Raw genomic sequence first — 71,613 nt, 5'->3', positions numbered from 1 at the left:
AACATCCAGCATGAGGTTCTGGGCCAGGGACACTTATTTTCCAGCTGTAGTATTCCCTCATTAAAGCTCCAGTAATTCATCTCAGAGCTAGTTTGATTAATTAGGGATTATTTGCATCTTTCTGTCTAGTTGCAATTCGACATGATGCATTTGGAAGCCTTTATTGTTCTGGCGCCAAGGCCGACGAAGGCATTTTCCTGCTCTCAAGATAGCGAAAGAATCCGAGGTCCAAGTCGATTATGTTCTCTGGCGTGTTCCCTTCTGCAGGATTTTACCGTGAGCCTCACTGGAGCTCATAAAAAGGTTCTATCCTTCTTCCCTCTAAAACCACGAGTCTGGTGATGTCATTAAGTACAACAATCTGGGAACTGGTATCCCGCTCAGCTTCTAGGACAGAGCCAGGCCACAATGGTCTGGAGAGCCAGGCCGCCGCTTCAAACAGAGACCGAGGGACAAAAGTGTCGGCTTCAAACATAATCAGAGACCGGATCTAAAGTTGGATTGTATTCCGCTCGTGCTGTCTCCAGCTTCATATGCAGCCAAAGACCAGATGAGGATCTGTCGTGCTTTGTTGAGAAGGAACAAAAAGTGGAGCTGAAGTCAGAAGTTGGTTGCTGAAGTGGGTGTGTTTCAGGAATAGACCCCGGACAGGTGACACACTGTGGCCTTTAAATGCCTCCAGTCAACCTCACGGGCATGTTTTTGGACTGTGGGGACCCTTTACATCCTCTCAATCTGCTCCTTAACTGCCCTAAAGTGTCAGTTACATATGATGCTAGCACGCAAGGAACATTAGCGTGACGGATTGGTTAGCCAGCAACAGCCAATGCAACACCAGGGTTGGCACGCATCACTGTTGTGATTTACTTTGAGGCGTCCTGATGATGGTTGTGTTACCGAGATCGTTGGCTTCCTGTTTTGCTGCTCACCCTCAGTCACAATCATGACATTTGGATTTTCTGCTGTTTTAGGCGCCATCACTGACCGCCAGGGGAGAAGGCGGGATTTCTCTGATAACTTCTTATTTTTTCCCTCTGTGCAACACTCCTGAATGACTCGCTAGCCCGTTCCAGGGACCCTATGGGGTTAGGGGCTCTGTAATTTGCATATAAGTACCTCGGCGGTGCTCTGGAGGTGTCCCACCACCTCCCCTGCAACCAGAACAAGTTCCCGATTTTGTCCGCACCGGGGATTGAACCGGGAACCGTCCGCTCCTCGGCCCAGCGCACTACAGTCTCCCACCGCCGCAAATAGAATCGATTTAGCCTTTTTCTTGTCTTTGAGATCAAATACGTGTTTATTCAATATTTCAAATAGGTTTTGGATCAGTCAAGTTCCTATGAAAGAATTTTTTTTAAGTTGAGCTTCCCCCTCTGGAGGCGTGCGGACCGTCGGGTGTGCTCAGGCTCAGGGGGAGGACCTGGGGGAGGGTTGTTAACAGCCCGGGGGTGGTGGGGGGGGGGGGATTTAAACCAGGCTCTGTGTAGTCACACTTTCGCTCAGGACGTGCGTGTGTCCGGGGGTGAAACCGTTATTTTCCCTCCTCCCTCCTCTCTCTTTACCCATGGACTCCTCATAACTTCTACTGGAACTCAAGTGGCCGCACTTGCAATTAAGCACCAGCGCCTGTTGCTCCACTTTCTCCAGCTTCCCCCGGAGCAAAGGCGCAGCCTGGGGAGCTTGGTCCTGCACAAAACGTCGGGAGGGATTTCTTCTCTGCATTATTTGCTCATCGCCGGAGCCCAGCCTGCGGGGCGCAACTATGGAGTACCTAAAGTTCTGTTTTGTGTTTTCATGCTGCCTGAAAATCGCCTTTTCCCTCCTTTCTACTGAAACAGCCCAAGCCCCCGCGCCCATCCCCAAAGGTAGGCAGAGGTCCAAACTTTTCTCCTCTTCCTTTCCTATTTTTGCCTCACATGCATCCACATGTCCGGACACGTACATAATCGTCTGGGTCTCATTCAAAGCTGCATTTAAGATCATTATCTTCGGGGATGAGGTCATTCTAAAGGCTGCAAACCCGAAAAATCTGGCTGCGCTGAGGCGTAACACTGCCTGACAGTTCCCGACACTTGACAGAACTCCACGGCTTCCTACGAACTCATTGCACCCTTTTGATTTAGATGCGTGCAGCTCGGGCTTTTCCACTGAAACCAGCCTTTAAAATAGCAGTGCGAGAAATAGCCATCCAATTATGGTTTCAGTAAATTTCCCAGCGTCTGTTTCGCAAAAACAACAATAAAAAAATAATGTTTTAAAAAGCCCTCAGATGTGATGCCAATGTTGGCTCGTTGTTGTGTTTCGTAACTGCACCAAAATCATTTTTGTCTTCTTTAATTGGGAAACGTGTAAAACCCTTAATCCAGTGGATCCAAATGTTTAATGGTGTCATTATGTTTAGAGCCTGTGTTTAAGTCAAGTGTGAAAATGTGCGACTTCAGTCTTGACGGGTGTGTTATGTTCACTTCCACAGGAGCCATGTTACTTTTACAAGGGTTCCAATGTTTATGCTTTTGAACGCCCTGGTAATTCATTGAGGCCGGTTAAAGCACAAATGCTCCGGTTCCTTGGGACAAGCTGGTAAAATCCAGGAATTTTTCTGGAATTACATGAAATCATGTTGAGATAAAGGAGTGACAGGACAGTCTGTTGATGCTGGGAGAGTATTTTGTAGATAAAAAGCTGCTAAAAGAACTCCTTTCAGTTGATTTGGGAAGAAGCATCATTTTTAAAGAACAAATTAATGCTGAATGACCTGAAGGGCTGCAGAAAAGGCACAATCCAAATTAGCCAATTCAAGAAAATCCCTATTGTTCCGGCCCACAAGGAGGCCATTTTTCCATTTATTTCTTTTTATCATCAGGAATTGAGATATTTGGCCGTTTGAGGCCCGTCTGGGTCACCCTGTCTGAACCTCTGGAGTAGTGCTGTGCTTCTATGACCTCATCACAGTTTAAAATCTGGGGGAACTTGATGAACCCAATTGTTTGCACACTCAGTCTAGACAAAAAATGCTGGGTGTTGTGCTGAAAATAAGGATACACACTGTTCTTGTGCGGCCGTGCTCATAGACACGTGCCACGAACCTGCCGGTGTGGGTATGAAAGGAAGAAATGAAGAGCAAAACTCTGAAAATCTGCTGTGATTTGTGTTTCCTGGGTCGGGACTCGCTCAGTAGCACAGACTTAGATCGGATTTGGGCCGAATGCCAGTTCCGTTCACCTGGTGTGGCTGTGGACTGCAGACTGACTGGCCTGTTGAAACCTGGGTGGCGTCGACCGCCCCCCCCCCGACCACGACCACCACAGACGAGTTATCTGAAGGGGGCCTTTCACTTTTTCTGACCGCATGACAAAGCACAATGTACGTCTGATTTAACCCAAGTCCCCCAGCCGATCCAGGAGCGACCAGCGCCGGGCGCTAACACATTACTCTTCTCCCAGTTGGCAGCAGTGTAACTAATTACTAACACACGTTTAGTTGTACAAAAACAGTTACAAGGAAACGAAAGTTGGTGACGCACACGTATATAGACACTATGGGTTAGCATGAGGGAGATGAGGAGGATAATTACTCATTATCACTCTTTAACATCAGATTTTTCCCCAGTGCAGGACAAAGGGACAAAGTCCTACAATTGGACATACCCTCCGCTTTAGAATGGACAGTCTTCTCTGCCTATTTACTCCCGATGGATGGATGGATGGATGGATGGATGGATGGATGGATGGATGGATGGATGGATGGATGGATGGATGGATGGATGGATGGATGGTAAACTTCATCCAAAATGGTGTTCTGGAATTGCCTATTCCTCTACACCATGAGGCAATACCAATTCTGTTGTTTTTTCCTCTTTATTGTGGGTTTTGGGGTTTGACATTTATTTTCACATGAAATAAAAATTGATGCGACCAGACAGCTAAATTGCCTCCTGCCTCATCGCTGGTGACATCATGCCTGTGGTCAGACAGATGGCATACGGCCCAAGGCCCTGCAGGATTATTTTGCTGGGGTGTTTTTAGTCATTACAGTGGCTCGAAAAATCCCACAAAATTAGCTTTGTTTTGGTCGTAAAGCTTCAAGTCTTTTCAACCCATCGTTCGAATCAGGCACTGCGACCTTTTCAAAGACATGGATCCTCCTTTACACCCAGAAGACAACGATGGGATGCTGCTGAAACGGCAGCAGTCTCTGTGCAGAAGGTTGTATTTTACTTAGTGTGACCTGTTAAATAATAATCCTGGAGCTGGATTTTTGAATTTAGCTCCTCACCCAGGGTCTGTGAGACTTTAATATCGCTACTCTGTGCCAAAACTGCTTCCAAACTCTGACATTTGTTCGCTCGAGGCTGTAATTGCGTGAAATTATAAATAGCGGATTTGCCCGACGAACTGGAACACACAAAGCAGAGACAGATGTGCTTGACCTGATTGCTTGATTCTTCTGCTGCCACAATGAAATGCAAGTGGACGGCCAAGTGGTCTGGAGAGCTTCAGTCCCGCGCGCCGCTCCGGCGTTGGGTCGGATGGGGCTGCGTCCCTCCTTTCGTCAATTTCAGGAGATGCTAATTTGACATTCTAACCCGCATTAACCAGGTAATGAGCCAGCTGTGTAGATGTCATCCGAAACAGTTTATGCAGCTCTTCCTCCTCAGTTGCCAGACAGCTCGTTCCTTTAGCACTTAGCTCCAGATTCAAGCATATTCTGGCACCGGTCCACAGCAGAGCAAACACACCATTGACCCACATTTATGGAGAGGGTCTCCTGCATGCACCGCTGCATCGCCCTGCGTTGTGGAGCGACACAGATCACAGATCGACAGGAGCAAATGCAGGTGTGACGCTTGGCTCGGCGGTCACACCCAGTTGGCATGTGGTTTATCCACGTGACCTGTGCAAGAAGTTCTGCCTAAATAAAATGAGCTTTCCTCTCCCAATGTGCCCGTAATAACTACCTCCTGAACACGCTGAAGCGTTTAGCAGCCCAGAGCCAGATACTTCCCTTCGGTATTTCGTACATACCAAGAATATTACTTATATGCTACGAACCGGGATGAAATTTACCTCCATTTACGCCACACTGCGAACATTCTCAGCATGCTCGCAGGCCTCAACTTAAAGCAGATCCAAACTGGGGCAAGTTGCTGAATAATCCCCACAGTGAAAGTTTGCAGCACAGTAAGTGCATTTCTCACTAAACCATCCAAACAAACAGACAGTTTATCAGCAGCAAGTAAATATTTGTCTTCCTGATGACTCCAGTCTGCTCCGTCTTTCTCACCCTCTCTCCAGCTCTGTAGAAGCAGCCCAGAGGCCAAACAGATCATGAGATTATTATCTGACATTGATTTAATGCACACTTGAAGTTCTTTTGGGGACATTTTGATTTTAGTCCCCCCCCGAAACCCCGTTTTGCAACCGCGCTGCAGCTGACCTTCGATTAAAGGTCAATAAGCCGCAGTTCTGTCAGATTTCATTTGCTGCTGTGATTTAAGCCTCCAAGTGGTTTGTGGGCTCCAAATGCTAACTGCTAACTCCCCTTTGACACAGTTATTGGAAGATGAGGAGCAGAGTTTGTCATTTCTGCTGAATTATCCCACCCAAACTGTGCAAAAACATCCTGTAAGGATGTTTTATAACACTAGAGAATCACAGAAAGTAAATGAAATGACACTTTTGTATAAAATGTTCCTCCAACACTGTGAATGTCCTTCTGGATTATAGGGATCACCTCCCAGACGAAGCAGATCCAGAATGCCTCAGTTTTCCCTTTGGCAGAGCTGAAAAATCAGGCCAATATGCCAGTGGCCTATTTTCCCTCCTTCCCGCTACATTTCACCGGAGCCTGGTGACACCGCTGTTTCCATTTACTTCACTTTAGGTGGTCAGGCCGTGTCAACTCTGACAAACCCTGGAAGCAGTCGGATCTGGATTTTCTTTTTTTTCTTTCTCCAACAAACCACCTTTAGAAACCTTCCTGCCAAGCTAGCTGAGGCTAGCACCAGAAAAGTTTCTCCCTAGCATATTTCATGCTGCATGGACATGAAGATTAAAGGCCTCAAGAATGTTGGCTGTTGGATAATTGTCCTCTACTTTACTTGAAGAGTCTTTACATGAATGACTAAAGTAGAAAATGGAGTTTGTGTCCTTATAAAAAAATGCTAACGTCAGCTTAGCTTTATCCACTGCATCAGTTCAGTGAAGTGTGAAAGTTCACTGAAGGGCAGAAGCCAGTGTGGTATAAAAGGGAACTGGCGTCTCTGCCGGTCTGAGCTACATTCCTTTCCTCCGCTCGGCTGGTCTTGAAGTCTCACATGGACATGTTGGTCCACTCTGACTAGGCAAGTACGCTTTTCACGACTAGAGCCCAGTGACAACTTCTGTAACTGGAAGGCACAGAAGCAGGACTCATATGTCTGTTTTGAACATATTCCATCCACTCTTTTCAGGATTCCCTTCTTCACGGAGTTCTCAGTAAACCTTAGTCGGTCCTGAACATGACGTGGTAGTTTGTAGGAATAGAAACGTTCACATTACTGAATTTCTGTACAGTGTTCAAGAAAATCAGCTTTTTCTTTTAACGTCAGGCAAAAATAAATCAAGTGAGACACTCGGTCTAGACAAAAGTGACTGGATTGTTTGTCTAAACATACACCGATCTTGTCTCTTAACCACGAGCGAATCAGGTAGGACACCACCCTGGTTAAAATAGCATTAAATTATCCCAGCACAGAAACCAGTACTGTGCCTAAGGAAAAAAAAAGTCCTAGCAGTGTTATTCCATTCATTAAGTGATTTGTGCTGCTGGCTCTGAGGCGGGACAGCGTTGACCTCTCGTTACACCTCTGTAACATTTGCACAGCTGCCAGCCTGCAGCACAACATTAATGGGGCTGTGTAAACGGGGCTGGTGTCGCCTTCCTACACTCCCTGCAAAGCAATTAACTCAGCAACTGTAAACCTCTGCAGTCTCCCAGAAGACTTCTGAGCACTTTCTGAACAAAGGTGGCATTTTTGAAGTTGGAGTCTAGCTTATTAGTTTGTATTTCTCCTCCTAGGGGCCTTCATTTTAAAGACAATTGCACTCTACTGTGTGATATAGAGCAAAGTATCATCTGTATACAGACACACTCAGGCTGGATGTATATAATTTCAATAAAATCAATGGAGGCTAAAACTAGAAACAATCAATCATATTTTAGTGCTAATCATATAAAAATGCTGGTGGATGGAACTCATTGAATTTAAATGTTACTTTAGTCATCAAAATTTATTAACTTCAGTTGTTTCAGAGACAAAACAAGTCAAAACAGAGAAAATAGTAATCGAGGAATCTGACAATTCCTCTTGCTCAAATCTGAATTTCCATGGACTTTTCCCCAAATATTAGCTACGAATCTCAGTTGTAAATCACTGAGACATTTTGGCTAAACAGGGAACCAAAACAAAGTATTTTTTTCCCGCTGTTTTTTCAAGATTCCAGGACAGACCATCTTCCATCCAAAGAGTTTCTGCACAAATTCATTCAGACAGATAAAGAAACACATGAACCTTCCCGGCAAGTGTTCACTTCTTCCCTGATTCTGTCGGTAAAACGAGTCTCCCAGATGTGGGAAGCACCGTCGCTACGTCTGATTATTCTGTACCTTTGAGCCAAAAACACAAACAGCCACTCATCGCTGGCTTGAACAGTCATCCGTTCCATCACACATTTCTGAACCAACCTGCAACAGAACCTGTGTGTCAGACGAGCGCTGGAACGTCCATTAGGACGACGAAAGGGCCAGACTGGGATAAGAGAACGGTTGAGTCATGCAGGCACTGAACACATCAGAAAAAATGATCCTGTGAAACCCTTCAACTTTTTTTTTCATTTTTCTTTGGACTGTCTTTCTGATCATGTTTAAAAGCTCGACTGCAACTTTTGCGCATGCGTGCATCGGGAAGTTAATGAAGGCATCGGCGGGTGTCTGGACCTTTAATTGATGTCATTTTTAATCACGGTCACAGATTTCATCTGGTGTTTGGGATCAATCAGTCAGAGAGTTTGATTGATTGATTGATTGATTGATTGATTGATTGAGTACTTTAATGAGTTGATGCCAAGGACATCAGCCATTGATATAAATGTGCACAGAGAGATTTATTCTGCTGCCAACAAATAATGTAGCTGCTAAAATGCCACCAGAAAATAAAGAAACGCACCACAAAGGCACCGTCATCAGTGCATCACCCTCGGAACTGCAGAATTAATAAATTCATATCCTGGATTAGTCAGATTGCTCCACGTCTTTCAGGGGCTTCAGGGACTTGAGCTAAAAAATAAAGCGTGATCCAAAACGTCTGATCAGACTGACAGTCAAAAATCTGAATAATGCCAAGAAAACTGGATTCTTTGCAGGAAAATAAGGTTTTATCTGTGTCCTGGGTTGCTTCTTCTTTACTGCAGTGCTTGCTGGTATCCAATAAATGATTTATTGGAGTTAAATGGAACATTGTGCTTTACTTTAAATAGGAGGCAGATTGCACCGAAACAAGAAAAGGAAAATATTTGTACTCAAACAATGATATGAAACCAGAGAAAATAAGTTTTTAACTGTGGGTTGGCCTATGTTGATGTTTGCTCAAACCAGTAAGAGCTGTAAGGACCCACACCTTCTCACTGGTCCCAGTAGAACTAAGGAAACCCTCCTGAGGGAACTCAAGAGCTGCAACAATTTCTTGCTATATGCTACATCCACGTCGGTTGGTTGGTGGTCATGAAGCTAACGTTCGTTGTGTGTTTTTCCTTTGTTTTCCAGAAAAACTGCTTGTCCTGACTGTTGCGACTGAGGAGACTGACGGCTTCCAGCGCTTCCTGCAGTCTGCACGCTACTTTAACTACTCAGTGAAGGTGGGTTGCAGCAGGAGCCGAGAACGACGATGGTCGGTGGGATCATTTCTGAGGGATGATTAAGCTCCTGGTTTCATTTAGACGACGGCTTCCTTCATCTGTTTTCTCCGATTCAGCATTTTTTTTGCTACCATGAGGAACTTTTTGCTTTATTTCTGAACACGTGGAACCATCTGGCTTTGAGATAAAGCTCAGCGCTTTGTCGTGTGATTTATTTTTTCTTTAAAGGCGAAGCAAGTTGCCGTTAGCCTCCGAATAAAGATAATTTATGTACCGTTGCAGGTGTTGGGGATGGGAGAAGCATGGAAAGGCGGCGATGTCGGCCACTCCATCGGCGGAGGGCAAAAAGTCAGACTACTGAAGGAGGCCATGGAGGCTCTGGCTGACCAGGACGATCTCGTAGTCCTTTTTGTGGATAGGTGAGAACACCTAGCATTTTTCTTTTTGTTTATTCGGATTGCAAGATGGTTTTTAAAGCATCTCCAAAGGGAGGCTGCATCTATTTTATGGTCTGACCCTTCTTTTCAAGAAATACCCTGTGTGATACTTAAATAACTCTGGTTTCCAACAAGAACGGGTCGATGCAACACAGCTCTATAATTCTGAAATGAGCTAATTTCTACCATTAGACTTCAACAACTACTTTAAAACGCCCCCTCGCTGGCGCTTAAGAGCTACTCAATCAATCATATAAAGACGTTATTATAGACCTCCGTTCACGTAGAGAGTCATTTTCAGTGGAAGCTGAATTATAAGTTCTCAAAGGTAAAGGAAAGTTCTCCTGTGATAATGTGGCCAGTTGGAAATAATAACAGTTTTCCAGAGAAGGCAATAATGATACTTACTGCACTCCTCAATGTTGCATGGATAATGCCAGGTGTGTAGAGCTGACACACCCTTGAAAATTGAAACGAAAATGATTTCTTTGAATCACAACATTTTGTTTTAAACTCTAAAGTCTGCTGTAATCTGCCTCTTTCTGCAGTTTCTGATCAAACCGGAGTTCCCAGCAGTGACATCATCACGATTGTATTAATTCTTGTGAATATTATTGTAATTTCCTCTTAATCAGTCATAAAATAATCGTCGATTTTTCACCTATTATTGCAGCTCTTCTGTAGATATACAATATTAAACTTAAATGTTAATAAAAGTGTACATATTTAACAATTTAAGAAACACTAACACGATCGGATCCATTGATGGTACCAATATTTCTTTTCAAATCAAGCTTTTATTTCGAAATTCAAGCTTGGTAGCTGAAGAGCGTCAGTCATTGTTTTCTACAAACTAAATGATCAAATGAATGTTCAATGAAAATTAATGACCAGACACGAGACAGAGCTGCTCCGTGTAGAAGCGTCTGTCCTCCAGATGTGGATGCAGTCGTGCTACGAGTCTTTCCTCGTTTCATCCCTGACTGAGAAGGTTTAGACTGACATAGCTAAAGGACAAGATGAGGGGAAAAATAACCCGGACGCCAAACGTGGGCATGTTTAATACTTAGTGACACTGTGGAAACGGCGCCAGCGAACAACTGCCACTTTTACTTTTGGGTCTTGACACCTTAAATGTGAGAGCCACCGAGAACGCTTCCACACCCGAAAACATCTCGGAAGAAGCCCTCTGTTCAGCAGGTCGCCACCGGCACACGTGATTGGTGGGAATTCTTTCCCATCTGTGAGAGATGATGTCATCTTCATGTGGCAAACAGGAAAGATGTTGCGGTACACTTGCTGGGACAAATGGAAGATCTTAGCTGTTTGAAGAAGCTTGTGTGTGTGTGTGTGTGTGTGTGTGTGTGTGTGTGTGTTGTGTGTGTGTGTGTGTGTGTGTGTGTGTGTGTGTGTGTGTGTGTGTGTGTCCATATTTATATGGAAAGAAAAACACTGATAGCAATCTGTCTATATTCCAACTTCACTCCTCCCTTTCAGTTATGATCTAATCTTCGCTGGGGGGCCAGAAGAAATACTCAGGAAGTTCCAGCAGGCCAACCACAAAGTGCTCTTTGCGGCAGAGGGACTGATATGGCCGGACAAGCGGCTAGCTGACAAGTACCCCTTGGTCCGCAGTGGCAAACGCTACCTCAACTCCGGAGGTGGGTTCCTGAACGGTTCCGAACACGGTCAACATGCAGAAAAGTGTCCTGATGCTTTGCAAACTACACTTACTTAAGAGAGACTCATTACCTCTGGCACCACTTCACATTCCACCGTCAGGTGCTGACCTCCAAGGACCTACAGGACCAGCTGGAATTCAGCTAACTGTCCGCCGTCGTTGTTTGAACACCAGCAGCCTGATGTTAGCTTTAAAATATAAAACCGCAGGGCCTTTTGTTATGACTCCCTGCAGTTAAACGAGAGTATGTTTTCCATATGCATTGGCTCCTTCAGGCATTTCCTCTCCAAGTGGACAGGAGGCGTTGCATAAATATTCTGAACGCTCATGATCGTTTCGAGTCTTCTGGAAGGATTCAGAAAAAGTCAAGAAAGGTCCTAACTAACTGCAGATTTATTTGAATAAATGGATATTTAGACATCTTGTTGGCTGAACAAAACCATCTCACCCCATTTGGCTGCCGCCCAACTCCAATGAGAAACCTTTTATAGTCACTGGCAACGGAACCAGCCAATCAGGGAGCGTGCTGCAGTGCACGACATCAAATATAAATGACAGCTTCGACGACTCCAAAGGAGCACAGACCTCCATCGAATCCAGTCACATTGAGGGTAAAAGCATTTTTGTGTTCCAAAGAACATCCACTGGTTGGTTAGCTGGTGTAATTGCGTTTCTGCAAGAATGGTCATGTTTGCGCCATTAGCATAAACATTAGCTTGAGCTCCCATCCTAGCCGGAGGGTTTTTTTCTGTGGAAATGGGTGTGAAGGGCTGACTGACCCCAAGAAACCTTGAGCCTTCACGATCAGGGTGGTTTCGACCAGGCTTGCAGTCTCTCAGCACAATGAATTACTACTTTCACTGCGGCCGTCATCCTGCTCTGACCTCCAAACCTGGAGCCTGGCCCTCTCTGGCTGATTAGAGGCTGGTTTTCAGCATTCTTTGTCAACAAGATGACAAGTGGCTTTGCTTTGGGCTTCGAAACGGACTATATTTTGTTTGAAATTGCAGCTTTCACTGTGTTCCAGGATCTATTTAGAAAGATTTGTGGAACACACTCCTATCCCATGAATATACATGAGTTTCATAGATATTCCATGGACAAAAAACACTTCACAATGCCGAATTCGGCTGTGTTTCACACCAATTTTTGTTATTTTCAGAATAAAAGTCATTTTTCTCTTGAACTTTCACTTGCTGAAGCCATTATGAAGTTGTTATGTCTACCCACCAACACAATTCCACTGTGCAAAGCTTCTTTTTTCTAAAATAATAGGATGCATAATGCCACACACTAGCAACACGGCCAAATCCCGCAATCCGTTGCCGTGGTTCATGTCCTTGAGCACGAAAGGAGGAAAAAAACAGGGAGAGAAAAGAGAAATGAAGCTGCAGCTGCCGTTTAAATTTGGAACGGATGGAGACTGGCTGCGACCAAACGCCATCCTGACACTACAAACATATACTGTAGTCTGCAGCGTTATCTCTCTGGATTAGCGCCAACAATCACAGCAACTCTGTTTTGTACGCCTCACATATTGACCTTGGTTGCACTTTTGCCTTAGATCTAGTTTTGCCTTATCGTTGCAGGTTTTATAGGCTACGCTCCGCAAATAAACCGAATCGTCTCCCAGTGGAGCCTTCACGACAATGACGACGACCAGCTTTTCTACACAAAGATCTACCTGGATCCTTTACAGCGGGTATGATTGTTGGTTCACGCCCAACCTGAAAATCTAATAGTGATAAATCTTCCGACTCTTCTCTCTCTGCAGCAAACCCTCAACATGACTTTAGATCACAAATGCCAGATCTTCCTGACCCTGAATGGCGCCGCTGGTGAGGATTTTTCTTTTGTTTCACTTTGACCCCCGCCTGTATGAGAGGTGCATATTTTCAAACCTCCATCGCACCCGGCCCATTTTCACACGCTTGCTTTTTGGTCTGTGTTTGGCAGACGAGGTGCTGCTCAAGTTTGGAACGGGCCGCGTACGGGTTAGGAACACAGCCCACGACTCTCTGCCGGTGGTCGTCCATGGCAACAGAAACACCAAAGTGAGTCAAAGACCTGTGCGGTTGGGGCTGCTGAATGCTTTTGTGGCACATTAGAGACATTTTTGACTGGATCCCTTTATGATAAAGTTGAGCAACCCTGTTCTCACACGAGATTTCAACTGTGCACGAACTCTCGCACGTTTGGGAACCATGTTGACCAGAACTGCTGGCAAAAACGGAGCAGAAAATTTGAATCAATTCAATTATTCTCAGCTTCATTCCTTATTGGTGCTGTTGTTCTTCTGAACAACATTTCTCTGAAAAGCAGGATATCCGCATGTTCACTTGTTTTGTTTTCCTTCTGCCACCGGCCTCTGATTTTCCTTGGCAATGAACCGTGTCCACCAAAATTACTCTCTCCTCCCAAAGGATTTCCGAAACTAGAAGAAAACTTTGGATAAGAGGATTATTCGCACGGCGCCCCTGTGCCACCCGGACCTGCCTGGCTGGCTTTATAACCTTTCTTATATCATTTTTCAAGATCTGTGCATAATATCCCAATTTTCACTAAACACAGACCAGAACAGAAATGATGTCACAATGTCAACATTTATCAAGTCTGAGCATTAACCTGCTTCCTTTTTACCGCCCCCCCCACAGATCTTCTTGAATTATTTGGGCAACTACGTCCCCAACATGTGGAACTACGAACACGGCTGCAGCCTCTGCGACAAAGATATTCTGGACCTGTCTCGGCTGAACGTAAGGCCTTTAAACGGACTCCTTCTTATTTCATTTGCCCTTTTATCCGCCCGCTCGGCTGCAGCGCGTGCGTTTTTTTTAAACCACCTCTCCGTGGACACTGGAAAGGATGAAACATCACAGTGACCTTCCACTGTGAACCATCCATCAGTTTCTGTCTAGACAGGAGGAGTGAGGCCCGGCATGCCCTATTTCGACAGATAAGCAACACAGTTGGTAATGCGCACATCGCCTCGCCAGCTATAATAAACAGAGTGCCTGCCGGTCCCCTTGGACCCTTTTAAAAGTGCATAAGTGCCAAGGTGAGTGCGTGGGGAAGAGGAAGTGGTGCAGGATTTGGCTTCTGGTGTTTCCAAAAGGGCTTATTTAAAGGGGTGTCAGCGGGGTGTAGCGGCTTTCTCAGGACGGGTTTTAGCCGCAAGGGTAAGCATATAGTTTTGCGTGGCCGTGGCGGGTGACATACAGAGGTTGGCATGCACCCGGTAATGGCTCCAACTGTGTGGTTTTTCTTTCAGAGCTCGTTTTCAGGGAGGGCGGAAATGCTCAGAAACGTTCGCGAACTATTTTAAAGGCGATACGCTGAAACTAAAATACGCAAGGTTGCTCGTTGAAAGGTCTCCCAAAATGTAGAAACGACAGGTGAAGTCCCCAAGTTCGCCTTTGTGCCGGGAACAAAAGCGCTTCAGTCGGAGCTCATTCATCCTGAAGCCAGAGGCAGAAGAGGTTGTTCTGCGTGGCTGTCATTGCCCTCGGTGGACAGAGGGAAAACAGTGTTTTTAATAATAGGGGCGAGTTAGTGAAGGTGCTTTGTTTGACTCCCTCTCCTTCTGGGAGGCACGAGCTGTTGTACCGAGCTCAGCGGAAGCCTTCTGTTGGAACTTTTGAAGTATTGCACTGAACCGTCCAGTCCACCATCATAGTTTAGGTTTATTCCCACACACACTCCTGCTTTTGTTGCGTCTGTCCGTGCCGCGTCTGTAACCGTTTAACCTCACTGGACAGGACGCTTGAGCTCCAGTTCCTGAGTCTCAAACACAGGCAGCGCGGAACGCAAAGATTAGATGCTTTTATGCCGATCTCTTTTCATCCCCGTCCCAGGCCTTCGCTGTGAACTGGTCAGTTGGAGCAACGGCCCAGACTCTGTGGTTTGGAGTGGACTCTTATAGGAAAATGTGTTTATTTTGTTTTGTTTTTTTCACTTTTACTTATTCCTGTAAAAAGATTTCCACGTGGCAGCCTAAAGGCTGCCTCATAGTGTACATCAACTATGGATGTCCAAACATATTTCATTCTCTTTGCACAACTTAGGATCTTAACTACATACAGATGACTGTATTTATAACCATTTGTCTTGGAGCTAAAAGCCAACTGTTCCCGCTTTTGTTAGCCGTCGACTGAAGTTTGACGTGGAATGCCAAATCATCAGTGATGTATTTGCAGCAAAGTTCCACGGAAAAACAGCTGTGTTTGAAAGGCATTCATTTGTCTCCTCAAATGTAAACAGGAGTTTCCAAGCGTGCTGGTGGGGGTGTTCATCGAGAAGCCGACACCGTTCCTTCCCGAGTTCTTCCAGCGTCTACTGTCTCTGGATTACCCCAAGGATAGACTCAAACTCTTCGTCCACAACAACGTGAGCGTTAGCCCCGAGAGCTGGCTGTGGTTGACATAATTCACCCCCACATGTGGCCCCCGATCTTTCACTGTTGGCTCCTTCTGCAGGAGGTTTTTCATGAGAAGCACATCCAGAAGTTTTGGGAGGAACATCGGAACACGTTCAGCGACTTCAAGATTGTGGGTCCGGAGGAAAATTTGAGCCAAGGGGAGGCCAGGAACATGGGCATGTAGGTGCTTCGGTTGTATATCCCAGCCCGCCATCCTCACAACAGTCCGATGGCCTTTAAATCTACGGTTTATCTGTCGTGCTTTTAGGGATCTTTGTCGCAAGGATGCCGCCTGCGACTTCTATTTCAGCGTGGATTCGGATGTGATGCTCACCAACTCGCAGACGTTGAAGCTGCTTGTTGAGCAGAACAGGTAATCCCAGAGGAGAAGCCGAGGTTGGGAGCGTCTCAACGGTTGTTTGGCCTCTTTCTCAAGTGGTAAACGAGCAAGAACACACACCCAAGCGAATTAAGGGGTGAAGATAAGACGCAGATGACTTCCTGCTCTACATGGAAATGCTGAAAGAATCCATTTCACCAGCCAATACAACATTATCCAAACACAATTATACAGTCATCCCATCTGCATCTGATGTATATACAGAAACCTCCTCCTAAACAGTCACAGCACTCTGCTGAATATGTACATTCAAAGATATTTAAAGGCTCCATGAGAATTTGTGGGACAACTGGTTTAACCAAGAAATTCCCAAATCAATAAACAGTGTTGCAGGGCATCCATATTATGCAAGGCTGTGATTTATGTTCAGTTTTAAGTTTCCCAAATTTAGTTCATATTGAAAAAAAGTCCCTTTCATTGTGGTTTGGTTTTGTGAGCCTGAAAGAGCAGCAGTGGAAAAATCGCGTCTTACTGGATTTCTTGCTAATTCTAAGAACCAGAACTGGTCCAAGGCTTTAAAATAACAATCAGATTTTATTTTATGCAGCCGTAGTGATGTGGCGGTGATCTGGTGGAGGGTTTGCTCTCCTCATTGCAGCTATCTGATTTTACTACTCAAAAGTTAGACAGGTCATCGGCTGTCTTTGAGCTGTAGCGAACTTTTATCTGCTCTGACAGAATTACCATCTCTCGCTTCCCCACAGAAAAATAATTGGTCCCCTTGTCACTCGACATGGAAAACTGTGGTCCAACTTCTGGGGAGCCCTGAGCCCGGACGGCTATTATGCCCGCTCTGAAGATTATATCGACATCGTGCAGAGGAAACGTGTGTGAGTTAATAGTGCAGCAAGGAGAAGTAGCTGACATGAATTAGCTTCTTCAATATCACATAGTAGCGCTCAGAAGATTACGTTATGTCTACAAAGCTGTGCATTTCAGGAGGAATTAGCGTCTCTACCAGCCGATATGGGGCGGCTTTAGCACAGCTGATGCAATTTAAGGAACTAAAAGTCAGGTTTAACTTTCATGACAACCGTGAATGAAATATTAGTTTCTCTTCCACCAGAATTTCCAGGAACATTTCTTACTAAAAATTGATTTACCTCGGTAAAAAAAAAAAAAAAATCCTGGTAATCTCTGCGGGTTGTGTTGCCACTGCACCTCAAAGTTCTGAAAAATGTATTCAAGGGTCACTGCTGATGTTTGGGGGTCATACAGGGGCTGGACCCACTGTTGTTGTTGTAGTCTTTAAGCTTCTTAAACCCTCAAACCTAAAGTTTCTTCAGATTTGGTTTGATATGGATGACATGAAGCCTGAATTCCATCCACCCCAAGATGCTCAAAAGAACCTAGAATTCATTCCATCCATCTTGCAGCTCAATAGTTGTTGGTCAGCACATTGCCTTGCCCCCTCAAGAGCTGAGTATAGTCTAAAAAGCCCACCCCCCACCTTTGTAGGAGTATTTCTCTAATTAACTTTGGTTGATATGGGCTGATATTGCTCAAAATCCTGGTTAAATCTTCCAGCAGTGGAAAAGGGGCCTAGGAGCCATTAGTGTTGAGGAATCTGTAAACACACTCATTGTTGTTTCTTCTCATTTCTAGGGGTGTGTGGAACATTCCTTACATGGCACACGTATACCTCGTCAAGGGCAGTGCTTTGAGGAATGAACTGAATGAGCGGAACCACTTTGTTCTGGAGAAACTAGACCCAGATATGGCTTTCTGTAGAAATGCCAGAGAAATGGTGAGAGTATGGACCATTATCTTCTGGGATTATTCCTATCATAAATAGTTTAGTACAGATAATGTGTAAATTATAATCTTTCTAGACCAGTATAGCCATAAATGGATTTTGGACTATTTCAGTGTTATTAGCTTTTAAATACAATGAGTTTTAACTGGAAGTCAACAGCTCAGCGGAAACCCGTCTGGCAAGTATGATGTCTGTCACGAAGGCATGAGGCTCATCTGTCCATGGTTGTTCTGTGTTTTTGAGGTTCTTTACCCACATGTTTCCCATAATCCTCCACTTTCTCCTGTCCTGCCGGGTGCAGACAGTTTCCTGCCGCCTCCTGTCGCTTCTTTCCTTGTGTTACGTCACCGATGCGTCTGTGTTCAGCCAGCATGCCTGACCCAAACTCCCGGTACTGTTGGAGTCCTTGGCTACCCCCCCTTTCCCTTTCTCCCTCCCCCTCCCCCCACCAGCATGCGTTACCTCCACCGTTAACCCACAAAGACATCAGCTGCAGAGGGAACCTTGCTCCTCTTTCACACAGGCGTGTTTTCCCCTCTCCTGAGTTGCCATGTTTGTGACGTCATATGTGTGATTTTTTAAAGAGTCATGTGATCTTATTTACGTGATGCTTCTCCTTTATTTTAGACCAGTCAAAGAGAAAAAGACTCCCCTTCTCCGGAATCATTCCATATGCTCAGACCCCCAAAGGTTCACATTTGTTCTTAAATTTTACCAACTGCTTTTACCAACTGCTCTTTGTCAGATTCAGGATGAGGTGTATCACCCGAGTGTATCACCTTTGTATGAACCTGTAGGGTTACCTGGGTGAGCTGATAATGGGTCGCATCGTATCTTCAGATTAGACACCAGAAACCCGGGCAGCTATTTAAAAATTGATGCTGACAGTTTGACATTTTATATGTTTATTTATTTGAGATGTGAATAGGACAAGTATTTATGAGGAGGAGTCACTTCACACGCAGGCCCTCTGTTCTGATGCTTTATTGAGAAAAGCCCATGCCTATATCCTCCCCGCCGACCCCCCAACCCCCAAAAAAGTAAGCCGCTGCTCCAGCTAAACATGCCGACTAATCTCAGACTGGGCTTCCACAGAAATGATTTGCAGTTCTGGACCAAAATCAGCAGATTTAATAAGAGGAATCAAAGTTTGAGAGCCTCTAATCTGTTCTCTGCAAAGCCTAGTCTGATAGTGAGTCCAACCCCCTCCACAGTTACCCTCCCCATGCTTCACTCTATAGGGAACATACTTCCTGGATTCTCTTTGACCGAAACTGCCCCCGATCCCCCTCCCTCCCCCTCATCCACTCTCACCCTGTAGCTGAGCCCCCCATAAATAATCTGAGATTATTTATACGTCTCTAACTCTTCCTAGACATACAGTTACTCCGATTATTTGTCCAGTGACACATTAACGAAAAGCAAACGTCTAATTTCTCTGACATTCATGAAACAATGATGTGACTGAAGCAGAAACTGTGGCTTTGACCTCCATGTTCAGGGGTTAAATACTTGCAGACATTGTCAGTTCTATGGAAAAGTTGCTCTGTTCTGTTGAGCTCAGGTTTCTGATTTGGCCCTGGAATGAAGCTGTTTTTGAATTTTTTTAAACTGATTGTTACCAGTTGTGTATGCGTGTGTGTTTGTGCATGTGTGTGTGTGTATTGCTTTAAACTCCACATATTTCGATTTTATCTCGATTATTCATGACTCCTCCAGAACCTTTCCGGGCCCTCCTGGACATTTCCCCTTTGATCCTTCCTCAAGCGTTTGCTATCCTCGCTGTGTTTCTCCACACCAGTGGCCTAAATCTCCAGAACCTTTAACACTGGAGCTCCAGTTTAGCAGCCAATTATTTTATCTGCATCAATTCCCCATAAATTTAGGGCACTCTTCAGCTGGTTATCGTCCCCAACAGGAACTGCTGTGTTAAAGCTAAAGCTAAGTCTGTGCTTCTGTCACATCTTGTGGTTTGAATGTTTTGTGGGAATTAAAAAAAAGAAAATTGTGTCGCTGCCCAAATAATTACAGATATTTTCAACTTTGTGCCAATGAAGCCTTGTGGTAGTTTGCCACTTTTGCAGTTTTTATGCCGTCCAGGCAGGTTCCGGTCTCAGGTATCATATTTACATAAATGTGCATGCATTAGAGATTCTCTCAGCGAGTCACTGCAGACATTTCCGTTCCAAACTTTTGCAAAAGCAACTGAACTTTCTCTTTCCTGTATGCTGCAGGGAGTCTTCATGTACATAACAAACAGCCACGAGTTCGGGAGGCTCATTTCCACAGCCAATTATAACATTTCTCATTATAACAATGACTTGTGGCAGATATTTGAAAACCCTGTGGTAAGTCATTATGATTTCTCATTATTGCTCATTATTACAGGAAAAAAATGGGATTTTTGTTCCCACTGACTAGCTGAGATAAACAGCAGCCACCTGCACAGGTTGTTAACGATAATGGAAGGGTTGCAGATGGGAGACAATTTTGAAATAATGAGCTCAGTGTGATAAGATATTTGACTGATAAAGCTGTGATTTTGTGCTCTGTGTGGCGTGTCAGTGCCTGCCCGGTTGGGTTGGGGGTGGGGGGGGGGGGATGGGGGGGACGGGGGGGTTGGAATGTGGCAGTCAGGTATTCAGGTCAGCAGAGAGTGACAGTCTTTATTCCTGCAGGACTGGAAGGAGAAGTACATCCATGAGAACTACACTCGGATTTTCACTGAGAACTACATGGAGGAGGTTTGTGTCAGTGCCTGTGAGACGGATGGTGCTAGAACAGAGCTGAAACCCCGTCACCATCTGGTTTTTGCATGTCATGGGGCTTAAGTTATAGTTATGGCGGAAGCCAAATGTCTAATTCCAAATCTCAGACGTTTGATCATGTATGGGTGTGTGTTGCAGCCTTGTCCAGATGTATTCTGGTTCCCAGTGTTCACACAAAAGGCCTGTGATGAAATCGTGGAAGAGATGGAACACTACGGCTCATGGTCTGGAGGCAAACATGAGGTCAGTGCCTCTGCTGTGCTGCTGACTGCCTCTCCGAAGTCTTTGCATGAACAATCTGGCTGCAGGGGGTGGGGCACTGAGTCAGAAGATCAGCAGGCACGAGAATCTTTCCTTATATGAACACTCAACAAATTTCTCGAGTGGGGGAGGGGGGCATTGAGGGCCAAATTCTTTTTACATTTGTAGTTAATCTACATTTGAAATGGAACCACAATGGAACACATTAGCAACTGCAGTGCTAACGCAAACAGATCTTTCTACTGCATGTTTACTGCCGTAGCTTCACTAGCAGAAGTGCTAAAACAATGCAAACATTAAAAACAAAGAGTTATTTACGTGACGTCATTTGTACACTACTCTTCCTCAATAGACCTTCAAAATTACCAGCCAGTTTGTAATAGTAACACAAAGTTAGCGGGAATATTTGCACACAGAGCGCCTGTCTGAACACAACCCTAGACCCCTCACCCTTCAAAGTAAACTAATTGCCGTCATTTACTTTACTTTCAACAAAAAAAAAACATCCGCGTTGTAAAAGCCCAAATTAAGCAATTACCATAAAATCAAAGCCTTTGGTTAATTGATAGTGGTTAGCTGTTTGGCGTGTGTTTTATACGTCTGTGAAATTAATCACGCCCACGTCGTAACCTTTACTGAAAGAATGGAGCTTTGTTTATCTGTCACGACCGGATCGGCTGCAACTTAATTTGTTTTTCTCAGACATTTACAGGGGTCAGATCTGAGCCAGATGTCAAGGCCGTTACTACTGTGTTCCTCCTTGGCTAAATGTAATGCTTTGCATGCAGTGGGACACCACATGATTGCACACTTATATGTCCTGTATAAGTCTGTGATCAAAATACTGCTAATAAATAGTTCGTTATCATATTGCCTGTTTGCTGTAGTTGAAGGTGCAATTACACTATCAAAAGGTTTGCTGAAAGTGCACTGACAGGCTTATAAAAGGGTAAAGGGGTTGACTCGTTCGCCTCAGGCTTGCAGACAAGAGCTAGCATCTTTTACGCGCCCTCCATATTGTGCTCTTCTCTTAGGACAAGCGGATCACTGGCGGCTATGAGACGGTCCCCACGGACGATATTCATATGAAGCAGATTGGCTTCGACAAAGAGTGGCTGCACTTCATCCGCGAGTTCATCTCACCCGTCACCTTAAAAGTCTTCTCTGGTTACTACACAAAGGTGAGGAAAGAAAAGCTAACCAGCCCGTTGGGCTCCCTCACTGGGGCCCATTTTAACATCTATTCAATGTGAACTTAAGCTGCTGATGAGTGTTGACCTCTTAGACCAACCAACTGGGGTATGTTCTCGCTCTGTTCTTGCAGGGATACGCTATCATGAACTTTGTGGTAAAGTACACACCTGAGAGACAGGCCTACCTGAGACCCCATCATGACTCCTCCACCTTCACCATCAACATTGCACTCAATAATAAAGATACAGACTTCCAGGTATAAAAACACAACATTACCATTTGCTTACGAGGTATTTTATTAGGTTAAATAACCAGTTTTCCCCTCCTGCCATTAGGGCGGGGGTTGCCGGTTCCATAGGTATAACTGCTCCATAGAATCACCCAGGAAAGGCTGGAGCTTTATGCACCCGGGGCGATTGACTCACCTCCACGAAGGCCTCCCCACTACCAACGGCACCCGTTACATCGCAGTGTCCTTCATTGACCCTTGAACTCTACGATTTTTTAAAAAAATGTCTTCTTTTGTTTGTTTCTTTTCCTTTATTGTTTGTGGTTTCGTGTATCGGGGCCCCCAGTTTGGCGGCTGTAAAACGTTGCATTGAAAGAATTAGGAGCTAAAGAGTTCTCTGTCAAACAGAGGAGGGAGGTCTGGAGGGTGTGGCATAAAAAAAAAGAAGAAACTTCAGAGTCGCAAATCAGGTACATGAACTCTAGCAGCTACTGGTTCTTGGCTTTTTTTACCCTAATTTCCCAAGTTGAATTTTACCACCATCATAGTAACAGTCACTATTATGCCCTGGCAGCTTTGCTAGTAGTTAGGCCTCCCAGGCTAGCATGCTAATGGCTGCTGTGGACCTAACTGTTATATCACTGAAGAAAACATTGCTTAAATGGCTACTGGTGCTAATCAACCATTTGAATCTCTACATTAGAGATGAAGTGACTGTTTGCTGTCAGGTGGCTCGTATTGGAATCTATTCACACTTACTGTATTGTCTGAAGTGCTCAGAGAAGCAGATCTGTTGTCAGGCCCTTGTATATTTGCGAGAGAAACAGCTCTGTTCACACACACACACGCACGCACACACACACACACACAGCGTCCACATCGGACGTGTTCGCAACTGTTGAAAATCCAGATGTTTGAGCAGGAGGCGCAGCCAGCGAATTCCTCCAGTATCTCTCAGATTTCTTTACAGCGCCACTTGGGAGAGATGCCACCAATGTGTAAGGCTCGCTCTTCCTGCCCCTACGCGTGTGCGTATCCTTCCATTCGCAGGTTTTACTGCATTCGACTCCTGTTATATGCAACAATTCTGACCCAGAATCAAAAGTTTTCCTTCACATTTCTATCTGTTCTATAATCAGTTGTGATCATGGGCGAGGTTTCATGTGTCCAGTGAGAAAAATGTATTGGATTTTTGCACAGGGAAAAGAAAAAAAAACATCCAGTTTGGAATGAAGTTGTGTTTTCGGAGGATTTCTCCCTTTTTTTGTTGGAAATGTGTACATTTGTTTCTCTTTTCTCAGAACATTTCTGCAGTAGTATTTTTTTTCCTGAGTTTGATGAGTGAATTTGTGGGAAAAATGCAATTTTTTAACTTATTTTCTACGTCGAATTAAAGTCTTTATAAAAGCCAGAAGCAAAGCTTGTAGCTTTCTGTGCATTCGATGTGCGATTTCCTGAAGAAAAAAAATCGCAGGACAGCATCTGAGACGGTTTATGGAGCTTAATCCTCTTGACTGTTAGCAAAGAAAGATGGACGGGATTTCTATGAACTTTCCATTGTGAATGTGTTTCGCTCCGTCTTTAAGCCATCAAGGAATCTGAGGCCTCTTCTGGCCGGAGTGTTCCGAGTGTGGCGAGATGCCGTCATCTGTTGCAAATGCAGTTCTGTTTACTTTCGCTCCTACATGTAGCCACGTGAGCATGTTTGTGTGTAAACGTGTGATCAGGGGACTAATGGCTAGGGACTCCTGGATCAGTGTGGACATTCCTGCGCCTGGTGTCCCCTGACTGAACACAGAATCTCGGCTACAGCGAGCACACAGGCTGAAGGAGATTGAGGTCAGTCTGGGGAAAAGGCGCTCTGCTGCTGAAAGAGCCCATTGTGGCCGTTTCCTCTGGTCCGCCCTTGGTTTCAGGCTCTCAAAGGTGACATTGAAGGCAGCTGCAGGAAAAAAAACGCATACCTGTTTAACATGCAGGCTTGTCCGCTCCAGTGGGCCTTTGCTATTTCTGAGCTGTTCTTCTAGAAAGGAACAACCTGGGCCACAGACCTACTCTTTTTAGATCGTCCCGCATGCCTGGTGGCCATCTAGATGTAGATCCATATTTAGCCTTTTCTGTAGGTTATACACGGGTCCAGGATAAACACAGGCTTCAAAGTTAAGTGTTGGTGATGAGGGGGAGAGTACGGTGGCCGAGAGGTGCAAAACACTTTTACAAGCGGATGAAACAAATTTACAAATAACTTTTTCTACCGGAAAGGGAATTACCGACCCTTGGTACGGTTGGGCCAATGGATGCGTTCCGTCGGTACAGTTGGTAATTCCCTTTCCGGCAGAAAAGGAGCCGGCACAAAACAAGTCCTTACCCGCTTTCGATTCAGATGATGCAGTTGGTAATTCCCTTTCCGGCTGAAAAGTAACTTGTAAATTTGTTTTGTGCCGGCTCCTTTTCTGCCGGAAAGGGAATTACCAACAGTACCGACGGAACACATCCATTGGCCCAACCGTACCAAGGGTCGGTAATTCCCTTTCCGGTAGAAAAAGTTATTTGTAAATTTGTTTCCTCCGCTTGTAAAAGTGTTTTGCACCTCTCAGCCACTGTAGGAGAGGCCCTGAAGCATCACAACGCGTCTAAACATCTCATGCCAATAGTTAGTGTGTGTGATGACAATGGGCTGGGTATACATGCAAGTAACACGTGTCTTTACAGTATTAATCAGTCATAACCACCCACTGTTATTATTATTATTCAGATACTATGCAGATTCTCCCTCCACTTTCCACATGACATGGAAGAGAAGTGCTAATATGTCAATCGACAACGTGACACAGTGGAGTCCGTAGTGAGTTACTGTCCTCACCTGAAGGGGTTAAATATAAAACCTCGGGTTTCTCTCTCCCTGACAGAGTGAGAATAGAGAACGGCAAAAGCTGCCCTTTGAGGCGAAGGTTGGACACACAAACACCTGCACGAGGTGTGTTCAACAATCCCGCTTAGATCATCGCACCGACAGCGCGAGGAGCGTGTCGTCTGTGAGCGCGAGGAGCTCCTGCCTCTGTTATACGTAGGTGTTTTATGCTGCTTGGCCGACCCTCTGTAAATATCTCAAATTACATTTGGAGGGTGGTGTGAGGAGGTGGGGGTGTCTCTGGGGTCAGGCATAGTGCAACTATGAGTAAAACCTCAGTGGAAAAGTACCAGGGGATTACATCACTGATATAAGGAATCATTCGTGAAGTAAGGATGCTAGCTTCAGCACAATCTATATTGTTTAATCTAGACAAAAAACAAACACAAGTACTTATAGTAACCCACCATCATGGCCAGGTAGGAATGCACAGTCTACAATAGCAATTACAGCCAAATGTATGCCTTCAGACTATCAGCTAAGTCCCTTTATAGCCCGACTGTTTACCATCACGTAATGCAAACTGGTGCAAGTAGCATTTAGCTTAATTACACAGGGCAGCAGAATGAAAACAGTCTTGTAGATGCTCAACGTTCCCACACAGAAACTGAATGGAAAGTTGGGGACTATCAGCTCAAACAGGGAATAAATGAAAATGACGGAAATGTCGACTTTTACTGCTGTGATTCAAGATCTTTAGTTTGGTCTCATCGTGTCCTGGAGGTTCCTTCAGCCAGATCTTTGCTTCCTGTCTTCTTTTAGTGATGCCGACCTTCCTCCCTTTTGTGTTTCAACCTAGGATCAGCACGTTTCATCCTTTTGCCGGACATTCAGTCACTGGCATTTGATGTCCTGATGGGGAAAACGAGCTTTAAGACCAGCGAGGCCTCAAGATGAAACGAGACAGCGGGAATCGATGTGGCCGTTCACATGCTTTTCTCTCAGTAATGGTGTTGGATTTAGCATTTAGCTTCGCAACTTTGGGTTTCTCACACATAAAAACAGAGGAGGAGGAGGAGGAGGAGGAGGAGGAGGAGGGGTTGTTTGTTTTCAACCATTGGTGTTTGTTGCCGTGCGACAAGCCTGAATTACCACAGCGCATGATGGTAAAACCAGGGGTGATCCACCCTAATCTTCTTAATTACCTCTCTGGCTCCAACCTAAAATACCGATCAAACGTGAGGGTCTTTATTCCCTCTTAAAAGGCTCTGGGGTGCATTTGCACGCTTTGAGTAGATCAGTGAGGTTTTTCTACCTCCGCCTACACATTTTGCATTTTATTTGATTTATTTTAATTTGCTTTCTCATTTTAGTGGAACAATGAGCTGCGGGACATCAGCCACGTTCTGCTTGCTGCCTTATCATCATGATAAACTTCTCCATTTCCCCCATTCTGCCGTTTCTCCCTGTTTTATTGGGCATTGCCATTAAAAGTCAAGTAAAACTCACCTATTTTAGGGAGTATGAGACCCAATCTTCCCTATTAATGAGTGATAAACCAGCTCTGAGGTCCATTATCACCAATAAAAGACTGTTTACCAGGAGGTCTAGATCATATGCATGTTCTATATAAGAGGCAACAACCCGCCATGCTGCGATGGCAGGTATTACTCGGGAAAATGAGGGTTGGTTTGATTCAATTACAGAGCATCGCAGACTTCGCAGTGGGTCCTGTCTGTGAGCTGAACTTTGAAGGTTGCTTTAGAAACAAAACGCAGAGCCCGCTGCCAGAGTCAAGTCGTGGTCACGTCCAGTGGCGAGGGAGCGTATGGGATTCATCCGCCCACATCCTCCCTGCTTCCCGCAAACACAGACGCTGGAAATGAGGAGGCGCGAAAGCTGAAACATCGCATGCTTTCCCCAAGGACGTTTTGCCCGGCCTCCGGAGGAATCTGGAGCCTGGGAGGGATCTGCGAGGCTTCCGAGTGCGTCAGGCGGCGGGCTCAGACACCGAATGCCAAATATCTGATTTACAGCTGCCAACATGGTGAATTCGACTCCACGCGTTCTATACGGTGAGAGCCTTATGGATGCTTTTTGACTGTTGAGTCCACGCTGTTGAAAATTTCATTTGCAAGGCAGGTGAGTCACATCCAAGACTACCAAAAGGATCATTGACGTTTCCCTGCTTGGCACTCAGAATTCAGAGGTGTACTGGGAGCAGGGCTCTCCCACACAGTTCTATCAAGGCTGGAGCAACTGGAGCCTGCCCCCCTGCCCCCCTGATCCCCTGATCCCCTGCAAATCTACACCTCTTTGAAAGACGGGTTATGTAATGTCAATCAAATGGGCGTTAAACTTCTCAGGCGCGTTGAAAACTATTGTGAAGACAAGCCAAGCTCGTCCCACGATGCATCCTGTCATCTCTGGACAGGAAGCCCTCCTTTGTTGTTGATATATCCACAGGAATTTGTGTTAATAGTCATAAAACAGCTGGAAAAATGCTACTGTTGCCCATCAGGGAATTCTAACCTCACTGGAACTGAACACCATAGACTCTCCATCACAAACTGACCCACGTACCAAAACACATCAACCTATCCCAAGCCGTGCCGGGAAGATTAGCGCTCGTGTCTGAGTGTGTGTGGAATGTCTTCACTTTGTGGTCAGATCGGCTGACAGTCCACGTGCGCATTCACACGTGCGCTTGCTCTTCACTTGCAAAGATAGGATCGCTCAGCACCCGGGGTGTTGATGGGCTCCCAGAGATGTTGCAGGGAAATTATATACACATTAGCAATAATTATCATGAATGTCCCTCAAATGAGACGCGAGGACCAGAAGAGGGATAATGAGATGTTTTCAGCTGCAGCTGTTTGGGGGGGGGGGGGGGGGGGGTGGTCTGGGTTACCTACTAGTGAATAGGATCCAAGTAGGATCCAAACGGTAGGAGAGAAATGGTCATGGTGGTGGAAGGAGGAACCTAAAGAGCGCCGCGCAACGCCGGCGGCCATTAGAGCTCAGCTCGAAACCGATGTGTCATAGTCGTCTAGGCATGGATGACATCATTTCCTCTTAGCTTCATTGACTCAGGAATGTGCCCCATCGCCCCCACACTGAGACAGCTGCACACACACACACACCACACACACACACACAACACACACACACACACACACACACACACAGACCCGTTGTTCTAGCTTTGTGAGGACTCTAATTGACCATAGACATTTCCGGCTCCTTATTTGACAGCCAAACCTAAATCCAGTTCTAAGATCAGACGGTTTAAAATATCCCAACACGCGCACACACCTCCAATTTCTATCTTTGTGAGGCCTATCATAGACATACGTCATTCTCCAGCTACTTACCCTGACCCGAAGAATCACGACTGAGCGTTTAACCCAAACAAAACCTAATTCAAACTTCAATCTTAAAACGGAGGCATGACCCTCTCCTCCACCCTCCCATTGTGACTGAAACACTGGCCGTGTTTGACAGACATGTGAGAGTATTTTCAGTCAGCATTTTAGATTCTATTACATTGTGAATAAATTGAAAACTGGCTGCAGTATTTCTGTAATCTTATCATTTAATTCCACTACAAGGACACAAGTCTCCACCAACAGAATAACTGTATCCTCTTTGACGGCTTCCTCTGAAACACGACAGCACACGTGACTCTTAATATTCCCCTCACGGAGCCCAGCTCAGTCATGTCCTGTTGCTGTCTGGAAGTTGTCATCTTCATTTTTTCCCCTTCTCTCTGCAGGACCACAGAGGTTGTGGGAAGCTCTCCGTTTCCTGGCTGTCGTGCCTCCATGTCCGATCGTGTCTCCATCTGGACAATTTGTCACTCGATGGCTCTTTTTGGGAAAGGATTCTCCCATTTTGTTCCATATTTCTTTTCTGTTAAATAAAGCTGCTGCACAAAAGCGGCGCAACACGCCTCCATGGTGTGCACGTCCCTTGTTGAGAGACGCATCCTCTTGGTTTACTGTGGAACATTAACACAGCTGTCCAAGCAGGAGGAGGGACACAGGCGGCGTTTGCCTGCTGTAAACACCAGAAGTGCAACTGGATGTGTGCGTTCGCAGCTGGGGTCAACTGGGGCGCACTATATAAGCGTCAGGACAAACAAAGGACCAGAACATAATCACATATTTAAAGAGTTTTGTTCTGCTCGCTCAGAACGGCGTTCCGATGCGTGAAACGAAAGCACGTTGGACATAAGAGGAATTATTCAACATTTGCATTGACAAGATTAACCGACCAATCATTCTCCTGCTACAAATCTGCATTTCAAATGGAAATTCTTTGATTAGGCTGCCTCTCCCCCCTTGTGGTTGATAACGGGACACAACCAGACCAGAAGGAGCATGTTTAATATATGTTGACTTCTTTTCAACATTTTTTTTAACTTTTAATTGAGTGTGTCGGGTGAAGAGACGGACATTTCTCTCCAAACATATTTAATCCCGTTTTGGAGATGGGCTCAGCTCGGTAGGTTCGTAATGACACCACAAGGGGGAGCGCGTGAGCTGCGGATGGAGCCGAAGTTGACTGAGGCTCCAAAAAGCCCACAAACTCCTCCTGATCCGCTGCAGTGGCCGTGAGATTCTAATTGCAAATGTGTGTTTTGAGCTGGGAGCTCACTGGGAGCAAACTGGGTTATCATTTACAAACATCATTTAATAATAATGCCGATTCATTAACGCACAAAAAAAAAAAACGAAAGAAAAACATATCCGAGCAATCTTTTTCATCAGAGGAGAGGAATGCCACTGGGGCCTGGGATGGGTGGTAAACAGCAGCGCCCATGTGCACGCTTGATGGTGGAGTAATTAATATTTTGGGGGGGGGGGGGGGGGGGGGGATTCGTGCTCTTAGCTTTCGCTGCAAAACCTGAGTAAATGTTTCAGCAAATGTTTCAGTGTTACGTGCCGAGGTGCTTCATTTCTCATCACCAAATGAAATGGTGCACCCTGATTTTCCCTCCAGATATCTGCAGGTCAGTTTTCAGGTTTGAATAGAGCTTGAAGAGGGATCGCGTCTCTGCTACGTTGGAGAAGAATCGAGGAAACGTCCAAAAGAAATGACGCATGGTCTTGCCAGAGGCCTGGTTTATCATCGCTGTGTTTGTGTCCGTGGAGATGTGACGGACCAGTGTGTCTGGTAGCCGGGACTCTGGGCCGAACAGAACGTGAGGGATTGTCCTCCAGGTGAGTTCGTGAGGAAACTCGCAAAATTCCGGTCGGATAGCAAAAGGTCCGACTTTGTCGATGTCAGCGTTGTTTTTACGGATGTAACAAACAGAGAGTTTTACGAATGTCAAAGTTGTTGAATTGGAAAGTCAAATTGTTGTTTCGTAAAAAGAAACCTCATGAAGCAGTGGCGTCCCTCAAGGCTCGATACTTGGCCCGATCGTAGTGCTACTGGGACATAATGACCAAGTCATCGGCATCCTTCTGACACCCATTTCTCTGTACATTCTCCATCATTGGGTTGATATCGCTGTAATTCACCTGGTTTTTTTGCCCCAGTAAAAAGTTTTCAACAACAGATCATCTTAAAATATAGATTTCCATGAGTCCAGCCATAGATCTTCAGCTCCAAATTCCCTCAGCCCCCAAACCCAGAATTCTGCAGCCTCCTCAAAATCCATCCCAGAATGAGCCTCTTTCTAAAGACTTTTCTCTGATATCACCTCACCGTGAGGGTATTTTTCTGCGCTCTCACGCATGGATTTAGGGATATTTCAAATAAACCTGCCTGATGTGGGTTCTCCAGGTACAACACATCAGAGTGATTAAATGGAGCCTCTCCCTTCTGTCTGCATTTGCATTACATTTATATCATTAGCATTGACGTTATTGATATTTTTAGCCTCAAGGAAGCCGAGAAAGAAATAAAAACGTCAAAGATTTCCAGCGTAACCTGACGTGAATAGAGACGCTGCGCTTCTGTATTAAAGTTTCTGAAACCACCTTAAATGTGGACTTTCTGCTGGTATGTAAATGTTGAAGGACTTTCCATCGTTTTATAAGGCCACAGATAGTACTCATCCCACGCGCTCCTCTCAAGAGGACAATGGCCAAGGAGAAATAATTCAGCGGAGAAAAAGAACTATTCTCTATTCCAGAGACGGCTCGGCGCCTCAGATGAGCTCCGCCATGCCGGGAATACAGATCATTTATTAACAGGTAGTTATTCTCTCGATTGTCGCTGCCAATCTGATTTTTCGCCATCCTCTCAGGTGTATGAGGTCATTGGTGCAATTGGAAGAATCCAGAGTGTTTTCATTACCATCTAGTGTGGTGTGAAAATGTCCCTTTTTTCTGTTCACTGCAGTTATTGCACAGATTATGGAAGCACCGGCAGGGGGCATCTACAACCAGAACTAGTCTAGCCAACATCACTGAAGACCGGCCTGATAGCTATCTCATTTATGCTGACTTGGCACTTTTTGTCGTCTGATTTTAAACAGTGAAAAAGAGAGAAGACGTATAGATTCAGTGGCTGAGAGACATAAACACTGTTGTCGCTACTGGATCGGAGAGCAATTAATCATGAGGACAGAGGTGAGAAAGAGATGAGCAGAAACGCCACGGAGAAGACCCGATTTTGCTGTGTAGCTTATTTGGTTCCTACTGCTAAAGCAAACGTGTTACTTTGTGTTAAGAATCAATGACAGTTGTTGTTTTTTTTTCCGATACCGCTAAAATGCTGCAACTGCTCGCATTGAAACTCGCGCAGGTGCCGCATGGCGGGTTTGTTCTGGAGGATTTAGAGAAGAAATGTGGAGAATCATGACAGCACCACCGGCCCAGGGGAGCTTTAGATGTCTTCACTGGTAAATGTTCGCACAAGCTAGCGTCCGGGAATGAAAGCATGAGTGGGTAATAGCGAACTTATTTGCATCTAAAAAACAGCAGAGAATTGCCACTGGTAAGAGGAAATAAAAAAAACCCAACAATATGTCTACAGCAGCTAACATGCAAAACACTTTCTAAGGGAAAATCCATGCAAAGTGTGTCCACAATGAGCAATTAGCCGTTAGCCTAAGTCTTTAGTGTTTGCTAGCAAACAGCTGCTTGCACACTCCGTCACACTGTTGCACTGCTAGTTCAGACCGATTCTACGGGGTCATTACCAATTTTATGTTATTCAATTACTTGAAAATCCCCCTCATTTAAACCCCTTTTAAACTAAATTACTTGCAAATGGAAAAAAAACCTGCTATGACACGATTGTAACAAGCCGAGCGAGCGGTGATGGCGCCTTTCAGACTGTCGAGATTTCTAAACAAAGACGGTGAAAAGAAATGAAACCGTAGAAAGACCACGGCCATATTTCACCTGAGAAGAAGAAAAAGAGGAAAAATAAACCTGTGAGTTTGTTGGCGGGAATAAGCACATCACTCAAGCGGCAATAATAAGATGGCCACCTGTGGAACAGTCTGTAAGTCCGACCTGCGAGAACATCAATTGGGCAGCAAATGGGCAAAAAGGCGAAGATTTTGGAGTTTTAATAAAATAATGACAGGAAGAAATACTCTTGTTCCATAACTTCATGAACTGCAACTTTCAGACGTGGTTCCTTTCATTTAGGAGGGTTTTTCTTTTTTCTTCTCCCAGATCCACACCTGAATCCCATTAAGATCATCAGCTGCAGCACAAAAATCCACCTCTGCCAAATTCTTCTGCCAAGTCCTGTGGTACCATCTCTTGGAGTTAAACTACCGTCTTTTTCTATTTCCTCTAGCCTCTTTTTTCCTCCTGTGTTCCATTTGCCTGTGCCAGCTCCGCGTGTCCCGGCTGCCCTCTGATCCTCTGGCAACGGTGCCTGAACCTCCGAGCAGAGCTAATCTTCAAACTCGAACACAGGAATGAACCCTCTCTTTTGGCCCTAAATGAAAAACCAGCCACAATTCAGTGGTTTTTGAAAGAAATGTGGCTTTTCAGTGGCAGCATCACTCCGACCGCGACTGATTGTTGAACATAATTCATCCCAACATCAAAACTCACGCAGCGACGAGCTAATTAAACCACTTACTATAGCAACGTAGCATTGAGAGGATGCCAGATTCATGTTCTTTTTATCTGAAAGTTTCAATTTCTTGCATATTCCTGCACTCAAAGTTGTGCATATTTAACATTAACGCCTCATATATTATATTTACAGCTCTTTCGACACTGAATTCTAGTGTAAAATTTGAATTCGACCAATCTCTAATGAAGTTTAGCTCTGTTATTTAGAAGGCTGCGAACAGCTAACGTTATCAGCTTTGCAGTTCTTGTGGTTATTTGGGGTTTCCATGGCAATGAGATGCAAGGGTTATTCAACCAGGCTCCAATTGGACCCAAGTTCTCCAATAATTGGGTTTATTCAGGACGCGGTTTACTTTCACAGGGACACAGGATGTCCCCGGGATGCGAGGAAAGAGGCTGTTTACAGGGGGAAAAAAGGAGATCTTTGGTCTCGGGGGTGTTCAAGCGCTTTACATTACAAAAGAGGGAACCATTGACAGGGGAAGATAATTATTCACCTGATATTCACCATTCAGCCGCACAATCAAACACGTGTCTGTTTGTCGTTTTTGTTCCCGCATTTGATAAGATAGTGAAAACAGAGCTTCCTTTTAATAAGGAGCCGGCGCTGCCTCTCTGCTCTTCCAAGAATCAGCATTTCACCAGAGAGGCAAAAAAAAACTGCATACCAAATAGGAAATCATTATTTCTGCCTTTCACAATGTGAAAACAAGGGGCAGAAGGTTTTCTTTGCTTGCAAAATAGATAGAAAACATTGTATTTTCTTTCCCTTTTCCCACAGACTCTTTCATATGAAGTTACTGTAGAGTGGTTCTTTCTACTTTGACTTCAGACCAACACTCATTACAAAGCCCAGTTGTGATTTCCATTACAATACGAGCGCTAATTTAAGCTAAAACATCCACTGAAATTCTGCCGCTCGCTGCACTGTGAACAATTTTCAACCACTCGCTGTAAATATTCATTGTTTCCGATACTTTCGAGCCCCATACGCTGCATCTCAAGTTTGAAGAGAGAAAAGTTTGCAGCAGATGGTGGAGATGCTAGCTTTACATCAGATGTTAGCTCCCAATCCACGACGATGGCATTTCACATGTGTTGGCCCTGTGGTGCCTTGTTAGCTCAGGTATGTCCTCATTTCACCCCAGGATTGCCTGAGTCCAGGAGACGAGCAATCACGGGCGAATTAGCCTGATTATGTGTAGCTGCAGAGTTCTAATCAACATTCGCGCCCCTGAGCCTTCTCCCAGTTGCCGGGATGGTTTTTCTTGTTCCAAGATTTTTTGATTGTGCTGACGCATTCATTTTTATACCAACTCCATCCCCGATGGTGACAGGAGGCTTCCTAATTTACTGCACAGTCAAGATTTCTTTTGGCCTGTTAGACTTAAGCTTTCTGTGGCCAAGAAAAAAATAGGAATCAGTGTTCAGCGCTAGATTACGATGCAGTTTAGTTGATAATTGCATTGATTTTGGAGCCATAAATGTAACAGAAGGACGAGTCCTTCAGCCAGTTGGGCTAAAACTATGAAATTTTCATTCATGCAGGCGTTTATGATCTCTGCCTCCACATCAAAAGCAATTTAATGCTCATAACTCAAACCTCTGGGTGTGAATTATCAGTAGGATAAAGTAATAAGGACAAAGGTTATTAACCATTAACAACCTGTAGTTCTGTAAAGACCCTAAACATCTTCGGGTGGTGATCAGGTGACAATCATGTGATTACAACCGGACAAAATGGTGGTGTCACCTGTACAAAAGTGAAGTTATTTGATACTTTAAACACATTTAACAGGCGTAAAGTTTTAATAACATATCCAATGTGAAAGTTAGGTTATGTTTGATTAAATGTTTGATTAAACATTAGAAATGTGTTCCGGTCACGCTGATATATCCCCTTTCAATGGATTCTTGTTTGGCAGCATTAGCATTAGCTAGCTTATTCAATTTTATGGTACTTTAACAAAAAAAAAAGGGGGGCAATGAAGTTTTGATGGTCTTCATCTGCAGGAAATGAACTTAACCCAACTAAACGTGTCGAAAGCAGCACTGAAATGTGGAAAGAAATGAGGATCCAGGCAAAATCTGCAACTTTCAAACGCTGACTGGGCCCAAACTGTGAGGTCAGACATTGTGCACGTCTAATTGCATTAAGATTTAAATAACAACGCACAGTGGATCGTTAGTGAGCGACTCCAAGGCCAGTTTTTTGTTCTGAGGAAAAACAACAGATCAACCTGTTGTTTATGGAAAAATATGCAGCCTGAACTCTCAGTGCAACGGCTGCCTTTCAAGTTCTGTAATAAGATATTCTCCAAGTGCCGGTGGCAGGCCTGGAAACCATGAATTATTAATTACCGATGGCCGGGGATATTGTTCTCTGACAAAGTCTACATGGGTCAAGAACATATAATGTTTTATTCCCATTTTTGTCAGCGCCGCAAAACAGAGCAATAAAGTAAACAAGGCTGGTGCGGTTGTGTGCAAATGAGCGCTGGCTTCAAAATTCGTCCTTCGGAGGGAATCGATACGGATTCCGATTCCGATTCGGAAGAACAGGCGCCTACCGTGAGGAACGTGCAGATAATCAATCCATGTTTCTTTGGGAAAGAATCACAGTGTTATATGCAGGATCACAACCGCCGCAGTGGTGGAAAAAGTGCTGGTTCAAAGCCGATGGGGAGATTTATCTGTTGGCCAGCCTGTCTGTGCCTGGCCAACAGATGGCTGCCCTGTCGGACCTGGACCACGGGTCAACATTAGCATATTAAACCACTCCGTGAGCAGGAGTCCCTCCGCTCGCGCTCGCTCGTCCTCCAAGAGCAGGTGGTCGGCGTCAGATAGATGGAAAACGTGTTGTCCCCAAACATGGCACGGAAAGAATTCCCTTAGTGAGGGTTGCGGTTCGGGTCATTTCCATATTTCCATATGAAAGGGGGGTTTCTGGTGGTGTGGACGTGGTCTGATTTATAACAGCTGTTACGATCGCCTCCACGAGTAAAGGTTGCATCCAACATGGGAAGATGGTGTGAAGATTAGCCGCACAACTCAAACGCCGTTATTTTGTGGCATTGCTTGGGAATGAGGAAATGACGCCTCCTCTCGACAAAATGAGGGCCTCAACAGGACACGCGTCTCCCAAGAAATTGGTTCGCTCCGGGAATTTGCTCTAAAAATGAGGGTGTTTCTGTGAATCATCTGCAGGGGGATCTTTAGTCGCGCTCAAGTGGCCTTATCTTTTCTGTTGTTGTATAACAGTGATGAAAGACACACTTCCTGGATGATCTCCCCGGCTTTGTCGCCAACCGCTGCCTTTTTCCACCATGGTTACGGAGAATAAGGCATGTAATGAGCTCAGTCATCTTCCTCCTCTCGCAGGTTTATGGAGAAAGATGCCGGACTTCCCTCTCCGGTTACCCTTGGCCGCCTCTCGCCGGTGGTGTTTACGGGGATAGAAATGTGCTCGTATAACTCCCGCTCGCCTCCATAAATTAAAGGGGGGAAATGTGATTTATCTCCCCTCTCGCGTGGTTCCTTTCAGCTGACTCACTGAAATAACAACAAACATAAATAGGGGGTATAAAAAGGGGCTGTGAACACTTGAGAGAGTGGATTACGCCATGAATCAGTTTATTAACGACGGGCTGCGGCGTGGCGGCGGCGCGGGGGAATTTATTCATTCATAAAGTAGTGTTTACAACATTTATCTTCACCCAGGAGCAGACCTCTAAAATGTAACAAAGCACCCTGGGGTGGAGATGTGACACGATGGACCCAAGGCGACCTGAGGGCCACGAGCAGGCCGACACCGAGCTGATGTACGGGAAGCAAATAGATCCCCAACACCGCAGCTACCCCCGGAAAGGTTATACGTGATGCTACGAGGTGGGTTGTGAAATGTATAGAGATATAATGACATCAACGGCTCTTTAATAGAGTCAAACCCAGAAAACCAGAACCCAGGACTGTTACGGCCCCAGTTTGTGAAGAGCGTCCCGTGACTTCAGTGTTGATGGAGGTGAATTAACCATGCTGGTTTGATTGTGTTTGATTAGCAACCTTTGGAATGGGCCGACCCGACAGGCTCTGGTTCACTGTTCACTTTCAGCCTTCACGGCATTCTGCTTTCTACCTATATTCACAGATCCTCTCACACGGTGTCATAATTGGACTTGATTATCAATTTGGCTGCTGTTTGCGGCAGAAAAGATCCATATGCTTTAATAATCTTTGGAAAGTTAGATGGTAGAACATAAATAAGACCAATCCCCATCCAACCTTCAAAAACCTCTGAACAAGCCAAGGTCCGATTGATTACAGAATCAACTTGTCATTTATTCGTTGATGGAATCGAAATGAAAACTGAAAGCTTCGCGGCGGTGGTGCAGGTGGCGGCGCTCATCTGTTAGCATCCATCACAGAACTTAGATTAAATGTTGAACGAATAATAGAGTATTGTCAGCATAGAGCATGAATAAATGGAACGGGCCATGAAGGGAGGATTGTGTAGAACCCATGCAGGGGATGATTAGTGCAAACATAGTCTTTCTACCCGAGCAGAGCTCCGTTGTCGAGCAGAGCCGTTTTCAGCCATGAGGTTGGGCTTTGATAGAGCTGCTAACGCCTGCCAGCGAGTGAACAGATGACAGAACGGTGGAAACGATCCCTAAACCTTAAACTCTGTTTATACTCATCTGTGCTGGAGAAAAAATGAGGCCCAGCTATGCAATAGTGTCGCTAAATCTTCACATTTTCTCCCATTTCAAGTCTTCAAGGTCTACGACTTGCAGATGCTCTCAAAGGAGGTGGAAGAGTGGCAGGTTTCAACTCCGGCGAGTGAAATTTGGAACGTGTCCATCATGTCAGGCAGCTGCACTCGCAGCAGCGGCATCGCGGGAAGTCATTTTTTCCATGAATAAATTGAGTGGACGCTGCCTTGAGTTAGCCTAGAGAATCGAAACGATGGGTTTTTGTCTGTTCAAATGCCACAAAAACGCCTCCCCACGCCACAGTGGCAGAATATCACCGCCGCTCTCGACGAGCGGGAGACGGCAAAGTTAGAAATGAGATGCGATGCAGAGCAGATGGTGCCCTATATGTGGCGGCGGCCATCGCTGATGTGTGCGATCATGCTGGGTGAGAGTGAATCCATGGATGATTGGTATCTAACCCGCCAGTTGGCTGATTACTTGCGTCAAACACTGCGGGATGGTGTTTGTGTGGAGATGGAGAGGAATCGTTAGCACTGCTGAGTCGGCTCGGTCGCCATCCAGACAGGAGAGAAACACGATGTTCCCATGTTTGTACACAGCGAAGAAATGAAATCTAAGAGGAGAAAAACGCATTCGGCTGAGAGGATGAATTAAATGCCGAATGCGAAACCAAATTTAAGGCTTAATTTTGGCTAAATGCGTTGCTACAAAAGCATTTGCTCTTCAGCCTTGAACGTAGCCAAGTGTCGTTGAAAGAGGATGAGTCAGAGAGGGAAAAAAGAAAAGAGAAGAAGAAAATAACAGGACAAAATAAAGGAGGAGAATAAATCAGATGTTACTGGTGCTAATGATAAGAAAAAATGATAAAAAATAACAAGAAAAATAACAAAAACATTGATGAAATGCTGTTATACACACTACTTAACCGCGCAAATTAATGTTAGGACTTTCTTTTTTGACGATTCCATCCATTTATATTCATCTGATGGATGCAGCAGCAATCAAAATGATCATTTGTTGGTTTGCTCCTGGGATTTGAGGCATTCAAACATCGTGGCTCCCGGCGGCTCAATCTTCAGTGTCAGGAACAGTGTGAACGCGCGTATCGATGGACAAACAACCTGCCACGCTGAGAATAGCTGCCGTGGCAGACCTGTCAATCATCTGCCCCTTGAAAACCAATGAACTAGCACCATCCGCCGCTGTGAACCCAAGACCTCAACACAACAGTGGCGGCCTCCGAAGTGCCGACGAGACAGAAGCAGATGTAGCAGATGCCCGACGCTGTCGTGAATCGCGGAAATTAGGTGACGTGTTCGTGTCCAGCAAATAGTGGGGTGAAAACGCGAATCTGGGGTTGAGAAGAGCGGGTTTACGCGCATCAGCAAGTGTTTCTGCTCACGTCTGTCTGCCTGTGCGTCACAAAGCAGCTGGCGCTGAGGCCAGTTGTTGCTAGGAGGCTTGGCTGCATGTGGCAGGGTCAGACACGGGCCAGCAGGCGGGCGGCAGAGCGGCCAGAGCAGCGGTGACACGTGCGATCCAGTCAGAGGCTGCAGCTTCTTCTGCAGGAAACCATATTCACGTTTTAGTGTAAGGTTGGATTATTGCTTTTTTTCCTTTATATCACAGCTGTGGTTCAGGGCTGGGTGGGGGGGGGGGGGGATGTTTCCATTCTGACTGAGAAAATGCATCTGGGTGAAACAGTATTGTCAGTTTTACAGTTAAAGCCTGCAGCATCTGAAAAATGTCAACAAGGGCCAAAGAAAGTTAAACTGGAAGTTTAAATATCTTCGGCAGCGAAGCGCACACTCGGCCAAGCTTAATAACAGTGCAGTCAGCTCATCCCGTCTTAAAATATGCAGTTTACACGCTTTTCATGCATGGTTGAGCTCCGTCGGAAGGTTTTGAACCAACCGGCTACTTCCATCTGGGTTTGCAAGGAACTGTAGGGCTGGAAATTTGTATTCTCAACACTGACGGCCAGGAAGGGTGAGCAGAGACAGAGACGCCGGGGCGTGTAAGTGTTCCCTCCTACAGCGTGCTCTTGAATTGTCCGTGGCCTTTCACGTGGCCGCGGAGAGATTCTTGTGAGGACTCGCTCGACAACCGGCACTTAGAAAGGCAGAGAAAGCTTTCTGAGACGCAGGCGTGCTTTTGCCATTGTGGTGGCTTTGCAATTGAACGTCCTGCACGACAACTTTTCCACAGAAAGGAGGCAGAATGAAGAAAAGGTGCTGATATATATAAATATATATATAGCAGCTGAAAGGGTTCTTTTAGTGTTAGGATTTGCAGTGAGGGATGAGTTTTTTGCCACGGTGCCCTTCGGTGTCACTGTGTTCTAATGAGATGATGAGAGGTGAAAGATGAGGGGAGACAGAGCCTTTACACGGCCAGCCATTAATTGAGAGTGCTTAGCCGAAAATGTACTGGTAATTAAGTTTGGTTGTTTATAGGCTGCTGTTTGCGTTAGCTCCAGGACTGAACCACTAAATCACGATTCAGCGCACAGGCTCATACTGTGAAGTGGGGAACGGCGTTTCCAGGCGGCTGTTGGCCTGGCCTCCTGCCGCAGCCTTCAGTCTACATATTTAATGTGTTTAAATTAGGATCGGGCTTAGCTAAAGCTTCTGGACACAAAGACACAACGGTGCTAAATTAATCTGCACATATTACTTCTTTAGCATTCACAGACACGTCTGCATTCCTCTCAGAGTAGAGAATCAACGCTAGCTAGTCTTTTCCCTCAGTGCTACGCTGTTAGCATGCGATACCGCCATAACCTGATACCAACCGAGTACCTTATTAATCGCTTGAAAGGGGCCTTATGCTGATGTTCCCTTGCCTCTTGAGACCTGATTAGGCTAATATAGCACATCCCCATGCATGTACTGCACACTGATTCGCCCAATTAGCAAAGTGACAAACTCTGGACATATCTCATGGCATGATGACAACACATGAAAGGAATTCTGAAGCGGGATTTTACTACCTAGTAGGAGTGACACACAGAGAGATTGTGGCATGAGTAAAACTCCTACGGCTATTTGATGCTGAAGGACAGAGAAGGATATGTGATGGAGTATAATTCAGCTGTCTTTTAGTCTTTTAGTCCAATGCTAAAATGTTTGAGCAAGTCAATATTTGCAGATAGCTTTGAGGAGGAAGGTAGCTAGGTCCTTTGTTTACACTAAACTTCACGATGTCGAAATAGTCTTAGAAACATTTGTTGATTTATGTCTCTTATGACTGAGCCGGTGTTGGACTTTAATTGATTTTTTACGACGGGGTTCCGAAGGACAACACCTCGCAGGTTTGTTTTCATTACACCGGCACGGGCGGGGCGTTCCGTGAGTGTGGGACAAGGAAAGAGCAGCAGTTACCAGAAGACCTGATGACTGTAATGGTGGAAATAGCAAATATTTGTGCCAGTGGAGTCTGGAAGATGACACAGGAGGTGATGTTAAAGTTAATAGCCACAGAGAAACTTTCAAGGCTATGTTTCCCCAAGTGAGTGTTTTCAGACGTGCTGGTGGTGTTGTGTTGTTATCCTCAGCTGAAGGTGACATAAATCACTTTCTTAGAGGGAGCTCTCATTCCACCTTGAGAGCTTGGAGTCCCATTTTTATCAGTATTAATGGTCGCCTCCTTACTTAGCCAAAGCTATTTCACACTTGGTTAGGTAAGGTATGAGAACATCCCCTCGGCTGTAGCTTTAGTTGGCTCTTTCTAAAGACTTTCCACTATAAACAAGAGCAGTTGTGCACAATAAAACACTCGCAGATATATTCGAGGCTCCGCTAGAGAGATGCTGTTAAACTTCCTCTAACTCGTGTCCTTTACATTGTCTCGGCCTGCAAAGAGTGAAAACAGAGACGCGTCGGCTCGTGCGCGCACACGGGCGTCCTGATAGGGATCGAGCCGAATTCAATATTCAATTTCCTCCTTTAAATGGGATGTTCGGTTTGCCTGCCGGGTCTCGCCAGGTTGAGGAGTCGGTGCAGCGTGCGCATAAAACGGCCTTATCAGCGAAAAAAGACGACGAGAAACCATCAAAGCTTTAGAATTTCAAAGGTAAAAAGCAGGGGGGAAAATGCTTTGATGTTTTCAAACGCGTTCCTACGGTGTGATAAATTCCTAAATCTAAAATAGCAAAATGACAGCATTAAAATTCAGATATCGGTGGAGGAATGTTCCACGAGGCCGCCTGCTAGAGCCGATATTTGCGTTCCGATCCGTGCGTCACAGCGGACCCGTTCAGCCCGTTAACACCTCGGCATCACGCGCAGAACGTAACCTTTAACACCCCGAAGACACGTCCTTCTAGACAGCTCAACTTTAACGCGTGGGCTTCTCGTTGCCGTGGGAGATGTGTCTAAACTCTTTGGGACTGAAAATCGGACATGTGTGCCGCGGCTCAGTCGGAGGAAAGAGACTGAGGACAAGGAGCTGCAGATAATTACAAAAGCAAACACTCTGGGTGGCCATTTAGGCCTAAAGTATTTCTAATTTCACAGATGTGATCAACCTTGGACGAGGAGTCTCTCGCTCCCCCCGGCTCCCTGCGTGTGCTGAATAGCTTCTCCTCCCCTGGAAGTCGGTGGCGATGATGGAGTCTTAAACAGGTCTCTGCCACACACTTTGTCACTCTGCTGTCTGGAGACACTCCGTGGTGGCAGCGGTGCGCCGCGGCTCTGCGGTCCCGCCGGACCATGAAACTGCCGAGTTTGCCCTCAGAGCTGCCGGAATACCCTTGGGAAAACGCTTCGGTCCGAGTAATTTCGCTGCTTAAAACCCGACATCAATAAGGGTAAGGGTAGACATATCGCCACGGCGACAGGAATAATGACTTACGGCTTTGCGGCGTCTGTGCCGGACGTTGAAGCTTCAGCCAGCGTGAAGCACCAAGTTGACTACGTTGAACTTGGCTGTTCGTTTTCTGTGAAGGTCAATTGAGAACATTTAATGGAATTGTTACGCTCTTCTCCGGCTCCGCTAACGGCGCCGCTAACGCTACCTTTAAGTGTGACTGCAGGTGTAATCTGTCAAATGGGCCCCTCACGGTGAGTCATCGGACAGGCTCTCCCGACCAGCCCGGCCCCGTGAAAGAGCCCGTTATTAAATGGGAAGTGTGGCATAACTCTTGTTTAATGGTAGGAAAACAGCGGCCAGCGAGCTGGCGCGTAGCCGAACCCACGGAACATCAATTTGGTTTCCTCGGAGATGCTGCTTGAGAAAGGTCAGAGTGACTTTGAATCATTTTGCTCCTAAAAATGAGAAGACAGAGGAGGCTAATCCATTGTTGTTGGCGTGTTGGCCTAGCCTAGCATGTAGCATTCATCAAGATGAAGCCTTAGGATGTCTTCGGGGGCAGGGAGGAATGGGAATGAGTTTAGCTGATCTCGGTGGAGTGGCACCCATGCGCACGTCCCTGCGCAGGAGCCCGCCACATGCAAATCAGCAGAATGCATCGGGGAGCCCATCTCATAAACTCGACCCTGCGGCTAAATGAATCTCTTCAGAGATCCGCTCAGAGGCGGCAGGCGGAGTCATCCCAACGAGGAGCCCCGTGCACACGTCCTTTACTGTTAAAACAAAAAGGTCTGCAGAGGCAGATGTTTGACGCCCCGTTTTCAATATGAGCCGCTGCTTGATGAATTGGTAACCGCAGTGCCTGTTGTGTACGTCCCCCGCGCCAGGATCACTCAGCTGTCGTGCTGCCGGCCGCACCTCGAAGAAAAAGCAAAGAATATGACATAAAATCGACATTGCCGAGGGTCCCGCTCCGCACCGCCGGAAAAAGGGACAACAACTCTGTGACTTATTGGGAATAATCGACTTTTAGAGAGAGAATGCAATGAATAATTCTCTTTTGCCAAGCCAGAGAGGGGAGAAAACTCCCCTAGGGTATCGAACCAAATCGTCTTTTCTCTCTTCATTACAAAAAAGAAAGGAAAAAAAGAAGTCTACAAAGCCTTATCAGCCTTCTGCATTCTCTACCATTGGAGCCCAGATAATTGATTATGTTTAGGAGGTTCACTATTGGATATGCCGCGCCTCGGCAGCCGAAGGAGATATAGCAGAAAATTAAGTTTACCTTCCCGGGGCGCAGTCGGACAAAGATTCACTGACCTCAAAGGACACGGTGAAATTGAAATTGCATTAAAGGGGGGAAAGTTTCATTTGGAAGTGTGATCCCGATTGGCTACGCCACACAGCCGTGTCCCTACTCCATAAACGTCGGAATGGTGCGGTGGCGTTCTGTGTCATCCACCGTTACAGGCCGCGGTTTACCGGCCGGATTGTTGCTGTTTTGGTCAGGCTGTCGATTCGCTGCCTCCGCGGGGCTCCCCGAGTTTTACGGCACCATTAAACTCCTCTTTCACAACAAAGAGCGATAAACTGTCTTCTCGGGCGTCGCGTTAGCTTGCGCGCCGATACGACTAAGCGGACGCGTTTCCCGGCCATTCCGCAGAAGGTGGGAGCAGATTTTATTCGCTCGGGTGGAGATTTTACTCTGATCTTGTTTTTTCCCTCCTACACTGCAGCCCTGAGTAAAGGAGATAAAACAGTTTCCTCCGAAGGTTACGAATGGAGAAAAAAACTAATAAATCATTATCCGACCTTCCTTTTGCCTTGTGCTCGGACTCTCCGTTTCCAGCTCTTTGTAGTCGCTGAAGTGATGACGGACGAATGCACCGCTTCAACCTTGAGAACCGACTCCACACATTGTCTGATTCCACCGGGCAGGATGTAATTTCACTGTGGACCAAAATAAAACATTAAAAACATTAAGCGGTGCGGCTATCACTGCTATTTTTAGCGTGCTATTTTAGTGTTTATAGCCACCACACGTATGTGTAAAATTAACAGTTTAGCTGGATTTGAAAGCTCCCTGTTTTAATTATTGCTGACAGGCCTTTATTGTTTGGAATGGCACCATTTTCCTTCTCTGCAGTACAGTAACGCAGTTTTTCAAATCCAAAAAATGTGTATTTTTATTCAAACCGACCAATTTTAGCTGCAAAACAACTTCAAAACAGACGCGCAGGACAAAAAGCCATTCTGACTGTTGAATCACGACGTTAAAATGTTCCGTCATTCAGAAAACGGGAGGTTTTCAAGGCCTGTTTAAAACCAAAACAAGATTTTGAGAGGAAGCAGCTTCTGCTCCGAGTTGTGCTTTTGAGAAGGGCTCTTTTATCAGAGTCCACACGGGGACCTTGGGAGATGAACAAGCTATTAAGGAAATAAATAACCGCCTGTACAGACACTTAGCTTGATCAAGACTGAGCATTAAATAATTACTGTAATTCACTTAGCTTTCTTTTAAGCTGCGTAACGATTCCCAGTGTTTCCCCTCCTGCATAAAAACCATCTCATGAGGGGAAATAAAGAACAATCGGAGGTCTTCTCCATCCGTCCGTCAGGTGACAGGAAGGCCGCCATCGCCGCCGGTGGGCTGCACCGGAATTGAGGGTGACGACTCTACAATAATCAAAGCCCCCAGTGAAAATTGGCATATCACCTTGTCCTTCACATCAAAGAGAACCGGAAAGAAAGGGAGCGTTGGCGCTCACTTGTTTATCTGCCGGGCATGTGAGTGACCGTTCTGGTGCTGGAGCCAGTGAGCTGTAAAAGAGGGGGGGGGGATGAAAGAAATAGTGAAATGAATGACGGAGAAAGTAGCGAAAGCCCAAGTAGACATCAGCCGATCCCAACAGGGGCGGTCGGGCAGGTTCAAGGGGCAAATCCTCACGGAATCCATCCGTATTGACTGAGGTGGAGGCCGTCTATCTTTCAGAAGTGTTGTCCTGTCCACGGTCATCGCAGCGGCGCCGTACTCGCCACCTGCCTGGATCAAAGGACCGCCGCCTCCTTTGATCCGTTCCTCACATCCGCTCAGGAAGAAAGGTTCCCGTCTTCCCATAGGCTAATGAATCAAATTCCTCCCCTAATTATGGCTGCTTCTCTTCATTACTGCCGCTCTGGCTTTCCACCGGTGACAACACACAGATCACATAAGAGGCGTGATGTCATATAGCAAAAGAAGCATCCTCATTAACCCCGAATCTGCTGTCACGTAATCATCATTAAACCAGAAACCATATATTTCTGATGGAAACATAATTAAACTCCAAGTGTGTTTGCGTGGGTTTGCTGATACAAATAGCATCATGCTAATAGGGCAGCTTAGCTGCTAATGTCGTGAACTTTGCTAATACAGTGAAGAGGCCCAATTACTGTTAATTAAAAGTTGGAAGGAGCGCAGATGTTGATCCCAACCATCATTATCAGCCTCTCCTGTGCTGCTGCTCGTGCATGTTTAATCCCGACTATCTGCAGGCACCCTCGCCAGCCTCCAGAGAATGTTTGGGTTCGGAATTGGACAACTTTATTGATCAACAAGGACAGTTCATTTGCAGCTAAATTAGTCCGTGCGTGCGTCTCCGTGCATGCCAATCGGAAGAATGGTGCCAGGACTGTGTCCTTTGTATCCCGCTGCCTCGATTATGTAAGCAAATTTTGAATTTTATTAGAAAGAAACACCGAAAAATGTTCTCGAGTTAGTCGTTAAAGGGAGAATAGGTCTGTCGTTGTACAGGGCAGTATCGTAATAGTGGCCTGAGGGTATTACAGACAATTCCTGACAAAATGTGGGTAGATAGACCCGACTTTGAGGGTTTTACTGGAGGGAGAGCATGTCTCGTCACTGGACTCCAATTAGCTCAGAGTTGTCAGGACTTTTTTTATGGTTAAACTTGAATTTTATTGCCTTAAAAAATCCTTTATTCATCCCTGTGCTGTGTCCTCTCTTAATTTCCTGCCGTCATTGTCTCGGGCAGCAGCTGTTCTCATTAGCTGCTCGCGCTGATCCTCCAGAACACCGACACAATTAGAGTGGACCTGAAAATCCATACACCCCCTTAAAACGGCAACAGTTGTTGAGATTCAAACCCATGAATTAAACGATCCTCTTTATTTTAGTCTGTATTCATATCTCTGTCCACCCTTGGATATCAGAAATTATGAAAGCTAAATGCTAATTAAAATGCTAACCCACGTCCCAAGTTTATGTACAAACACAAATCCGGTGGAGGTAGATAAAGAAATCCCACCAGGGGGCATGAATGTCGGCAGATTCAACACCTTCATTGTTTCAGTGCTTATCTGTCTCACCAGAAACATCACCCCCCCCACCGGCAGGAGTCAGAATCTCCCCGAAATGTCACGAATGTACAATTATCAATCGACTTATTCGCTCTTAGATCTGATTTCTCTTGGATTCCATTTCGTGGGCTCAGCCGTGCGTGGCCCATTTCTTGAATTAGTTTCATTACAATGATGCGATTCAGTCGATATGTTTCGGGCAGCTGGTCCAGTAATGATGCTGAGAATACCATTTAGCTGCCATATTAAAAGATTTGGAAAAAAAAGATTTAATTTTCCAAAGTACATACCTGTGTGGAACAGATACACAATTAATAAAATGCTGGGCCACATCCACAAAATCAGACCCTTGGGTTCTTCAGTGTTGATCAGTGTTAATTGAATTTGAGTTTCTCAGTATCAACCTTGACCTCCTTGACCTTCTCCTCCCTGTGTGCAACAGGACATCACTCCCAAAGAGCCCTTTCTTCCATTAACAACAGATTTGTTCAAGACCAAAATGTGTGTTAAGTATCTCAGTTAGCAAATGCTAACAATTTTCAAGGCTTAAATCTTTGGTCTACAGGGAGGTTGAGTTCTCATTTACACAGAAATAGATTTTTCACTCCAGACAAAGTGTAGGCTACTTCCTGGAAATGGGTTCCAAAGTGGAGCTTTTTTGAGACTTATCGGCCTCTGTTTCCATGGAAACAGGGAAAACAATGGTTTTCTGAAGGTGCGCATTCCTGCTACATTTGCAGTCAATACTTTTTCTGTTGTTGTGCTTTTAGCAGTGTTGCATCACGGGAAACATTGCCAACTAGTGGCCTGACGTGGAAACTACAGCATTTTCAACATAGACAAGTAATCTGAATCATCTAAAGAGGCTTTGACATAACAGGTTTTATACATTATAAAATAAAGTAAGCAGACTTTCAACAGGCTTCTCGTCATGTCAATAAGGTGGATAAATAAGGGTAATACAGGTGACTCCCCTGATTCTTCAGCAACAAGCTCTTAAAGCTGCAGAAAAGATAACCTCATTAATGATGACTGCACAGGGAAATAAAAAGAACAGATGTCCCAATTTTCTCCAGCAGCATAACCGCCTTTAGCTCCTCGAACCCAGCGAGGGAATCTGCCTGGTTATGTTGTACCTGGGGGATTGTGCTGGACTCATCCGTGTTTGACAGGATTAGCGTTAGCATCACAAGTTGGACGGCAAATTGTTACACTGCGCATACCAGAGGAGTGTAGCTGCATCTGCCGGTGATACGGTGTGTAATTAGGTTCTGCCATTTCAAGGCAAGGAGCTACGATAAAGGCAGGTCAAAGATGGCGTGTAAGAGGATTAGAAAGGTGAAGAAAATGGCCCAAATTCGCAGTCCTCGTCTGACTGTTCGGGCGCAGAGGAACACCATGGAAATGCTTCATCTTATATTTCAGAAAAGGCACACACACACTCTCTCTCTCTTTCACGCACACACACACACACACACGAACCAGGATGGAGCTGCACAGATGGGCAGACGATGTCGCTCTGGATTAGCCTTCCAACCTCTGACTGACAGCAGGATTCGCTCAGTGCCTGTATCAACTCAATTGGTGCTCAGTGGCAGGTGGACAGAGGCGAGGGGTTGGGGTGGCGGGTGTTTGTGTGTGTGTGTGGGGGGGGGGGGGGGGTCCAATCTGAGAAAGGCCAATTTTGACCTTCTATTTTCATCATACACTAACAAAGCCATTATCTCCAGGAACAGGAAACAGGGTCTGGCGGCGGCCGTTTACAAGACGTATGCTCGCCCGTGTCCGTAGAGAGTGCAGATAAAAAGCTGCCGGTGATAACGTCAACCTTGTCGCCGTGAAAGAGTTTCTCCGCCATTTCCCGGCAGCCAGAGAGCCGCTTTATTGAGATGCATATTGCTCAATATCCGCGTTGTTGTCCGCCGGTCGTCTGAAAGATGTTCTTTTTGTCTGGCGGGGTGATCGAGAGGGCGATGAGGCAGAGAGGGACCCAATCTGCAACGCCTCCTGCAGGCTGCAATTCCTCCAAGGTGGCTACCTCTGCAAACACGGGTAGTGGACTTGAAGCGGGAGACTGACAGTCAACAGAACGCCGAGGCGGCGTGGAAGGAGGTAATAGAGCTCAACATTAAAGGGCCACAGCCCAACTGTGGTTCCTAGAAGGAAAAAAACGATCTGCACCTAGATGACGTCATCGGGAAAAATGCCAGAAAGAAGCAAAAAATAATTAACTTATGACGAAACTAGTCGCCAAAGCCAACATTTTTGGATTTTGTCTTTCAAACTGTGGCGTTGCCAAGTGTTGTGCGCTCCGCCTTGTGGGTGTTTTATTCGGATTTGGCTCTGACTCTGAGATTGGCGTGCGAGAAGGAGGAACACGCCGCCAGGCATCCAACATGACGAAGCTTAGACGGGTGACAGATGCTGCTCAATGGCCCTGCACTTGCAATAAAGGCTCAGATCATATGGTCAAGATAAAATAGCAGTTTAGCAGAATTCATTAAACTAACATTTAGTTTCCATCAGCTTGTTGGACCAAAGTACATAAAAGCATACAAGAGTGAGAACTACATAGTAAGGAAGAAAGTTGGTGTTATTACTGTTATAAGTGTTGTTATTACTGTTATATAGCCTGTTAGCATGCTAATGGACATATCCACAATGTTAGAATCACCTGTGAGGGTAAATGCTTCTACATATTAATATAGTTTTATATCTTATATGACGGCTCAAGATTCAAGATTCAAGAGTACTTTATTGATCCCTTTAGGGGGTGTCCACCAGGGAAATTAGCTGTCGGCAACTTTAGGGTTATGTATCATTTAAGTTGAAAATGTCCAGATTTTTTTTTTTTAATGATTTTTTGCGCCTCCTGCTATGTTCATGCCTGCTTCCAATACTGCTGGAGTTTTACACAAAGGTCTTAAATAAGAAATCATCATCTGAAGATCTCCTCTGCACGATAAAGGACAAAGTGTGGCGCTTTCTGAGAGAAAACCCAACACAGCCTCGCCGTGGAGAACAAAATGCCTTCTGGCATTTGACTGCACAGTAATAAGGCTTAACGCCAACAGGGTTTATTAAGGCAGAGCCTCGGCTGAGATTTCAGCTTTGGGCGCATAGACCATTTTGGCAGATCGCAATGAATCACCCTCTCAAATCCCTCTCTCCCCCCCTCTGGTCTTGTTTTTCCACAACAACGCAGCTGCCAGGGCATCAACCCACCCGAGCTGCTGCACCTTTATTCTCTTCTGACATAAATTAGATGAAAAAAAAAGAAAGAAAACAACCAACAACTCCACGGATGCTTCGTCTGTGCCGTCGCGCAGGTGCACACAAGCACCCTCCGCTCTAACCCCAGACTGTAATCTCATTCGACTGTGTCATTTTGGGGACCTGTGGCGTGGTCGAGGAAGCGGTAAGCTGCTCTTGTCTTGAGGGCAGCACGCAGCGAGCAAGATAGATTAATCATGCGGGCGCCCGAGAAGAGCGGGATGGGAGCGTGAGGTGGGTGGCTGAGAGCTTGTTTTGCCAGGAATTACCATCAGTTTGTCACCGGTGTTCTCGGGAGATGCTGCAGGCACCTGCAGACCAAGTTTTGAGTGCGGTGCTGCTCGTCCGCGCAAACATCGGGCTTGGAAACTAATTATATCACCAACGCTCTGCTAAACAAATGCATGCAAATGGAAGCCGGTGTGCGAGCACTCCCACCAGGTACCCGCGCAGATGCAAAACAAATGTTTTCTGTCTGGTGGATTGAAAGTCAAACTGCTCAAGCTGATTGCAGACATGAATTTTGCATCGTATCAGTAATGTGGAGGAGATTTTGAGACGCGCGGGGAGCAGGTGCATTTCCCTCTGATCCCGACAATTCCCGGAGGATTTAAATGTGAATAGAGATCCCGGGTGAGAGAACGGCAAAGCTACCAGGAAACAACCGTCCCTTCTGGAGAGAATAAACATATTTGATATTGATTATTGCAGGGAAACAATCCGACAGAGCCTGTGCTCTCTCCCAGAGACGCTACGCTCGATATTTTGCAAACACTTGTTCCGTAACCACAGGAACTGTTTGGAGCAGCGCCGAACAAGCCCGACTGTCACGGCCGGACCATTAGCAAGGGGAAAATACAAGCGCTAACGATCCAGCTACCTACATGTGCTTACAGTAAGAAAAGACTGCTATGGTGGACAAAAACGCTCACATCGCTAAGCACCACTTGGTGACATTTAAAACCATTCTTGGGTTCTTGCCTACGGTCCTGCGGGCATCGGGAAGTTGTTCACACTCTGATGTTTGGTTTTAAAGGCTGCCAAATGTGCCCTTTTCTCATAATCTGCGCTAACTTTTGTAAGTAAAACTTGTTGAGTCCAAGTGCTTCAATCAGGAGCAGAGTTTCCCACCAAGGGGAACAATAATGTCATGCTGACCCTTTTACGGAAACATTCTGTGCTGCTCTGAAGGACCCTGTTGTGAGACCAATACCTACCGATAACTAACAGCTCTCTAATGGGCCCTCATTCGCTTTAACCATGGCAACCTTTCTGCTCCTGCTCAGCGTGAATATATATTGTCGTCTGAAGAAACTGTCAATACAGTCTTCTATAAGATGGACAGATGGCTACATGGAGACAGAGAGAGAGAGAGAGAGACAGAGAGAGAGAGAGAAAGTACCAGGTGGTGCTTAACAGAATGACATATCAGCCCTACTGAAATGGCTGATTATCTCACCAACAAGGATCATTCGTTAAGATTACTGATGGAAATTGTGTTTCTTCGCGATAAATTTTGGCGTTAAACCAAAAAAAAAACACCTTCAGAGTCGATATCAGTGGGAATAAATGCCTTCCCACACTTAATTAGGGCTCTTCGACCGTGCTGAGGTGTAGGAGAGATTCCCTTTCGTGTGGGGGCAAGACGGGAATCGCAGGAGAGGCTCCTGCCAGTCAGGCCGAGCAGGAGCATCTCCTCATAAATAAATCACATTTTAGCAGGTCCGACCTCTTCAACACTGAGCCTCGGTTGCTTCAAACCCATCGTTGTTCTGTGTGGAATGATTAAGGTGGGTTCTTTACCGTCTTAAACCTGGTTTATATTGGTCATGATATCTGCCTATTTCTTGTAATTCCTCAAGCGTCCTCCTGCTGCCAGACCCACCGCGGCCTACGCAGACTCAACATCAGTCAACGCCAGACTGATGCCCCGGGGCACCTTACTGACATTCCTACCCCCTTCACACACCAACACAAACACACGATCCCATTAAAACCAGCTCATCCCCACCCACTTGACCCAATTAAATCACCAAAATAAAACAACTGACGCTACATAAACTCAATGGCTGCAGTTCGACCGAGCAAACCTTCCATTTAGCAGGGAGAATTTTCATACCTTAAACTTTATGGCAATCACACAGAGCCTGAAACTTGTTAATTTTGCTTGATTTCAGAAGCCAGATATCCTCTAACAGACGTTTTTCAGAATTCTGGGCAATAATCAGCAAAAAGGGTCCAAAGGGCACATAAAGGTCATCTGCCCTTTAAAATGTAAAACATTGTTTTAAACCTCCAGCTAAAGTTGCAGTTGTAATATTTATGTCAACTAAACTAAGCTGTCTAGTATCTAAAAATCTTCAAGGTTTGCGAGTTTTAGCAAACGATTAAAGCTTAATACTTTACCAGTCTGCACCTTTTTCAATCGTTTCTTAGAGAGTATGAACATATTTACAACAAAGGCCGTGTTACAGTTACTACAAACTTAGGAAACAAAAACAAAAGCAGCATCAAGAAAAATCACATTCAGCTCCTGTTTTTTCTTGTTTTTAACATACCAGGTAATGGAGCAACGTAAGTGCCCTGCATTAAGAGTGCTCGTTAAAGATGTACGACCTTGTTCGTGATGATGCTGAAAGCAAAGCAGGCTCCTCTGCTGTGACTGGAAAAATGCCGAAAGGGACAAAGTCAAATTTCAGTTTAGCAAGTGTCCCTTTAAATAACCGCCGGCCCAGAATGGGAATAGCTAGCATAAACAGCTAAATGGGGACGTGTCAGAGCGTCCGTCATCTGTCAGAAACATCACATTGATATTCCCTTTTAGAAACCCAGTTAAATGGAGTCCTGCTCATGGTCCCCCCACCTCCATTGGGGGTTTCAGGGGTCACTCATGAAAAGTCAAAGACAAATTTCAAATGCTGAGAAGGAACTTTGGAAGATGTACGGAATAAGAAATATTGGAAGTACTTCGTCTTTGGGAAAAATGTTCTCAATGATTTTGCCACACAGATTTCTATTAAGATGATTCCGCGAAACATAATTATGGTCTTATTTACTTTCAAAACAACGTGGACGCTGCATTTATTCAAGCCTGAGCGACTGACAACCAGGACAAATTTTGGGAGTTTTTTATGCCGTGTTCTTTCAATTTCACGCCTTAAATTGGCCACTTAATACAGTCAAATTCTTTATCTGGTGCCAGAAAATGTCTCCATTGGAGACTCAGAAAAACAGAGACAGAAGTATTTGATTCCAAAAACTAGGATTAAGGATAAGAAAAACTTCTCTGTGGTGAAAGTGAACGTGGTATTCCAAATTCCAGGTTTTCCAGGAAGACTTTACCAATGTGTTATCAAGCCTATTTTGAAAGGGTATTTGTTGGTATTTATTTAGTTAAACTTGTTGGAAGGTGTCAGTGTGAGGGGCCTTTAAACATTCCAAATGTGTAAACCAGTTAGAATTCTGTCATTTCTGCTTGTAAAAACTCCTTTTCAGTTTCCTGTGGAAAAGGAAGTTCGTTTCATGGTCTGTGCTCTTGAAACGACAAGCTTCATCTGACAGAATCGCTGACATTTGTGCCCAGATATCCAAAGTTTTACGATACGGCCTTGCTAACTGGCTAAAGGGACCGTTTCAGCCTAGAATTACCGATTTTCAGGGCTACTACGTTCGGCCGTACGTTGAGTGAAGATTGGAGTGGGCATTTTGATTAGCTAAGGATTTTTCTGTCAGGGAGGTGGAAGGTACTGGCACATCCGTCCTCTCGCTATCCCGCCGCTGATTAATGGCCCACAGTCCTCTGAAAGATCACTGAAACCTCAAGAGATGAGGCTCCCTGCCAATTACCCACCTCAATAATGTTCGCTCGATGGCTGAATGACATGGACCCACCCCGGAGGATCTGAGTGGGCTGCTATTAAAGCTGAAAGGTTTCATGAGTGATATGGCTGCATATGGAGGCGTGTGTAGGTGGAGTGTAAATAAAACCGTATATTGGACGGCTGTTTCTGTGAGTGAAGAGGCCGCCGCCGCCACCTGGCGATGTAAGCCAACGGATAGGATTGCATAAACAAGTTCAATGAATTCAATGTAAATGAAACGTCTGTAGCTGAAAACGTCTGCAGACGCAAGTGTAGGAGGCGGCAGAGGAACAGTTTGATCACATAAGAGTCTTCCAGGGGAGGGGGAGCAAAGTCTTCATGCTGAGAACCTTCAGGGAACATACCTTTGAGATGAATGGCTGCCCAGGAACCTGAAGCCCAGGTTAGAAGTTACTGCGTCCCCGCTGAATTGGACTTCCATCTTAATGGGATGCTTGACATGCAGCTGTGATGAAAAACTTGAGGGTCTCTCAAACAGTGGCGCTCCCTCGGTGGAGAAAGGGTAGCCGTCGCAGGCATCAAAAATGCATCAGCCACGAGGGGAGTCATTTCCTGAGAGCCGAGTCAGCTGTGGACAAGAGAGAAGCAAGGCGTCAAAAACTGGAGCATCTCAGAAAAGTGACTTTTCAGATTCTAATGAGGTTTTCCTGCTTTAAAAGAGCTTTTCTTCAATCTTACCTTCTCTTCTTACTCTGTTAGGATGACTTAAAATGGTAAAAGGTACACTGTCACAAGTGAGTTCATATTTAAGTTCATATTTAAGTTCATATTTAAGTTCATATTTAAGTTCTTATTTAAGTATCCTTTACTGGGCTTCCAACAGTCACACTAACCAATCTGCAGTCTGTGGTAGCTTACAACAGGTAAAATTTACAGTCCCTTCTGGTTGATGCTATCAAATGGAAGAGCTAATATTAGCATGTGGTTTAATAAAAATCATAGAAAGAGCTGATTCATTCTTCTTTCTCATCTGCTGTCTGAGGACTTGTATCATTGGTCACAAATTTGAAGTGGATGCAGCTGTTCTTAATTTGTCTCCGTTAAAAATATTATCCAGGAAAGGATCATTTTGAGAAGAGAAGTGCAAAAAATTGTACACTCCGTCGGGTGAGGCATATAAAGACAGGGGGTAACCTTTCCAACGGAGGGCCAAACAGTAGACGAAGGACCCATCTCTGTTCTCATGGAATATGTGAAACCCTTTTTGGTTGCTAGTGACAAACGGGGGCTGAAAAATGAGATTCAGACAACTTAACGACTCGCAGACGTTCCAGCTGTTGGAGGAGTTCGAGCTGGCACGTGTTCGTTAAACACGACAGGATTAATTAGACACAAGTCACACAGGTGTTTTTCCTCACTATCAGGGAGGGACGAGGGAATCGAGACGTTACCTGAATTCTGAATCGTGCAGCTCATTTCAGAGTCCAACGAATAGAGAATCATCGAAAAAGTGCGGGATTTTCTTTTTCTTACACATCTCACACCAAGCAGAAAAAAAGATGCTAACAAAAATCATCAACTGTAAACTTTATTGCGAGCCTATTTTGGTCATGCTTCGTGGTTCTAAAGGTGACACGTGTGTGAACACAAAGTGAAACCTAAGTGTGCCCGCGCGTGCTGATGAGCACATTCTTTTAATTCCCCCTTCTTCTCACCTCATTACACCCTCTTAACACTGCAGAAACTGTCATTTTGTTCTTTTCTACGAATGACAGCTCCTTTCGCCTGAGTCACAAACACTGCGGGAAGCGCAGCAGAGGAGGAAATGGCTCGGCGCGGTGTGTCTGGAAGAGGGAGGGCGTGCGTGTGATCCGACAAACAATTTCTTTTTTTTCAGATATCTCCAGACGTGAGCACTCTCTGCCCTCTGCCCTGCAGCCATTTCCCCAAAGAACAGCTATTTGTTCTGGCGTTTTAGTTATGAAATTGATATTCTGGGCCATCCTCGTACCCTTGAATCGACAGGAATACAGACAAGACGGATTTCATACTCAGCAACTGTTGCATGCCTTTGCCTGGTAAAGACTCCATGCTGAGAGGGTGTACTACATTCCCATTAGCATATAGCATAAGAAAGATGTTGCAGGCAGAATATTAATGTGTTTTTTTTAGAATAATGTGACAAGAATACATCTCGGCCTGTGGGTTTAAGCAAGCAGAGACAGAAAAGAGAAAACATCTAATAGTGTTTTGGCTCCACTGGCTAGAAGGTGGGAAAAAAATTGTAATTATCTTCAGGAAAAGCGATATAAAGTCGGTAGAAGTGTCATTTGAGGGGAAGAAATCATATTTGAGAACCTATTAAAACCTGTAGGTGACTATTATTTTCCAAACACAAACCAAACGCCACCGTGAGCAGATTTTAATGAGATTGTAATAAGAAAAAGACCTCCGAAGGTTCTCTGAGCTTGATTTGCCGGGAAACTGAATCGTCTGTCTGCATTGATTTCCTGCCACATCTCCTGGAGATTAGCAAAGATGGCATCAGAAGTGATCCACCCATGACCAAGGTAACGGAGGTCAATGACGAGCTGAGGCTTTGCGTTCACAGCGGGAGAAGCCAGCAAATGACTGAATTAAAAACCACTTACTTATTTAACCTTAGATTAGCAGGAAATGACTAAAAAATCACCATTATCTCTGAAGAAAGGACATAAATTTTCTCTTGGTGCTCCAAACAAGCAAATGTTTTAATTATCTCCGCATGTGTGTTTTACAGACATGGAACAGAGACCAGGATGTTAATCGTGCATGAAATCCGGGGAGTGAAATGAGGGTCCTGCGGTGATCCCTGCACGTATGCGGCTTGTTGGATCGCAATACCTCTCGTGTGTCACTGCTAATCAGCGTGTTCTCTGAATGAAGACTTCAAGAAGAAAAATTCCAATTTCAAAATGTATTTAGCAACAGAACCAATTCCAGATACAAATATTACAGAGCTCCGGGCCAGTTCATAACCCTACAATAACAGAGTCCATTGCCAGGGCCTGAAGTCTGACAACCCAACTATCCCTTGGCCCAGTCTTTTATAAAAATCTGATAACTGGGAGTAATTAGATAGTTGTAATAAAGTTGTTAGCGTATGTTCTTTCCCCTTATTTAAAAAAAAAAAGATTCTGATCAGATTTTTATGATTTTATGATTCTATTTTTAACTTTTACACATTGTCCAAGTCTGTGTTGATTCGTGATTTAAATGTTTTTTCTTGTTAAAAATGACATCATTCAGACTAATTAACCTTAACTTGAATCTAGACTGTTCACTGTTTTGTGCAACATTTTACAGAACAACAAGAAAAAGGGTGGATTAGCTATTGCTAAAGAGCGACGTTGCTTCCCCAGCTGAGTCTCTGAAGGATCAGGTAGAGATTTGTGATAAGTGGAATAGAAAAGCTTACTAATCACGTTAAAGCCACAAACGCCATCGACTGGGTAGTAATGGGGGCCACTTGGTGTTAAACAGTTCAGGGAAGCTAATAGGCTCAGAGTTTTCTCTCATTGATTGGTGGTCTGGTGGGACTGGTAAACAAAACATTTCCCATAAGGCTTTGCTCCAGCAGCTTCGCCTTCTAAAGTTGCACTTCTGGATCGACCGCAGTAGCATTAAAAAAACTTTGGTGAAACATCTCAGTCGTCACGGGAACGCCGAGTTTTTAACTTCAACAACTGAATTATGATCATCTTTCTTATATTTGGCTGCTCCTGTGAGTTCCTGCAGTGGAAAATTTGCCCCTCTGTTCTTGATTTCTCTGCCTATCTTCAGCCGGTAAAGATTACCCCGACTCTTCCTCCTCTTCCTTTCCAGACAAACTCTGCCGATCTGGTTCCTGCCGGACTCTTACTTTTCTGAGAAATACGGCCGGCACTCCCGTGGGATTTGCAGGCAATAAAGGTTGGTGTGCAGCTATCAGGAGGCCTTTATCTCCTCCACCACAACCACCTCAGTGGCGGCGATGCCCTTCTCTGTGCAGATGTTGGGGGAGGGACTTCATGACTGATTGTTGGGAGTCAGGCGGCGGCTCAAATGTTGTCAGCGGCGTGTATGCCCAGTCTTGGGAGAGCACATTTCTCAAGTGAAACATTTTGGAAATTGGATGCGCCATGTGCAGATGGGATGAGACGATGTGTTCTGATAGCATCTGACCTTGATCTGGTTATCACAGAGGGCTAAATATTCCTCCATACACTGGATTTAGCTCCCCAAGAGGCTGCGTTTCATCGAATATCATCAGCAGACTGTTTGGCGTGAAGAAATTCGGTTGCAAATTGAAGATTTATTTTGACACGACATCTTTTCAGTTTGTTTGTTTTTTTTCCTCTCGTGAATAAAAAAGAGCCTCATCAACCCACTGGAGTACAGTTAAATGTCAACGTGGCAGCCGAAGGGACATTAAAATGTCACTTTTGTGCAAAATGGTGGGTTGGGTTGATGACAAATAATCGGATGTGATCCCAGGAAGTTTTGAAACTTTAAAGTACACAACTGCCCAGAAGAAAGGTTAGGTCACATGTTGGAGTCGATGCAATCACGCCAGACATCAATTATTAATTTGTCCTTTTGACAAATCATCATGATAGTTGTATGATCCTGGTTTTGACGGACAACCTCGCACCTTCACCGCTGTAATTAGTCCCAATGAGACGCATGCAACCCAATGCTAAGAATCATTAGCATCAGTTTCTCGTGTTCCTGTCAGGAATCACACATCCAGCCCGGGTTTGGAGTAATGAAACTTAAAACAACAAAAAAAATAAACAACAACCTCGGACATTTTTGGATACGAAGCATGTCAATAAGACGCTGCTGTGTCACTTCATGTTGAGCTCCCTTCAGATCAACACTGACAAACCATCTTTAGATATTCGTTTGAGCGGGAACACGGATTGAGCATGAAATAAAACTATAAATACTCTTACTAAGCTTTTCTGATGGCTGCTGGCATCCAATTCCCAAGATCAAATTGCTGGTGCCAGGAAAGCAACCGTATCCAATAACAGGGAACGCCACGAGAAATAGATACAGCAACAGAAAATAAGTTTACCAGAGTCGGGAATCAAATCTAAAGGGGAGAGGTGGATCAACTCCATCCATTATAACCAGCTAGCAGAAGTGCACACAGACCCTTTTCTGACGATTCCTTTTCTCAATACCGATCGATTTCCAATAGTGCACCGTCCCGGACGTGAAATGCAGAGGACTTCGAACCCTAAAACAAGACGGTTGCAAGCGAATCGACGCTCTGACACACGTCTGTCGTTATCGGTACGCTCCTGCAACACTGATGAGATAAACTTGAAAGACTGAAATGACAGCAGTGACGAGCTACTGTAAACCGCTGACGACTCTGGTTTTGGTTTCCCCTCAGGGGAAGCCTGAGATCTTCACCACGCCCGACTTCCTCTTCCGCACGCCGCGATGTGCTTTAACCCGGCGTCAAACATCAGCCGATAACGCGCGCAGCATCTTTCCTCACAAGAAGCCGCCGCTCACTTCATTCCTCTCAGACGGGTGTCACTTCAGCCCTGTCACAGGTTGGTATCAGTGCCTTCTCATAAGGAAACGCATATGTAATAACACGGTAATAATCACAAATTCTCCCTCATTCATCTCCTCTTTTATTTCCAAAACTTGCAGTATGATTTATGTGGTGCAGCCCATGCTAAAATGGCTAAAATGGCCCTCTGATGAACACTCCTGTAGGTTTTATTGCGTGATTGACAGTTGCGGTTGAATCATCAAAAAGACTGATTAAAGGTAATAACAGTGTCTTCAAATATTAATGTATTGCAGCGCTGTGAGGTGAGAATGCGTCGCGGCGAAGCGGCTGATAAATACAAATCACCTCTCCGCACCGAGCAGCAGGGCAATATATTAGCGCTCTCCTCCAGGAGTGCGTGGGGTTTTTCTTCCCCAACTAAACCAGCAAATTACAATTATCACAGCCGAAGGAACCAATAAATTCCGGAGGCTTTGGAACAATGGCGCGGACAATTAATTCAACAGATTACGGCTGGTTGTGGATTTATGGGTGGGAGGAAGTGATTGCTCATTCTGACAGGGCAAAGTTTCCACGAATTACGACGGACCTGCACCCCGACGGTCAGTCTGAGCCTAAAACAGGTTCGAGAGTGATGAGGACCACGGATGTTAAGGCTAGTGTGTCGCTTGTGCTAATATCGCTAAGCTAACGTTTCCTGGGGCGACGCCATCTGGACAAACCGTCAAATTGTGTCGTAAACCCAAGTTAGCATTTGACAACCAGCTTTCTTGCCTGCAAGCTACAGAGGGTGGATAAATTTAATGCTCATGTGGAATAAGTCTGGGACAAAATCTCGCTTATAACACATTCATTTGTCATTTCCTCAAAGACAGAAAAGTGTGTACGGATCTCGTCTTTTCTCCTCAAGTACCTCAAGTTTGCGTCAATCGCCTCGAGTTTTTCCTTTTGCGATGGACGAGGCCTTCGCTGTGATGCGTTCGGGGTCTGTAAGTAATCAGAGTTCTTGAATGGAAGGGTAGGTCATTTGGTTTGTTCTTTATAGCATCTGTTGGGCATTTATAGCTCGAATGTGTTTTTATTCGGTTTTATTCTGCTTTAATGTTATTTTACTAAGATTATTCTAAAAGACGTCTTTAAAACAATCTCATTTTTATGTATCCACATGAAGCCTGAAGTAAATATCTCCTATTTTAATACTAAAAGTGAAGCTGCTCTTCTACCCTCAACCACAAACATGAGACATGCAGGAAGAAGAACTCCATTGTTCTTTTTTAATCATTTTTTGCAGCCGACAACTGTAATTTAAGTCACTTTGCCATGATGGCCTGCAGACTGTCCACAATCTCCTTGTAGTACAGCGGGTTCCCTCCCACTCTTTATGACAAAACGAAGAGCTGCTCCGGCTCCACACTTCATTACCCGCGGTAATGCCACAGCACAATGATGTATGGAGCTCGTCTCACTCCCAGACTCGCTTCTGGCACAAATGGCTCAACAAACTTGTAAAAGGGGATCCAAAGTGTGTGTTTTGCTTCTTTTTTTAAGCTCCACTGAAACTTTTATTTCCTTTTAAGAGTTTGGCCCCCAAAAAGGGAGCTTAAATGTATGAAAATGTCTTTGTATTTTGAAAATAGCTGTGCTTTAAAAGTGTGCGATGGTGTCTAGTAATGAACAGATAAAGACCTTCAAGTCAGAGCTGAGAGGAGCGACGAAATGACATTCAGTGTGCGGCTCCTCTGTCAAGGTTGGACCGGGAAGCTTTTCTTTGTGCTGCTTGAAAATATATGTAGATTGTGAGTGATTCCGATCCTCTTTCTCCACACTGATGGAGCCCTGAAAAATACATATTTTACTTTTAAAGCTGCAATTACTGTTGAATTAAGGCTTTACCGCTCAGAAAAAAATAGGATTTCTTTTAAAGGCATTATGCACTTATCATTAAGCTGTATTGTGATGTATTTCCTGTTTGGTGGGGGTTTAACTTCTGAGACAAAATCCAGATATGTCTTTTGTAGCAGGAAATATCAAAGCTAACCATTCGGTGCTAACTGTGCTAATCCACAAGTGAAATTATTCTCAAAAGTAGTCCAACAGACGAGGGTGATAATCGTCACTCTTCTTTTATGGCCTCATATCAGGAAGTACAGCCAGTTTTTTGACCAGTATGGTCACCGTCCTATAAAGCCTCTCATATGAGCATCGTCCTGCCCCCCAGCTGGGCTTGGTGTTAAAATATTACCCCATTTCAGCTGGAAGCATTTGGCTCAGAGTAATTACAACTACACTGTGGGGAATTCAACCAATCAAAGCCCCCCTGAATATCACCTTATGATACGTGATGCTGACATGATATACAGCCTGTAAATAAAACTGCCTGCGATGTCTGACGGTCCTCGCAGTGACGGCAACATTATATTTCTAACAAGTAGAGGCCCTATACTGATCGGCTGCCAATTGACGAGAGCGTCCTTTCAAATGGGAAAAATATAAATAAGTTAAAGCCAAGAGGGAGCTGTCAGCGCACACGGCAGACAGATCTGTCACCCACATGACAACACTTGTGATTTGGAAGCACTCGTCGGCTGAATGAGGAAAGAGACAAACAAATCCTCTAACGTAGGTAATAATAATCGAAGCGTTGCTGCAAACTTGGCTTCCTTTACATTCGACTGAGGACGCCACATAAAAGAGCGCCTTATTTCCTTGTTGCTATTGTAATATTCAGAATCCACTCTGTTCCAATACGAGGTCCGTCAATTCCTCTATCAGTTCCAGTGTGAATGGAGAAGGGGGGGGGCAGCAGGGGCAGCGGGCCTTTATGCAAACAGCAAAGAGCCCCTGACAGCACGCAAAATGAAAAAGGATTAACGCTGATCGGCTTCAGTAAAGCCCATCCTGATACGTTAACAAATGCTTTCACAGCTAAGCCATAAATACCCCCCCTTCACACACACATTCTGAACTTGATGTTCCAAATTGACAACAGACTTGTGTCTCTGTGGTTTCTGTTGAATAAAAGTTTTTTTCCTACAGACGAAAAGAGCATATGGCCGCCTGCTGGGTCCTTGTCATGTGTGATCCTCTTATCGCAGGTGCGGCTGTGACAGCAGCCCTCGTGCTCTCGGGCGTGCGAATCACACAAAATATTCGCTGAGAAAAACGTCAAGAAGCAACAACATCGCAACAAATGTTAGCCGGCCGCTAAGTAGCGCCGGTGTATTTAGGGCAGGGAGCTGTTACCAGAGAATTTAACAGAGGGATGCTAACAGTGCGTTAGCGCTGGCAAAAGTTCTCCGCTTTCCATTGAACTTTCCACTGGAGAATGTAAGTGACAATGATATCTGCAGTTTCAGGGTTCTCCTGATCAGTATGGAGCTCCACCACGCTGCTGCCGACTCTTCCCCCTCCGTTCTTCCTCTTCCGTCTGACTCTCTCCATCATTTTACTAACTACTGCCTGAAGACTGCCCAAGGTGGAATCCCCAAAACTAAAAATACTGAATGCAAACTTGGAAATTCTTACGCTGCCATCGCTGTCATAGATGAAGTACAAGCTTTCATAAAAGTTCAATTCTGCATTTATCCATTTCCTGCTCCACAGTCTCTGGTGCTTTAGCAGTGATGGGGGCTTTTATCCTTTCAAGTTGTTGAATTCAGGAGTGTTGAGCTGTATCGAGTAAGCAGGCATTAAGAGTCAAATGCGTAATTGGTTTTCATGGTATCTTCATGGTCACGAGGCGCCATCGTTCAGCAACAGTAGTGTGAAACAAAATTAGCAGCAGACTTCATTCAGGCTGCCTCTAGAGTCCCAACAGCTCCCTGGAAAGGCCCACTCTTTCATCCTGGATCTCCTGACCAGTTTTGTCTCAGCAGCAGGTGACACCACCAGACACCTCCAGACTCCCAATATGCTGCTTTGAAAAGCCTCCAAGTGACTTTCTTGTCAAGAATTGATGATGTGAAGAACTCACTGCAGTAACAACTGAGAACTACTGTTAGAACAGTTGCCTGTGCAGATGTCTTACAGACTACAGTAGTTGTGCATGTCAGTCATGCGCTAAAACCAGCCAGAAAAAAAAAATCTCCCAAGATCAAATGCTCACCGATTAACCTTCCATTAACCTACAAAGGCCTCTTAACAATGGTCACATGACTGGATCAAAGTCAGTCTTATAATAGCTCTTTGTCTGCTGTAAGCTGGAACAGGCAGTGAATAGCAATTATTTTTTTAACAGTGGATGGAGTCAGTCAACAGCCTAATTAGAGGGTCAGGATGTGAATGGGCTCTTCATCGCTGCGTGCTGCCAATCCAGTTTGAGTTATTGAAATTATGCATTTTGGAAAATGAATGGTTATTTTTTCGCTAGCCAGAGTGGTTTTGCCGATCCGGCAAATCAGGAAAATCCTGACGCCGGGATTCTGATGCAGCGACGGGGTCAGCCCTGTGATTTTGTGCTCCGACCCCGAGATTATGCTGCAGTACATCCAAAAACAAATATGGGACATCAGCCCGGAGGAGACAGCTTTGCGAAAGCCCTGGTGAGAGCAGGGGATTGTAGGAAAACCCCAGAACCTGCAAATCAGTGAGCCGAGGATCTGCAACAAGCCAGTTGCATCAACTTAGATCCTAGTCGAGGTTAAGAGATCCTCCCTGGTGGTTTGGGGAAAAAAAAATCACAATAGTGACATAACATGGGACGCACCTGGTAAAAATCAGGATAAATGCAAGATTCAAACACGCTAAAGAACGTTCAGTCGCAAAGGAACCAGCTCTCATTGGTCAGGAAGGACACCTGTGACATGCTAACGTGTGTCTGACGTTTCCTTAAATATGAACGTCCGACTGCAGTTAAATCCGTGTGCAGTCAGTTCCAAAGCCAGATGTACAGAACACCAATGGAGGACCTCATCTCTAATTCATCCCTGGCACCTTCAGTTGGGATTGTCGGGTCATCTAACTTGCTCTAACGCAAGGGGGATGATTCCAAAACATGGTGAGCAGGATTCTGTATCGACATGGGGGCACGTTTCCCAATTATCTCTAAAATCTGCACTCTGGATTAATGATGCGTTCCAATTCCGTTTTCCGTCTTCTTACGCGTCACTCAACTCTCACTTTGAGCGTCTCATTCTGGGGCTCTGAAAGCCGCTGACTGGAGGATCAAAGCAGCTGCGGCGTGCACCGAAAACAGGAAGAAAACACGGGTCAATCAAAGCAGGTTTTGAAGGCGAGGACGAGGCTGCGGCAGCCGACGTTCTGAGCATTTCTGCCGCGTGCATCGATTTAGCCGTTTGAAAATCAGTGGTTTCACTCATTTAATCACAACATTGCTGGAAGGTGCACCTGAACCCAGCCGCCATGCACATTAAGTGGGTTTAGCTGTTTTTATTTAAGCACGCGGACGCACCACCCCTTCCGACCTTTGTAAATTTTACTCACCCTAAAATAAAAGTTCCATCTCTGATTTGTGCCTCCCACGTCTCAATGGAGGGGATCTATTCCGCAGTCAACCCCCAGTCAGAGCAGTTAGTCTCCATTGTTAGCCCTTTGTTCATTAGCATCCAGCTTATTATCATACCCAAAGGTGATACCGTGGATCAAAGACAAGGATGTACTGTTTAATATTTCTGCCTCATTACAGTAGAGGGCCCTTTGAAAAGTGGCCTTTGTCTGTCGCTGTCAATTTAAGGCAGCAATGTCCTTCGCCGTACGGCAGAAAGTGCAATATTAATAGCTGGGGATCTGCGCCCGTGAATTAGGAAGCACTCCGAGGTGCAACAGAACCCCGTTCCCATCAGTGCAGGAGCTGTAATTGGTCTTCATATGTAGCCCAGTTGACTCCATGTCACAGGTTCACCCGTTGGGAAAACGATTGTACCCATTAAACCTACCCCACTGTCTCTGTTCATTTGCTCTTTCTGGTGTAATGATCCATTATTTCACATTTGAGACGCTGTTATGGCCACCCAGGCCGGTGGGATGAAAAGCAGAGGGTCGTCTTTAAATGTCTGCAGACTGGACCTCCATATCTATACAACTTCTACTACGATGATCTGACCTCTGATCTCATGGTTTCATCACCACACGGCCAAATCTGGCCGCTCATCTGTAAATCTGAAGGAATCGACGTGGCCTTTATAGAGCGTTATTGACAGGATGTGGTTTATAATCCTACATCTTCATCAATACTTTCAGGCTCTTAAAAGTGGTGTGGCGTCCCACTGGGGTTCTGACACCTCCGAGGAGTTTTAGAGATACACTGTAGTTCAGAATGGTTCCATCTCTTCTCTTATAAGCTCATTAATCTTTCCGGGAGTGACAGTTTAGCTTTAATTTAGCCGTTGTCACTTGAGGGAGGAGCACCACAGCTGACTCCTTCTCGGACCTTAATTGCCACGACCGTCACTGGTGCCGCCGAGGTTCACGGCGAGCTTCTTTAATCTGCGTCTAGAGGTTTCCGAGATTACCTGGGCATGGCTTGCATTTTAATGGGATGTTCATGTAAAGAGACGAAGACAAGAAGAAATAAAATGGCAAGAAACTGTCAATTTCTTACACTCCAATAAAGCGAGCAGAAAAAAATCTTCTCTCAGTTTAAAATATGCTGGTTTGAGTTTGAAGGAAGAAAAATATTGTGAAAAATAAACTGTTCGTAGGTCCCGAGACTCTCCCCGCTGCGCAGAAGCAACCTCAGTGCCCCCAAATCGCTTTATTGGAACAGCGAGGCGGCGTGTAGATAGTGGAGGTTCACCGTGGCAACAAGACCTGTGCAGCCCTTGGGGACGGCTGCAGCAGCCCTAAACAAACAGGACTGGACTCTGACCGGGCCAGAGCAAGAACACAAGTGAGGAAGAAATGAAGCTGTAATCAGGAAAGTTCAGGAAATTTGAAGGCAGGTTATTCTAGTTAGCCATTCAAAGTAGGTGTAGTTTTAAACGCACCAGCAGGAATTATGTTTCCTTTGTGAGACGGTGCATTTTTAAAAATAAAGAACATCAATGGATTATTGGAAATCTCCAGATCGCTCAGATTTCTTTACAACAATTTTAATTTCAGGCGTCCAGTGATTCAAAGAGGAAAATCCAACCCAGCTGATTTTATCGGTGCTAAAAAAGAAAACGATGACGTGGGGTTGAGCAGAGCGAACCTGCTCTGAAGCATCCCTCTGATGAGAGAGGTTCAGAACCTTCACTCGCGCTCCCGCAATTAGCGGAAGAGGCCTGGGTCCGCGTGGAGGTTATTGTTCGGCGTGGTTGAATAAGCGGCGTGATGAGGTGGGCCGGCTGACTGATGAAGTGGGAACTTCCCTGGTGTCGATGCATTGATCCACTCACGAGCCGGAGCCAATGAGGCAGACAGCTCCCAGATCTTTCCCCTCCCCCACATGTCAACAATCTATTACGCGACGCCGATGCTGCAAATGCCGTCATTACTCCCATCGCACGGCGCTTTGATTCACGCGCCAGTGGGAACTGAAAGAACATCCTGCTCGTTTATCCCGGACCCTTTACTGCTTCGGCTGCGGCGCTCATCACGCCGAGGCAGGAATAATTAAGTGTCAGTTCTTAAAACTTTGGAGCCGATGGGGTCAAGGGTGGCCCGAACCTTCCTGAAGAGACATCCAGCTGAATCCTTTCCCACAGTCAGCTTCTATAAGCAGACCACAGCGCCTGGAAGATTCCAAGAAATTCATTTCACGGCAGAGAAAATCGATTTGACACTTTTAAGTGGCAGTAATTACTTTGTCCTTTTCCAGAAGAAATAGTTCTGCTCTTTAGTTCCTGACACACGGCCGAACAATCGGATCGATTCATCCGAGGCAAAGATTCTACAAGGCAAACATCTCTGTCGTGCTGGTATGTCGGGTCCCTTTGCAGCCATTTACACACCGATATCAGATGATTTCTGCCTGAACCTTATTAGACAGTCGTTTACCACACTACAGCTGGGATTTCTGCACATTTGCTGCTACTTCCAGGACCAATTTGAGGGAAAAACTGGATCAGGCTTGTTGCAAATTCTTATTACACATTAAAAATGCGGTAGCATTAAAATGATGCTACATGCAGGAGCAAAGGGAGAATCAAGCCTGAGGCTGTGGAACTAGTATTCGAGCTCTTTTTCATCTTTGCAGTGTAATAGTTTTTTAGTTAGATACAACATTGTGGCCATTGTTGGTGAAATAAGGGAGAAAAGCAAGTGTTTTTCTGCCAAATTTTCAACCTTAACTTAAATTCCTACAATTCTTGTTTTAAATGGAATTCAGCCTCCACGCTGTACTAATTAGCTGCACCGCTAATACCTCTTTTATTATTTACCAATGCATTACATTGGCATAAGAATGTTCTCCATTAAAAGAAATGATCCAGCTCTGGTGCTGAAATCATTTTAATAGGGAATCGCTATTATTAGTGAATGAGGGTGTTTTTGTGAAGCATCTGTTGGTAATTGTTTTTAATGACATTAGCCATTTTGCAGTAGCATACAACATAATGTTCCTATTAACACCCCAACACTGGTGCTACACATGCTAAGGAAGCACATTTAACAACTAAGAACACATTTTCTTGCTAAAACACCTCAAGTTTATACACACCAGAATCCCAACCTTCAGATTCGCGGTAAAAAGGAGGAAGACTTCCTGGGATCCTTCATCCGTCTCCTCTCTGGGGTGCGCTAATGCCCTCCCCCCTTGCCCTCCTCCCATCCTTGCTGATGCCTGACAGAAGCGGTGCGGTCTGGAATGAGATGAGGGGCTGGCCCAGATATGAGAGGGAAGCAGACGACGGCGAGGTCCTCTGCCCAGCAGGGATGGAAGTAATTACTGACAATATTATCTCCAGCTGTTGGCTGCCGGACTTTTAACAGACATGTTCTCCCGCTCTTCTGGGACTTCCTTTCACTTTGCTTAATTCATGTTTCTATTTATATTAATACACACCCTGGTAAAAGTATGGAAACCACTTGGGAACATCCTGTATTTATGATGTTAACCATCCCCTGCTTGTTCTGAATTCTGTAAATGCAATTTTGTCCTCGCAGGAGCCGTTTCTCACCCACCTGGAAATAAGAGTTTTGTTTTCATCGTTAGCACCACATAGAGATGCTAACTGTCAAGCAGAGGCGTTTGGAGGTATTAAATGTTAACCTTATTAAATAAGACACCTGGCGCAGGAGGGACCGGTAAATAATGAAAATGCAATTCCGGGGTTGCGGTCCTTAATCTGGTGGTGGGGGTTGTTTTAGCTACTTTTAGAGGGCTGCCCGAGTCAAGCGAGGCTCCCTGTAGACCTAACGCCAGCCACAACAGTAGTATCAGATCAATGTTGGGAAAGTTAGCGACCTTGGATAATGACCCAGCCTCCTGGTTGATACACGAGCTGCCCTTTTTATTGTCTGGTGCCACAAAGACACCAGGGATTCATGATGGTGCCACTTGATGATCTAGGTGAAGTCTTGAGAACCTTGGAACTCCCCGTACACATAGCATGTAAATCAGAAAACCATCAGCAGCCTGCAGACATGATAGAGGTAGTTTGCTCATTGCCGTGCGTCACCTGTTGACCAGATATCAGAAAAAGTGTCCAGGCCAAAGATTCTGAAGGGCCATCTGAACAAGTTGCTGTTTCTTTCTGCAAGACTTGACTTTAGCCCAGCGAAGCGTGGGGAGGGTTGGTAATGAGTCGCAACATTCAAAATTAATCTTAAGAGAAGATTATCAAAAGCATTTGAGAGAGAACGAGGGAGAAAACTATTGATTTCTTGGCTTGGTTGCTTGGCTTTTCCACTGAAATCTCATTAAGGCTGAAGAACCCCGCCGCCGTTGGCTTTCAATGGTGTTTACCATCTTCCACATAGAATTTTTTTAATTACGAGAGCTGCTTAGCTGCTAGGATCAATAGTTACGGATCTCATAGCAACGGCTGGGAAGAAAAATCCGGCGTGATTCTGTAAATCGCAGCTCCTCGCAGTGGAGTGACTCAAGGTCGTATACTTGGAATCTACAGCCTCACCTGACAAGGACTCGCAGAGAAGAAGAGGAAGAAAAATACAGTCGGACTGGAGGAACAGATACAAATGACTGCGATATAAAAGGCCAGACATGGTTTTTTTCCCCCCTAATCATTAAGAAAAGGAAGCGTCACCTCAAGGTCGCCCCGATCGTGCGTCCTCTCCTGCATTTTCATTGTCTTCAAATGAACTCAGATTTAGGTGCTGCTGTGCATAACAACAAGATTCCTCCTGTCAGTTTGCAAACACGAAAAGCCGAGGGATTCGTTGTGGGAAAATAAAGTCCTACCTTTGTGTGGATGAAAATATTTGCTTGAATGGAGAGCGTTGGAAAATGATCCTTCCTTAACCTTCAATCGTCTCACCAATATCAAGTATCCCTTCAAATGCTGCCTAATTTATGCAAGACAGCACGTTAAAGAGGGAGGAGTAGATTAAACGATAATCATACCAGGGGCATCTTTTTCGTCGCACTGTTGTATTAACTGAAAGGTTCCACACGCTCCAGCATTCTCCCCCAAGGCGCCGGACCCATCGGAGACCCGAGAAGAGCTGAAATAATCGACAGGACAGCAAATCAAATCGCAAATAACCCCACGATGGAGACGTTGCTGCTGTCTGCTCAATCTCGTTTAAAGAGCAGCTCCACAGAATTTTCACAGTGGCGCCAAGAAAATGTCAACATTGATCAACGAGGAGTTGAAGGCGCAGCATTAGCGTCTCGTTATATATATATTGATACCTGTTATGAGAGCTGGGTTCAATAAGGGCCATTTCCTGGAATGTTAGTGGTCTAAAGTGTTGGTTTTGATGTATAAATGGACTTGAAATTAGCTTATTTAAACTATACTGGACCATATGAGGTGAATCCAGCAACGCTAACGAAGATGCGGGATTCATTAATGGTCCATTCATAAGGAATGAAAGACATCCAATATTGCTGACCGTCGTGTCAGGGCAAGAACACACAATCTAAACCGTATCGACAAGCCGGGCACATGCTTTCTTGATAGTCTCCTCAATCTGTCTGGCTTAAAAGCTTGCTGCTGTAATTAGCTATGGATTCTCTTTCATACTGCCGCTTCTTCATTATTTGACACGGTGCAATTTGTCCGACCGGCACCGGTAGAGTGTTTAAACAGATGCAATATTGCTCAATGTAGCATCGCTCAACAGAGCCGCAGTCGAGGGTTTAGGGTTAGAAACCAGGGAGACAGATGGCTGACCGAGGAAAAGGAATGAAATGGTGCCAACTCGAGAAAAGAGACCGTTTTCCTCCTGAGTGCAGGCATCTTTCCTGTGATTGAAATGAGCTTTCTAGAGGATGAGCAGTGCATCCAGGGTCGAGTCTGAACTCATCAGAACCCCTCAGACTCTCTGAACATCAGATTTGTAGAACAATGAAGGCTTCGCTCAGCCGTCTGTCACAACAGAACAAGAACAGACTGTCTGTAGTAGCCAATCAGCACGAACTGTGAAGCTCCCTGGCGAACGTGGTGCTTTTATCACCCCAAGAGTTGCGAAAGCAGTTTTAGGTTGTCAAACCTATGTTAACACAGAGCTAAATTATCTATCAGGTTGCTCTCAAGCAAAACATTGCTTTCTCTGGAGCACTCTCGGCACAATAACCAGCAGCCAGCCATGTAGAGGGTCCAAAATATGCCTTTAGAAACAACCTCAATCACTCTCGACCTGTCATTACCCATGACAGCTCAGTTCTAATACCAAGGAATATGATTTTAACTACAAATGCAAACCAGCAGACCAGTTTCGTCATCCCTTCTATGATAAAAAAGAGCAGAAAAGACTTTTAAACATGCAGGAAAGGGGAAAGCATCTGGCCAAAGGCATAGAAGAAGAATAATATATTATATATTTGAAATATAGTCTGACAAAACAGTCCCACTGAAAACAAATTAGAAAAATGGCCATTTGTCCTCTGGTAAGAACTGGAAATTAAACACTTTATAGCCAAGAAACGATCGAATTCAGTCCTCCCGTACACGGACGAAGCCGTCACGTCAGCGCTATTTGAACGAGCCAGTTTCCAGATTCTTACGGTGCAGTTTCGGGGCTGTATCCTCAGGCCTGGTGCAATTACCCACCTGCAAACAGCCGTT

General features: G+C 45.2%; 1 protein-coding gene and 2 long non-coding RNA genes across 5 annotated transcripts; 2 read left to right on the top strand and 1 right to left on the bottom strand.

Moving 5' to 3' along the window:
* The first annotated feature begins 1,479 nt into the window (after positions 1-1,479).
* plod2 (procollagen-lysine, 2-oxoglutarate 5-dioxygenase 2) lies at positions 1,480-23,456 on the top strand. 2 transcript variants are annotated; one of them, XM_057012834.1, is made up of 20 exons: positions 1,480-1,865; positions 8,803-8,894; positions 9,177-9,313; positions 10,829-10,992; positions 12,602-12,714; positions 12,787-12,850; positions 12,969-13,066; positions 13,667-13,768; positions 15,273-15,398; positions 15,488-15,609; positions 15,698-15,802; positions 16,534-16,659; positions 17,435-17,576; positions 18,213-18,275; positions 19,820-19,933; positions 20,264-20,329; positions 20,492-20,596; positions 21,649-21,795; positions 21,939-22,064; positions 22,144-23,456. In XM_057012834.1, exons 1-20 carry the CDS (start codon positions 1,763-1,765, stop codon positions 22,297-22,299), a joined length of 2,271 nt encoding a protein of 756 aa, XP_056868814.1. In that variant the 5' UTR covers positions 1,480-1,762; the 3' UTR covers positions 22,300-23,456. The 2 variants fall into 2 exon arrangements, with proteins under 2 accessions (XP_056868814.1, XP_056868815.1); XM_057012835.1 differs by lacking the exon at positions 18,213-18,275.
* Positions 23,457-37,711: 14,255 nt separating this feature from the next.
* Positions 37,712-54,683, bottom strand: LOC130514125 (uncharacterized). 2 transcript variants are annotated; one of them, XR_008946924.1, is made up of 5 exons: positions 54,327-54,683; positions 44,282-45,289; positions 42,675-44,207; positions 42,512-42,596; positions 37,713-37,891 (listed from the first exon to the last, which is right to left on the bottom strand). It is a non-coding gene; the product is annotated as an uncharacterized LOC130514125 (long non-coding RNA). The 2 variants fall into 2 exon arrangements; XR_008946923.1 differs by having other exon boundaries at positions 37,712-42,596.
* A 2,990-nt stretch (positions 54,684-57,673) lies between these two features.
* Positions 57,674-61,342, top strand: LOC130513904 (uncharacterized). Its single transcript, XR_008946860.1, has 3 exons — positions 57,674-57,873; positions 59,150-59,244; positions 59,348-61,342. It is a non-coding gene; the product is annotated as an uncharacterized LOC130513904 (long non-coding RNA).
* Positions 61,343-71,613: the final 10,271 nt, after the last annotated feature.

Source organism: Takifugu flavidus, chromosome 17, assembly GCF_003711565.1.
Source record: "Takifugu flavidus isolate HTHZ2018 chromosome 17, ASM371156v2, whole genome shotgun sequence".
Taxonomy (NCBI): domain Eukaryota; kingdom Metazoa; phylum Chordata; class Actinopteri; order Tetraodontiformes; family Tetraodontidae; genus Takifugu; species Takifugu flavidus.
Note: the sequence above shows the minus strand (reverse complement) of the source record. Positions and strands in the feature narration are given on the sequence as shown.

Bases quoted from the DNA above. Each gene is read 5' to 3' on its own strand.
- plod2 (XM_057012834.1), top strand. From the start codon at position 1,763: ATGGAGTACCTAAAGTTCTGTTTTGTGTTTTCATGCTGCCTGAAAATC. The intron at 20,330-20,491 runs GTTTGTGTCAGT...TGTGTGTTGCAG, and splicing joins CTGAGAACTACATGGAGGAG to CCTTGTCCAGATGTATTCTG. The intron at 20,597-21,648 runs GTCAGTGCCTCT...CTCTTCTCTTAG, and splicing joins GGTCTGGAGGCAAACATGAG to GACAAGCGGATCACTGGCGG.